The sequence below is a fragment of the Pinus tabuliformis genome, chromosome X, assembly GCF_031772625.1.
Source record: "Pinus tabuliformis cultivar Carrire ecotype Pingquan chromosome X, CPIR1, whole genome shotgun sequence".
In the NCBI taxonomy this organism is placed as follows: Eukaryota; Viridiplantae; Streptophyta; class Pinopsida; order Pinales; family Pinaceae; genus Pinus; species Pinus tabuliformis.
Window position 1 is genome coordinate 76694595 of NC_142308.1, and position 60948 is coordinate 76755542.

Genomic DNA, 60948 nt, shown 5'->3' on the forward strand with positions numbered 1-60948 from the left:
TGTGTATGCTACTTCAGCTTAGTGAACTAGCGTGTATACACTACTATAATTAATGCAACCAACGTATATGTAGAGATCTTTTGATTTACCCAAATTATCATGCATTGGACTTTAACCAGTATATCAGGAATTCAATAGATAGTGCAGTAAAAGCAGAATAAAGCATCACACATAAGCAACACACATGAACACCAAGATATTAGGTGGAAACCCAATGTGGGTGAAAACCACCTGCTGCTGTCATCTTTGTCTTCTTTTAATAATAAGAAAATTATGTTTACAATTTTGTACTAGTGCAGTCTTATACCAGTACGTAGGCTTCTACCTGTAGAAGGCTACAACCTTCTCTTGTTCTCCAGCTTCAACTGAAAGGGAGCTACAACCCCCTAGCTCTTGTACTAGCTGATATGTTTACTAGTACGTAGGTGTCGGCCTACAGAAGGCTACCACCTTCTCTTTTCTTCCAGGGACCACGTTTCATAAATTTTTAGACTGGATCCATCAACAACATCATTCAATCATCAAATACATCTGCATCAACCAATCACCTTTTGAACCATCCACAACCGAACCAATCATTCAGTTAGACAACCCATCAATTTGATTATTCAGAGTACTGTCACCAGATTACAGTATCCAGAACCCATCAATCTGCAACAACAAACAGCAGCAACTAAAACATATTTTATAAGGTATACGCTACTTCCATGTGTCAAACCTGCGTGTACACATGCTTTTGTCAAAGCCAAACAGCGTATACATATGCAAATATAAATTCAGAGTTCTCCTGCTATTCCAGACTTTAGTTATACCCAAATCATATCATTTACAGAATAAAATATGTGTCAGTATTCAGATCTAGAATATACATGAGCTTCAACACAAAAGATAGTTCATTTTAGACCTTAAGATCCCAATTCATCATTAGATCTGATTCCTCATCATTAGCTAAGGTTCATCCTTGGTTCAGGTCTAACTATGCACCGTAACCCAATAACCTGCATACTAGATCTCACACTTCATTAGATATTAGATACTTGGCCACCTTGGCCTAATGATATTCTCCTCCTTTTATAGTTTGTAGGCCTTTCTCAATACCATGGACCAATACCTTGGATCAAAATACCTAGGGTCAATACCTTGGACCCGATACCCTAGACCAATACCATGGATCAAAATAGCATGGACCAAATACTTTAGATCAAAAACTTAGTTTTCCAAGGTATACGTGCTTTTCCTTTTGTGAAAGTGCGTATGTGACTTGTATACAGTGAACCCATGTGTATACGCGGCTTGGCCAATGGTGAACCTGCATATACCTTTCTTTCTTCATTCTGTGAAGTATGATCTGTAACTCTGTGCTGTTAACCTGTTGTACTGTGTTCTGTCATCTGAGTGGGTTGCCATCAAGGACAACACCTGTGTCATAATGCCAACAAGGACTTGATTTATTGTTACTACATATCAATGGTTTAGAATTTTTGACCTTTTAGTTTTTTAATGCCAATGTTCTCCCACATGCTAAAAATATCATTAATAAATTCCCATATTTCTCAAGTTCTAACTTCCAACTAGAAAATGTTATCAATACCTATGAATATATCAGAATGTACTTTGTTGCCTTTTGAATTGATTTTTTCCTCAATTTGATAGCCTATTTCCATACAACATTCCTTCCAAAATTCTAGACTAACCTTTGTCTTATCCCCACCACATTTTTCTTTAAATTCATTATGAATAAATCTGACCCTTTGGATGAAATTCATAGACACCCTATACTGATTATTTGTATTACGATCCCATGCCAAGAACTTTGCTTCTGTATTTGATAAACTAGCATAAATGATACATTTAATTGTTTCAAAACATTGGTTATTGGGATACTCCTCCATCAATTTCCTTTGAGCTTCTATAGAATGGTTCCCCCCAAGCACATAATAATTGTATTCAAAACATTTTGACTTATCAAATTCTTCTTTGTTGGGAACTTGAATTGGATCAATAAGAAGCACATAATCAACCACATGAGCATATGGATTTTACCTCATCAATGTCTTCAAGTTGTGAACATGCAAGTGGTGTGGCTTTCTAATTTGATATTTAAATTTTCCTTCACTTGGCTTATAGATTTGTCTGACATTAAGCTGAAATGTATGACCAACCTCAATTAAGTTTGTGTTTGTCAAGTGATGTCGAATGGAATTTTATTTTGTTTTAATAATGTCATCCTCTAAATCAGCTCCTCATTGAATTATTTCCTTTCTTTCTTTTTAATTTTCACTAGGATCTTCGTTGTTGGCTTTGACCTTTTGAGAATGATCAACTTTTATTTTCTTCTAGATAATTAACATCATCATCATCAACTAGAACAGAGACATCCTTGGGCATTTTCACTTTTGTTATTTTATGGCTCTTCTCCTTTCTAACATCAATTCTAATCTCATCTTCAGTAATGACAACATATTCTTTATATTCAATTTCAAATTTCTCCTCTTTAAAAGTAACATGTCTAGCTTTGCTAGATTTATCCACTATATGTATTCTTTGTTGATCCCTTGGATGTAGTTTTGTACCATCATGAATTACTTTTTTTTTGCTTTTTTTGTCATATCTTCTTCTGACACTAAGTAGAAATTGCTGACAACATTCATAATATCTTGCTCTATAAAATAAATGCCTCCCAACATAATTGAAATATTTTCAATAAAATTCTGTGAAATAAAATATCATATGTCAATAAAAAGTAAGTTATAAAATATATAATAATACAGTTACAATAACGCAAAACACATAAATATAAATAACAATACTTACGATATCTTGTGCAATCTCATTTATGCTTTGTTTACACATCTTTGTAGATTCATCTGTCGTATCTTACATTGAAAATGCAAACTGATATCTAATCTTGTCATGTGTCTTGGGCGGTTTTTTAAGTACATGAACAACTTCAGTATCTGGTATCAAACACATGTCTAATACTTTTCTGAGCACATCATAGCTTCCACATTTGTTAGGGATATCAATAGATAGATATATTTGCAGATTTTGTTCGCCTTATCTATCTTTCACAAACCATATGTGTTTTGTATGTTTCACTTCTTTTGATTACTTCTGGTAAGAAATCAACTTCTTATCCATTGAGGCACTTGATAGATTTGTGGTTATTAGCTCAGGTTTGGTTTGTTCAACAGTATTTTTTGAGGATCCACCTCTAGTTTTAGCTGTCTTTGATTTAGAAAGATTCACAGAAATCTTCTCATTAGGGGATTTTTGAGGTATAAAATGGGCCTCCTAAGGAAATTATAAAATAATAGTGAAAATAATAAAATAAGATTATATGACATCATCAAATTTTAGAGGAAAAAAAGAAAAAAAAAAAGCTATTTTTTAAACTCGTATTTTCAATTTATATCCCTACAGGTTTACTCAACTTTCGAGTGAAAACACTCATTAGATGCATAATTTGATTCCTCATCCAAGGAGTACCCATGTTTCATACTTTCGATGGACTCTGCTACATGAAAAACGATAAATAATCACAGTTTTTCATGTATTTCTCATTTTTCATGTAGCAGGTCCATCGAAAGTATGCAACATCAATACGCTTTGGATGAGAAATTAAATTTTCCATCAAACGAGTACTCCCACTGAATATTTGATAAAACTTTAGGGAGATAAGTTGAAAATACAAGTCGAAAAAGTAGTTTCATTATTTTATTATTTTTATTATTTTTTCTTTTTTTACTCCAAAAATGGTGAATCATCCCCCATGGTTGACATCATTATCTTGAATCCTATTGGTTCTTATAAAGTTTATTTTGGTTGTACATTTTTCTTAGGATGCCCATTTTAGACCTCAAAAGTCCCCTAATGTTGATGCCATTTTCCTGCAAAAAATATACACACATATATAAATCAGTAAATTACAAAAAAACCAATAGCTTAAGTAAACAAACAAAATGAAACGAAATCTAAAAAAAAAATATCAGAAACATGCACATCGACCCCCATGACAAGTTTGATGTTAGGTTCATAGAGGCAACAAAAAGAAATCCATTCCTTAGAAAAAAACTTATTTATTTTTTCATTTGTCCCCGGTCCCTTGGTAGGACCCCTGTTAGGGGGCTGCTGTGCCTTAGTGTCATGCGGTGCTTATGCTAGTTGCCGAGTGCACCTGGCTGTGGGCGTGCCTACCCGGAGAAAAACGACCCTCTGGCCTTCTAGCAGGTTGATTTCCATAATCACCCCCCTAGCATGCCCGAGCCCAATTAGGCTAATTCTAGAAATCAGCCCCGTGGTCTACCAGGGGAAATTCTAGGAATCAGCCCCATGGGCTTGTCGGGGGTGATTCTTGAATCAGTCCTCTAGCAAGCCATGGGGTCTATTCGCAGAATCACCCCCGGCAAGCTAGTGGGGTGATTCCCAGAATTGACCCCCAGCCTCGGTAGGCGAGGGGGTTGATTCTAGGAATCGGTCCCTAGCCTGCCAGGGGGCCGATTCCCTAAATCGCACCCAACAGGTCAGGGGGATGATTCTCATAATTGCCCCCCTGGCTTGTGGAGAATTTCCCAGGGAGTTGATTCCTAGAATCGCCCATGGCCTGCCAGGCGCTGATTCTGGGAATCGGCCCCTGTGCAAACCAAGGGGTCGTTTTGAATTTTTCCCAGGGCAAGCATGCCCATGGCTAGGTGTGCCTGCCCACAAGAAGTGTATGTGGATGAACGCGCCGAATCGTGGGTGTGCCCACCCACAGCACAACGATGTGTTGCAAGTTGTTGTGTCGCAGGTGGGCACGCCCACAGCTGGGCGTGCCCACCCAAAGGACATTATGTGGGTAAGAGCGCTGAGCTGTGGGCGTTCCCGCCCATGGTATGGAAGCGTGTAGCATGTCGTCGTATCACAGGCAGGCACGCCTACCAACAGGCTTGTACCGGTGGGTGACCGCACCTCTCCTTAGGCTCGCTTAGTCATGGGCTCGCTCGCCCACGACACGATGGCATGAAACACATCGTCATGCCATGGGCAGGTAGACCCATGACCGGGCATGCCCGGTCATTGGTGTTCCTACACAGGGAAACCACCCCGTGACCCAGGCCCCCCCCAGGGGGTGAGCGCTGATTCCAAGAATTGGTCCTCACCCCTAGGGGGGTTGGGCTGCTGGGGTGTGGGTGGAGGGTGGTTACATGCCTATGGGCGACCGTGCCCGACCGTGGATTGCTCACTTGGGGCAGAGTGACCCCCTAGTAGGCCAAGGGTTTAATAACAAGAATCTGCCCCCAGCATACTCGGGGCGTTCTCTGTCCCGGACAGGCACGCCCACAACTAGGAATCCCACGACCAGGCCCACCATGCCCACTATTGACATAGTGGTCTTCTACCTGCCAGGGTGTTGTCGGGTAATCTTGGTTCATGTTAATTTTTAATTTGTAAAGGGAATCTAAATTTCGTTAATAGAAAGCTTTTTTTTTTTTACTGGAATGTGTTTTTTGTCTACTATTTTGCGCGAACATAACAACCCAACTAACACATAACTACTAGTAAACCTATGGGAGTTTAAGACCTGCACTCAATAAAAGGGAAACTAATCTTTCAAATGCGATAATCTCCCATTGAATGTGTTCTCGATAAAAATGTAGCTGGTCCACAAAATCACTCCAAGCCTTTTGACGAAACCTCGAAAAGTCTTGATGTGATTTGAGGAATAGTGATAATGAAATTTATCATATAGCGGAAATTACAGAATTGTTTTACTGCATGGTGAATGTGGTATTAATTTTTTTTAGAAAAACTTAACATATAAATTGTGTTATGCCGATATAGTAATTTATTTTAAATGTTTGATAGAAGACATAATAAAAATTTAAAAAATATTAAATTGTCTAGTAAATGTTGTATAGTTTAAGTAAAAGATTATTTTAGGTAAAAGATTTAGTTTAAAATATCAATTTCATGAGAAAATTTTAGTTAAAATACTTCAATAAGTTGTAGAAGGAAATTTTGGAGGGAAATACATGAAACAAAATTTTTGGAAGGAAAAATTTTGGCGAAAATTTTTGGAGGGAAACTTTAGAGGGAGATTTTCATTATTTAAGCTATATATTATCATTATGAGAGAGTTCATTTGTATCATTCAATATCTTCTATTTGAAATCCATGTATTCTTCTCATATTGATGCTTCGCTTTGTGAAGCATCAACATATTCCTTGTGTAGCAACTCTATTCATATTAATGAATATAACAAAAAAATATTTCACTATGAATAGAGAGTCAAATCTTCCACTTAGTCCTAATCCTAAGGACTATGAGAGCATCACTCATGAAGGGTAAGATGAATAATTTCAAATAAATAAAGAGTAATGGTTTCCACTTAGTCCTAATCCTATGGACTATGAGAGCAGCAATGATCAAGAGCATGATGAAGAATTTCAAATAAATAGAGAGTCACGGTTTCCACTTAGTCCTAATCCTATGGACTATGAGAGCAGCAGTGATGAAGGTCAAGATGAATAATTTCCAATAAATCAAGAGTCACAGTTTCCACTTAGTCCTAATCCTATACACTATGAGAGCAGCAGTGATGAAGGCTAGGATAAAGAATTTCCAATAAATCGAGAGTCACAGTTTCCACTTAGTCATAATCCTATGGACTATGAGATAAGTAGTGATGAAGTCCAAGATTAATAATTTCCAATAAATTGAGAGTCACAGTTTCCACTTAGTCCTAATCCTATGGACTATGAGAGCAGTAGTGATGAAAGCCAGGGTGAATATTTTCCAATAAACTGAGAGTCACAATTTCCACTTAGTCCTAATCCTATGGACTATGAGAGATTCAGTGATGAAGGCCATGATGAATAATTCCCAATAAATCGAGAGACACATTTTCCATTTATTCCTAATCCTAAGGACTATGAGAGCAACAGTGATGAAGTTCAGGATGAAGAATTTCCAATAAATCGAGTCACATTTTCCACTTAGTACTAATACTAAGGAATGAGAGCAGTAGTGACAAAGGGTGGATGATGAATATCCAGTAAATAGAGTCACATTTTTCACCTAGTCCTAATCGTAAGAACTATGAGAGCAGTAGTGACGAAGGGCAGGATGAAGCACTTAGTCCTAATCATAAGTACTATAAGAGCAGTAGTAACGAAGAGCATGATGAGGAATTTCCAGTAAGTAAAGAGTCGCATTTTCCACATAATCTTAATCTTATGGACTATGAGAGCAACGCTGACAATGCACATGATGAAGAATATCCAATAAACAAAAAGTCAAATTTTCCATTTAATCCTAATTCTAAGGACTATGAAGGTAGTACTGATGAAGGGAAAGATGAAGAATATCCTCCAATTATCTGAATGGGAAAATTAGTTTTATTGTACTAAATTCATTTTCAGAATATGTTAAAAGTTATTAAGTATTCATGAGGTTAATTGCAAGTTTAAATAATTTTTTGAGTGTTTTTATGTAAATTTAATGTGCAAATTAACATAAACAAATGACTGAATAGTAGAATATAACAGACATGAACATCACCAAAACAATATCACAATAGCACAGGATGAAGGAGTTCACCACGCCTAGGATACCTCTCCTTGGTCAAGCTTCCAATGGCTTGTCCCTCTCTATTATGCTCAAAAGTGTGAACACATTAGTTTACAATGCCTAGATAGCTCTAAAACGTGTTCCAATGGCTTCAGAATGCCCAAAATGCTTGTCTAGCCTCTCTCTTCCCCTGATTTGGTAAAAAACTGAAGTCATTATGGCTTCCCCAAGTCTTTCTTCTAATCACACCTCAATTTCCCCAAAATCTGGCACCATCCTACAATTGGGCCTGGATTTCCACTAAGTGGGTGCCATTTCCACCGATTTCAGGGTGAATTTTTCAGACAAATTAAATTTCCTATAATGCCTAAAATATGAAATTTATGGATATTGTGGGGCCCACGTGCCCAGGGCTAAGGCCAACAACCTGCTCCCACCACTCAGGCCCCCACTCTACTTTGATGGTGTTCCCGTGGGTGGCATGTGCCCAAGGGATGGCCCCATGGCTAGCCCTTTCATCTGAATGGCATGGAATTCAACTTTAAATATATGCCAAACAATATAGTTATTAAGAACTATTATTGTGGTGCGTTGGTAGGAGGATTGGACTTGCGCTTGGAGGTCGCAGGTTCGACCCCCGCTGCTGCTGCCTAGACCTTCAATGAATTTTTGGTTTCCCCAAGGTTGTCGCGTGGTGGCCTTTGGTTGGGCCACATGGCAGCTTGTAGTTGACCACCAAAAATCCAATCAAAAACCACCAAATGCACCCAATGATAAATTTCCACTTGTCATCATATGATTCACTAAAGGAACTCATTAACCAATCAACCCTGCCACATTAGCATGCATAGTCAGCAATATGGACTATTGAGTGGGCTGTCACATTTTGCAAAAATTTGTTTATTTGGGAAAGAAAACATAACATGTTTCTCGTAGCATATGGTGTTCGTTTCGCGTGAAATGGGTTGCGCCAAATTCATGATGACTTTCACTATGTGGATGTTCATTTTCCACACCAATCTGACAAATTTGAATTTTGAGCTATTTTTTTAGCACCTGATCATTCCTCCCCAGTGGAAGCCTTTTGGAACCCGAAAGATCAATTTTAGTTGTCCAGCAGGTGATGGTACAGTTCCCTCACCTTTCCAATCTCAATCCATTTAGCCTTGGAAGGATTTGTTCCCTTGAGCCCCACCCGAAGCTAGTCCACACTCCCTCATTTTTAAGACCTTGTTCTTCTGTCAATAATGGTGTCTTGTTGTAGTTCATCAAGGTATTCAGGAGAAAAATCATCAATGGAAGGAATTTTGACATTTTCTCCTTGATCTTTAATCAAATGAGGCACATATAACCTTAATTTCTCAACATTAACAACAACATAAATTTTCATATATGAATGCAAATCCAACCTGAAATCATTGTCACCAATTTTCTCCAGAATTCTGAATGGACCATATCTAATTGGTTTCAACATTTTAGCTTCCCCTTGGAGCCTTTCGTTGCTAATGTGAAGCCAAACTTCATCACTAACTTGGAACTTGTGATCTACACGATGCTTGTCGTTTCTTGCTTTGTACTTTCTTTGGCTCTTTTCCAGCTGTTCTTGAACTCTTTAGCGTACCAATTGGATTTGTTCAACTACCTTATTGCTTTGTCTATGTCACTTTGAGCATCAATAGCAACATCCTTTCCAAAAATGAAATTTAAAGGAGACTTAGGCAAGTATCCCAAACATGCTTCAAATGGCGATGTTTGAGTTGAAGAGTGCTTGGCCTGGTTATAAGCATGTTGAATATAGTGCAAATGTTCATCCTACAACTGAGGATGCTTGATGCAATACCCACGAAGAAGATGTATCATTGTCCTGTTCACCACCTCGGTTTGACCATCTGTTTGCGGATGAAATATTGTACTCTTTTTCAATTTGGTGTCCATGAATCCCCACAAGCTTGACCAAAAATTCCCATGAAAGCAAGAATCTCGATCACTAACAATGGATGTGGGCAATCCAAAATGCACCCATACATTTTGAAAGAATAACTGAGCAATTGGTTCAACTGTAATTTTCTTTTTACATGGCATCAAAATACACATTTTGTTGAACCTATCCACAACCACATACAAATAATCATGACCTCTTTTTGACAATGGAATACCTCTTACAAAATCCATAGAAACACTCTCCCATGGTCATGAAGGTACTAGAAGTGGTGTGTACAATCCTAACTTCCTACTTCTAGGCTTACTGACTGCACATAATGAACATTATTTAATAAAATGTGACACACTCTCAAACATACTAGGCCAATAACAATACCTCTGTATATGTGCCACCATCTTACTTACACCGAAATGACCAGTAATAAGAGAAGTATGTGCCTCTCTTATAATGTTGACTCTTTCTCCTTGTGGAGTACAAAGCTTACCAAGATGGTACAACAAGTTATCATCAAAAGGATAATCCAATTCCTCTACTTGGTTACCTTGACTCAAGATTTCATAAACATCCTGAAAGTCATTGTCTAATGCATACTGCTCAATATAACTTTCATGCAAAACAAAATAATTATGCTTGATTAAAGTAGTTGCACTAATAAGAGGCCTAGAAAGCATATCAACAACTTTATTATAGATACCTTTCTTATACCTTATTACCAAGTGGAATTGTTGAAGAAAACCCATCCATCGGAAGTGCCTTGATTGCTCCAACTTAGATTGAGATTGCAAGTATTGAAATGGCTGATGAGCAATGTGAATGATTGTTTCCTTACCCATCAAGTAGTGTTTCCACTTTTTCACACTTTGCACCAATGCATACAATTCCTTGTCATGTGTAGGATAATTAATCACTGCACCATTGAAAATTTCCGAATGAAAACAGATAGGCTTACCATGTTGCATGAGGACTACACCCATAGTGTAGTCACTAGCATCAGTCTAGATCTCAAATGACTGTCTCAAATATGGAAGTGTGAGTACTAGGTATGAAATGATCTTTTCCTTCAATGCATCAAAGGCCTTTTTTTGTTTGCCTCCCCACTGAAAACATTTTTCACACTAGTCAATGCATGCAAAGGAGCTTCTATAGAAGAAAAGTTGGCAATGAATTTCCTCCAATATTGGGCTACTCCCGAAAACTTCTTACCTCAGTATTTGTCCTGGGCCTTAGCCAATTCATAATGAAATCAACCTTGGAGGGATCTATTTTCAACTCACCTCCTCCAACAATATGACCCAAGTAAACTAAATAAGTTTTTCCAAACTCACACTGTGACATCTTTAAATACAACTATTCTTTATTTAAGACATCAAGTACTTCTCTCACATGCATGACATGCTCATCACGATATTTACTTAAAATTAGGATGTCATCTAAGTAGAATATAACAAACTCATCAAGAAATGGCCTCAACACATCATTTATCACACGCATGAAGATAGCAACAACATTACATAAACCAAAAGGCATAACTAGCCATTCAAACAAACCTTGTTTTGTCTTGAATGTTGTCTTCCAAATGACTCCTTCAGAAATTCTAATTTGATGGTGGCCACTCCTTAAGTCCAAATTAGTAAAATACTTTGCATCTTTCAATTGATCAAGTAAATCATCTATTCTAGGTAGTGGGTGTTAGGTGTGGAGCTTGATTATCTTCTTTATTTAGAGGTATCGCCACATTAGACCCTAGTTCGCAATGTGGTGGCAACACCACCCATAAAATATACACTGCAGGGGGGTCCAAGGGGGCGGCTACGACCTTTGGGAGCCCCCCCCCCCTGGTGGGAGGATCGAGGACGGTGCCCCCAAAGCTAAAAATAGATGTAAAATTGCCTTGTAAAATGTTGTAATTTCGTAGTCAATCTGTGTGGTTCATTAGGTGGAGATCTGACGATAGAAGTTATGTTTAATTTATGGTTTTTTGCCCTAGAAGGCAACCCCTCGCTATATATGAGGGAATTTTATTGCGTCTATGTAGATTTGTATTCTGAGCGAAAAGAGAGAGGATATTGAGCGAGAGAGAAGAGGGAATTATAGTGGATCTATTGTAGGTTGTATCTCTTCAGTTTGTTGGATAATATAAAAGGAAGGACTGGCTATTTCTTCGTGGACGTAGCCCAAATTGGGTGAACCACGTATATCTGTGTCTCTCTTATTTTATGCGTTTTCTGTGTTTATATTTCTACAATATTTTATGTGTTCCATTGCTCTGTAATATATAATTTTCTAACAGCGGGTAACTGTTCTTTAATATAATCTTGTTCAATGCATGGAAGTCCATGCACATGCGCCATGTTCCATCCTTCTTTGGCACCAAAATAATAGGTGACCCACATGGTGAAGAACTTGGCCTAATGATCCCTTTATCCAACAACTCTTGAATTTTATTTTTAATTTCTACACTTTCCATCATTAACATCTTGTACATGCCAATGTTAGGAAGAGGACTATCTTTTTGCAAATGCATCTCATGTTGGATTCCTCTATTGGGAGGAAATCCTTTTGGTTCTTGAAACATCTCATCATATTTGTTAACAAACACCAACCAATTCAGATTTTAATCTTGAGTCACAACCTTGAAAAGCTTCATTATCAATATCATTTTTGGGTTTGATCATTAGAAGCACGAAATTCTTGCTAGAATTCACTAGTCTTTTCATCTACCCCACATTAACAGGTGAGAGATTTAGTTTCTTGCTATGGACTCTTACAATGTATTCTACTCCATCTTTGAACAAATGGTATTTGTTTTCATGTCCATGGAAGATATATTTTTTGTCATAGAGATATGGGCTGCCCAAAACTATACCACATATGTCTAATGGCACAACATCAAGTTCCACTTCATCTATGAAATTTGCAGTAACGGTGAATTTAAATTTACACTTTCTAGTTACTTGCAATTGTGCATTTGCACACACCCATCGTAATGTATATGACTTATGATGTGGAATGGTTTCCAAGTTTAAAATTTTGTAAATGTGTTCAAAGATGATATTGGCTTGAGAGCCACTATCAAAAAGAGTATCAATTTTGCTATGTTTTGAGATTACCCTTATGTGAAAAAGTTCTATCCTTTTCTTTTCATTTGGAGTTTCATTGTGTAAATTTGAAGTACTAGTGCTAGCAATGGATTCTTTTCCTTTCATACCCATGGCTGTAGTTTAAATTTTGTCACCCGAATCGGATCCCAAATCTTGTTGAGTGGTTGCAGTTTTCTTTTGTTTTCCCTTGTTGTTGAATTTCTTTGGTTTCTTAGGATGAAGCTTCCAACAATGAACTTCATCATGTCCCTCTTTGGAACAATGTTTGCATGTTATTTTCTCTCCTTCCTTCTTAATGGGTGTATTTTTCTTTCCTTTCCCTTTGAAACCATTTTCTTTTCCTTTACCCTTAAATGTCCTTTTACTACCCTCTTCTAGATTATTTTCCCGTCTTGCCTCAAGATGAGTGGCTTGCACACACACCTCATCTAGATTATTGGGATTAAACATAAGGATAGTATGCCTAAGGTAACTGTGTAAACCCCTTATATACTTCAGCAATGTGTCTTGTGATTGAAAATCTACACGTAATATTAAAGACCTTCTTCTAAATTCTTTGGTGTAATCTTCCACATTTTGACCTTTAAGTTGTCTAAAGTTCTACCAATTCATGATGGCTTTCTACATATATGCTAGAGGGTAAAACTATCTTTTAATTGCAGCAATGAAATCAGACCAAGAAATTGAGATCTTACCGTGTTTTTTTATCTCCTCTTGTGTCATGGATTCCCACCATACTAGTGTTGCACCCTCGAGTCTCAAGGAAGCTAGTTGAATCTTTATGTCATCATATTAAAAGTTTCTAATTCTATAATAGACATGCAACTGATGAACCCAATTGTTAAGCTTCTATGCATTCACTTCACCATTATACATGTGCAGTTCAAGTTTTAACAGAGGTGTTTTACTAATTCCTTTTCAGGTATGTTGATGAGTATGAGTAATGGTTGTATTAGTGGAAGAGGGTGAAGCTTCCTGTGAAGATGAAGATGAAGATGATGGAGGAGAGGTTGGGGGTTTACCTCCATTTCCATTACCTCATCCTCCTCCTAAAGAAAATTCTCCTTTTGGAGGCTTGGAGATTTCACCTTGCACTCTTGTATTCCTCCCTTCATACAGGACATTCACCATCTTTGTCATGTCAAAGAAAGTATTCCTATAGACCTTCTCATCCTCTGACATATTCGTAGGCTCTCCCTCATGTGATATGCTTACTGGAGCCTCAATTGCAACTTGAGGTAGAACTGGTGGTGGAGATTGTCACAACCTTGCACTCCTTCTCCTTGACCCATATTCAGACTTTCAACCAGCTTCCCTTCTCCTCTCTTGAGCTTCAACCTTGTAAGCATCACTTTCACTTGCAAACAGTTAAATACTTCTTGCAAAAAGAAAACCAAGAGCTTTGATACCAAACTTGATCTGAATGGGAAAATTAGTTTTGTTGTACTAAATTCCTTTTTAGAATATGTTAAAAGTGCTTAAGGATTCATGAGGTTAATTGCAAGTTTAAACATGTGTTTTTAAGTGTTTTTATGTAAATTTTATGTACAAATTAACATAAGAAAATGACTGAACAACAGCATATAATAGACATGAACATCACTAAAATAGTATCACAATAGCACATGATGAAGGAGTTCACCCCGCCTCGGCTACGTCTCCTTGGTCCAGCTTCCAATAGCTTGGCCCTCTCTATTATGCTCAAAAGTGTGAATACATTAGTTTACAATGCTTAGATACCTCTGAAACTTGTTCCAATGGCTCCAGAATTCCTAAAAATGCATGTCTAGCCTCTTATTGCTCATGATTTGGTCAAAAACTAAAGAAGTTATGGCTTCCCCAAGTATTTCTGTTGATCGCACTACAATTTCCCCAAAATCTAGCACCATCCTACAATTTCACCCGAATTTCCGCTAAGCGGGTGCCATTTCCTCTGATTTCAAGGTGAATTTGTTGGACGCATTAAATGTCATATAACATCTAAAATCCGAAATTTATGGACATGTGGGGGGGTCACGTGCCTGGGGCTAAGGCCAAGGGCCCACCCTCGTTGGTCGGGCCCCCACTCCACTCTAATGGTGGTCCCGTGGGTGGCGCATGCCCAAGGGCTGGCCCCATGGCTAGCCCTTTCCTCTAAATGGCACAGACTTCGACTTTAAATATATGCTAAACGCTATAGTTGTTAAGAACTATTAGTGTTGGGCATTGGTAGGAGGCTTGGACTTGTGCTTGGAGGTTGAGAGTTTGACCCCTACCGCTATTGCTGGGACCTTCAATGAATTTTTGGTGGCCCCCTGTCAACCAAATGGGGGCCTCTGGATGGGCAACATGGCATCCTGTGGTTGGCCACCAACCATCCATTCAAAAACTGCCAAATGCACCCAATGACAAACTGCCACTTGGCATCATATGATTCGCCGAAGGAGCCCGTTCACCAGTCAAGCCTAACACATAAACATGCACAGTCATTGCCACGTCAGCAGTATGGGCTACTAACTAGGTTGTCACATTTTTCAAAAATTCGCCTGTTTCGGAAAGCGAACAGAACATGTTTATGGGAGCATACGTTGTCTGTTTCATGCAAAACGAGTTGCACTAGATTCAGGATGGCGAGCACTATGCGGTAGTTTAGGTTCCACACTAATCTAACAACTTTGAATTTTGAGCTATTTGTTTAGCACCTGATCGTCCAAGTCAATATTTCAAAAGCGATGATGATGAAAATGCTTATACAGATGATGATTTAATGATGGAGATGTTTCCAGCAAATATCGTATTGAGGCATAGGAGCAAACCTTTTCATATCAATCCAAGATGTTCTAGTTATACAAGGGGTAGAGAAGAATATATCATGAGAAGAAGTTCTATCAGTGCTCTCATTTCAAGTGAATGTTGTCAAAGGATTGCTTGAAACATAAGGATTTCAAGTTTGCATTGGAGAGAAGGAAGAGATATTTGTCAATGAATAAAAACATGCAGAATTCATATTTAGTGGGGTACATGCAATCTATATTGTGAGGTTATGATTATCATATTGGTTCTTTATTTATCCATAGAATTTATTTCAAAATGTTTCATTGAATGGGTAATTTTCGTCTATGAAGAATCCAAGAAAATTTGGAAAAGGATCCCACATTTTATTCTGAAGTACGTCATAAACGATAATTTGGGCCATTATCAAATACTGCAATGTCATGGATGAAAGACTTCTTTTCAAAGCATGGAGAGTGTATGAAAATAGAGAGATAATACATTTTCCAGATAATTTATCAAGACAAGAAATCTACAACTTATACAAAGAATATGCGGAAGGTGTTGAAGGAAATGGTCGATTTATTACTTATCAATATTTTGTGAAGGTATGGAAGAGAGAATTCAACAATGTATGTATTCCTAAGAAGACGGTGATGGGGGTTTGCACTACATGTGCTTCCCTTAAATCAAAAAGGGAGAAATGTGAAGGGGCAGAAAGAGGTAAGCATTCATAACATTAATTTTTCAAATTGTATAGTCATCTACTATGAAAATGTATTTCTTAATGACCTTCTTTTATGTTGTGTAGATTCCATTGTCAAAGCGCTTCAAGAGTGTCACAAACAACAAACAAGTGAAAGGAAAATGTTGTACAAGCATCAAAAGAAGTGTTATGATAATCCCAATAAATATTTGGGTTTGATAGTTGATGGTATGGACCAGAAGAAAACACTTCTACCACATTTTGTTCACACAACCAAAAATTTGCACAAGGAAAATTTTATTCAATATCACTTGGTCGGTTGTATGGTATTCAGTGGGAAAATGTTGCCAAGGGTATACTTCATAGCTCCAAATATTCATAATGATGCAAATCTGACAATAACCATAATTCATGATGTGATTTCTCATTGGTCTCATAATCTTCCTGAAGTTTTGTATCTACAATTGGACAACACTTGTCGTGAAAACACAAATCAGATTGTTTTTGGATATCTAAACATGCTTGTTGAATTGAGAATTTTTCATAAGGTAAAGGTTGTTTCCTTCTTGTTGGGCACACTCATGACCATATTGATCAGATGTTGAGGTGTTTTTTCAATCACATTGAGGAGGAAGGATGTTGGGAGCTTGCCATCATTAATTGAATCTATTAAGAAATCATACATGCTAGAGCCTATTTTTGATGTGTTTGAAGAAAACGCTGACATGCGAAGGGTTATTCTGAGATCACATGGTTAGGAGAAATGCATTGAACAACTTAATGACATTATCTTCCAACATCAATTACATATCAAGAAAATTTATGGGAAAACACTAGTATGGGGCAAGAAGTATTCAACTACTGCAGAATGGGTGTCGTCATCAGGTTTGGAATTTTTGAAGTCCATTCCAAATCATCCAACATTTGTGTCAAATATATTGTTATTACAATTAGTTGTTGAAGTTCATAATGCATGCAAGCAGAATAGAGATATAAATTATTCTGATTGCCTCGAAGAAATTAAAAAATGTATTAGATATACAAATGAGTACTTTGGTATTGTTGATTCAATTTGGTGGCAGTATTTTTTCAATAATCAAAGTGATATCATTTCAAGAACAAAGAATGAAGATATACCTTTGAAAACTCTATTTATTTGGCCACAAAATATGTCAAATGAACATGAGGAAAGAAACATTGTTGAGAAACAATAATCTCAAGGTATTATTAATTATTCACAAGTAGAGGAAAGAGAAATGTATATTGGTTCCAGAATATCTCATGCACAACGTGAAGCCATGGAAGACCTTTACAGGGGTTCAGTACGGGATATTAAGGATGGTTCCATGATCACAGTGCTAGCAGATGGAGATGCCAATGGCTATCCATTCTAGGTTGCTAAGGTTATAAAGGTCATTACGGGAAAAACAAAGATGTTACATGGTGGAAATCCCGAGGAGGGACACGTAGTAATGATCGTTTAACTCTTGTCTTTTTTCGAATTAAACAGTGGCAGGGTTTTGGTGTGAGGTTTTAATGTGATTTATGTTTTTGGCTTGCCCTTTGTACTGGCCTTGGCTTTGCAAACGCGGTCTATCAAACTTGCCGAGGGTATTTGGAGTTCATTATTCCATTTGTTGTGGTTTGGTTCGGCTCTGTGGATGCACTGTGCCTTCGCTTGGTTCTTGTGATGGTTGGTAAGCGTTGTGCCTTGCTTGTCCCGTATGGTGGTTTGTTAATGTTGTGCCTTGCTTGTTCCATGTGGTGGTTTGTTAGAATTATGCCTTCGTGTTTGTAAATTATATATTACGGAGAAATGGAACACATAAAATATTGCATAAATATAAACACAGAAAACGCATAAAACAAGAGAGACACAAATATACGTGGTTCACCCAGTTTGGGCTACATCCACAAAGAAACAGCCAGTCCTTCCTTTTATATTATCCAGCAAACTGAAGAGATACAACCTACAGTAGATCCACTGTAACACCCTCTTTTCTCTCAATCTCCTCTCTCTTCTTCACTCAGAATACAGATATGCATAGATGCAATACAATTCCCTCATATATAGTGAGGGGTTGCCTTCTAGGGAAAAAACCCCAAATTAAACATAACTTTACCGTCAGATCATCCGCCTAATGAACATCCCAGATTGAATAGAAATTACTAGACTTTTACAAGGCAATTTTACATCTATTTTTAGCTTCGGAGGCGTTGTCCCCGAACCCCCGCCGAGGGACCGCCGGCCCCCGAACCCCCGCCCCCTCCATGTGGAGGGGTGTACAGTCTTTCTGGGGTATACATCCGGTTGAAACCTTTGAATATAGAAGATAATCAGGCTCCACACCCAACAATCTCCCACTTGGAGACTGATTATAGCAACTCCACCGCTGCTTCATTTGCTAGACAATATCTCTACTTTGGACCTGGCTGTTTCTCATATTCTTCATCATACTTGAAGACCAATTGAAACTGAGCAGATTCTCAGTTTCTCCCTTGTTACAACTTTTGTTAACATATCTGTAGGATTCTGGCTAGTGTGTATCTTTTCCAGCTTCAATTGTCCATCTTCCAATGCTGACCATATGAAATGGTACTTGAGTTGTATATGTTTAGTCTTGGAATGAAATACAAAGTTATTTTCAAGATGTATGGCACTCTTGTTGTCACTGTATAACCTACCCAACTCCTGCTTCTTGCGCAATTCATCTAGAAACCTTTGTAACCAAATCATTTCTTTACTAGCCTCTGTAGCAGCAACATACTATGCTTCTGTTGTTGAAAGTGCAACAACACTGTGGATTTTTGAAACCCAACTAACAGTTGTTCCACCTACAGTAAACACATACCTTGTTGTGCTCCTCCTGTTATCTCTATCACCTGCCATATCTACATCAACATATCCCTGTATAACAATGTTTGAACCACCAAAGCATAATGCTTGATTTGCGGTACCTCTCAAATACCTGAGAATCCACTTCACTGCCATTCAATGCTCTTTTCTTGGATTGTTCATGTACCTGCTTACAACTCCCACTGCATGTGCAATAATAGGCCTTGTGCAGACCATTGCATACATTAAGCTTCCAACTGCTGATGCATATGGAACTTTAGACATATGAGCCATTTCTTCCTGAGTCTTGGGACACACCTCCTTACTTAATTTGAAATGGCTAGCCAAAGGTATACTAACTGGTTTTGCATTCTGCAAATTAAATATTTTCAACACCTTTTGTATGTACTCATTTTAATACAATGTTAATTTGCGATTTTTCCTGTCTCTAGTTATTCTCATACCAAGGATTTGTTTTGCAGCTCCCAAATCCTTCATTGCAAATGAGTTTGCCAATTTCCTTTTGAGCACATTTACTTTCTGCATGTTAGAACCTGCAACAATCATGTCATCTACATACAATAACAATATAATATAGATGCCATCATTTTTGCCTTTTCAGATAAACACACTGATCAGAGTGACATCTAGTATAACCTTGTTCAGACATAAACCTGTCAAATTTTAGATACCACTACCTTGGAGCCTGTTTTAAGCCATACAAGCTCTTCTTCAACCTACACACTAGTTTCTCCTTCCCTTTTACCTCATATCCTTGTGGCTGTTGCATATATATCTCTTCCTCAAAATCCCCATGGAGAAAGGTTGTCTTTACATCTAACTACTCAAGATGCAAATCTTTAGCTGCTACTAGACTTAAAATAGTTCTGATTGAAGTCATTTTAACAACAGGAGAAAATATTTCATCAAAATCAATACCTTTCTTCTGTGCAAACCCCTTCACCACAAGTCTAGCTTTGTACCTCTGTTTTCCTCCATATTCTTCCTTCAGCCTGTAAACCCATTTATTCTGCAATGTTGTTTTACCTGTAAGAAACTTGACTAAGTCCCAAGTCTGGTTATGTGCTCGGGAGTCCATCTCTTCTTTCATGGCTTGCTCCCACTTCTCCCTAGTTTCTACCTGCACTGCTTCTTCATAACATTCTGGTTCACCAAAATCAGTCAAGAATACATAATATAATGAAGGAGATTATCATTCAAGGGGTCTACTTATCCTGGTAGATCTTCTAACACCAGTTTCAGGTGTTTGAAGTGCTTGTTGTTGTTGTAGTTGTTGTTTTGGCTGTTGATCATTATGATTTTTAGGCACCATCACTTTTCCTGTGATATCATCAAGCACTGTGTATTCCCTATGTTATTTTTCTTGTTTCTTTTCCTGCAACTGATTCTTATACAAGACCTTTTCATTGAATACTACATCTATGCTCCTAATGATTTTGTGATTTTCATAATCATATAAGCGATAACCAAAATCATTAACACCATATCCAATAAAGGTACATTTCTTTGATTTTGCCTCAAGCTTTGTTCTATTTTCTTTGTTAATGTGGACAAAGGCTTCACAACCAAAAGTCTTTAAAAATGAGTAGTTTACCTTTTTACCTGTCCATGCCTCCTCTGGAATACCACCATCCAAGGAACTTGAAGGCCCTTTGTTTATTAGATAAACAACAGTATCTATAGCATCTACCCAAAATTGTAAAGGCAATCCTGCATGCAATCTCATGCACCTTGCACGCTCCATGATTGTCCTGTTCATCCTTTCTGACACACCATTTTCTTGTGGTGTTCCTGGAACTGTCTTCTCTCTGCGAATTCCATTCTCTGAACAGTACCTATCAAACTCTTTGCTGCAATATTCACCTCCATTATCTGATCTGAGACACTTCAACCTTTTCCCTGTCTCATTTTCAACCAAAGCTTTCCATTTCTTGAAAGTATCAAATACATCAGATTTATTTCAAATACAATAAATCTAGGTTTTTCTAGTTGCATCATCAATAAAAGTAACATAATAATGAGAGCCACCAAGAGATGATATCTGAGAAAGTCCCCATACATCTGTATGCACAAGCTTTAATTTTTCACTCTTCATTTCTTTCCCGACTCTAAGGAATCTGACTCTCTTCTATTTTCCATAAACACAGTTCTCATAGAATTTTAAATCAACATGCTTCAAACCTGGTACCAAATTTCTTGAATGAAGAATCTGGATCCCCTTCTCACTCATGTGCCCGAGCCTATGATGCCACAATGTTGTATCTTCTCCTGTAGAGGTTAAAGCATTAACAAAATTAGAAATAACATTGCATAAATACAATGTACCAACCTTTTTCTCCTTTTGCTATTACTAGGGATCCTTTAGTGACCTTCCACGTTTTATCTGTGAAAGTAGTTACGCATCCTTCACCTCCCAACTTCCCTGTTGAAATCTGATTTTTCTTCAGATCTAGAACATGCCTTACCTTCTTCAATAGCCATTGATTTCCATTTTGCTTTTTTATGAAAACTGTACCCATTCCAATGATTTTACAGGGTTTATCATCATCCAATCGAACTTGTCCAAAATCTCCTTGAACATAATCATGAAAATGTTTCTTATTAGGTGTGGCATGGAATGAGACCCCTGAATCTATCACCCAGGCATCAATAATATTTTCTAATGAAAGAATCAAACCATCTTGCAACACATCACCTGTTACATTCACTTCATGATTAGTTTCTTGTTGCGCATCTCCTTCTTTTCCCTTCTGAGACTTGCAATCTTTCTTCAGGTGTCCTTTCTTCCCGCATTTCCAGCACACTGTCCCCGATCTAGACTTGGATCTGCCTTTTCTTGACTTACTGTGGTATCGAGGGCTCTTTCCTCTTTCCATTTTTCTTCCCCTAGTCTCTACAGTCAAAGCATTACCTGATGTCTCACCGGAGCTTTTTTGTCACATTTCCTCACTAAGGATTGCACCAACAACATCATCAAACTTTAAAGTACTAGATCCAGAGACAGAGTTACTAACGGCCATAACTAAACCATTCCAACTTTCTGGCAATGAGCACAGAAATAACAGAGCCCTAACTTCATCATCAAAATTTACCCCTACAGAATTTAACTGACTTGTAACTGTATTAAATCATTTAAATGATCTGCAACAAATCCACCTTCTGACATCTTCATATTAAATCAACGCTTCATAAGAAATACCTTATTTGAGGTTGAAGGTTTTTCATACAGTTTGGACAATGCTGACATTAAACCCTGTGTTGTCGTTTCCTTTCAAATATTAAACACTACTGACGCCGCTAGGCACAAACATATTGTTCCACGTGCCCTTCTGTCGAGAATATCCCATTCTGTGTCTGTCATACTCGTCGGCTTCTTTGTCTTTCCACTCAATGGTGGGTACAGATCTCTCTGATACATATAATCTTCCATCTGCATCTTCCACAGCTGGTAGTTTTGGCTGTTGAATTTTTTGACCCTAAACCTACCATCTTCCGCCATTGCTCCTGCTCAAACCAGGAACCCTTCTCTCCTACGAGTTTATCAGCCAAGTATACCTTCGGCTCTAATACCAGTTGTTAGTAAATTATATATTACGGAGCAATGGAACACATAAAATATTGCAGAAATATAAACACAGAAAACGCATAAAAAAAGAGAGACATAGATATACGTGGTTCACCCAGTTTGGGCTAGGTCCACGGAGAAACAACCAGTCCTTCCTTTTATATTATCCAGCAAACTGAAGAGATACAACCTACAGCAGATCCGTTGTAACAACCTCTTTGCTCTCAATATTCTCTCTCTTCTTCACTCAGAATACAGATACGCATAGACGCAATACAATTCCCTCATATATAGTGAGGGGTTGCCTTCTAGGGAAAAAAACCCTAAATTAAACATAACTTCTACCATCAGATCATCCACCTAATGAACGGCCCATATTGACTAGAAATTACTAGACTTTTACAAGGAAATTTTAGATCTATTTTTAGCTTCGAGGGTGCTGGCCCTGAGCCCCTGTTAGGGGACCGCTGGCCCCCGGACCCCCACAAGGGGGACAAGTCCACGTGGAGGGGTGTACAGTCTTCCTGGGGTATACATCTGGTTCAAACCTTTGAATACAGAAGATAATCAGGCTCCACACCCAACACTTCGCTTGCTCCTTGTGGTGGTTTACTTCGCTGGTTCTTCGAGGTTTTCAGATCAATTTTCCACCTGCAAGTTGTTTCATCTCTGTCACCCGGATCATGCTTTGTCTCTACTCTGTTTGTGATGATTGTTTTCTTGATGTTGGGTCTGGTGATGATTTGGCTTTATGTAACCACAGGTTCTTTCCTTGCTATTGCGGTGGACGGCTCAACGAACTCAATTTCAAGTAATTACTTGTTCCAACTTCATTTCCTCCATTCGTTTTTAAGTCTCTAACCCTTTGGCTCCTTGGTGAGTAGGAAAATCTCTCCTATGGCTTTCCTGTTGGGAGAAACCCTCTAGCAAGAGTCTCAGTTCTCATCCTCTGTCGCGGAGTCAGGCCTTCTCCAGTTAAATTCTCGCTCCCTTCTTGGTCAATCTCATCACTGTACTATTGGTCTCGTTGGCCCTACTTAACTGATGCCATGTTTTTGTGGTGGTGTGCAGGTCGTTCCAAGGGAACGCTACTCCACAGCCTCGTCCTTGGGAGTTTTCGCAAGCTTGGGAAAAATCTGGGTAGCGTCTTTCCATGGCTATATCTTTCCCTTGCTTACTCTATCTTTAGTTGGGTATAACCCTTGGGGTTTCGCTTCCTCCATGTATTTGTGTAGTTTTAGGGGTTTTCATGCCCTCACTGTTTGACTAGTATTTGTGTAGTTTTGAGGGGTTTTCATGCCCTCGTTGTTTGACTAGTCTAGGACTGTGAATTGTAGTTTTTGGTTTTCATGGGTTTGGGAACCCTCAACGGTTTTTGGGTTATATAATTTGTACAATGAACTGTTAAATTGGAAATGAAATGAATGCATAGGTATGATTGAATGTCGAATATAAAAGTACCTGGTTTTCTTTGTTGAGGAAAGAAAAAGAAATGTATTGTCTATGTTGGCTTTGCCTTTGTCTGGTTCCTGGTCTGAGATGCCTTCTATCACAAGATTTTTGTCGATGTCATTCAGCTTCTTAATGAGTTATTTCATTGTTTTGCTTTCAACACAATGTCTGAAACATTAATGCATAGGAAAATAAAACTATCTTGCTTCCTTAATGATAGGTTCTAGATTCATTTGCTTTTATAAATATTCAAGACAATTGCAAAATAACAAATCCTGAGTCCTCTCGTCTCTCTAGATGGCAGCCCCTCCATGAGGCTCTGGTTTTTCTTTTTCAATGCATTACTAGTAGTTTCTTACAGTTGAGGAATTGTTTCTCAGTTACCTTTCAGTTATCTAACAGTTTCTTTAATCATGCTCTTAACTAATCCTATCTTTACTTGCTTGCCTAATTTTTAAAGAACAATGGATGTGTCAGCCTTAATTTAAATAAAACAAAAATAAACAAAATTCAAAATTTTTTTCTTTCTTTTCAGCAAAAAAAAAAACATTTCCCAGTTGTCGCCTTTTCAGTCGAATGCTCCTGCATGAGGCTCCCATTGTAAATTAAACTCATGGCTCATGTCCATGAGCTCTTCAATAGAGTACCCGATGCATTGAATCTGGCTAGCATCTAATCAAGAACTATCTTCAATAGGATGACCCTTCCACTTGATTAGGTACCGCAAATATTCTTTCCTTCGAGTCCGTCTGGCCACCTGGGTGTCTAGGATCTATTCGATCTATAAAGGCGTTGTTGGGGACATCTATTTAATCCATGAGTTGTTCTCATTCTAGGTGTCCTGTGTTCGTCTCTACGAACTTTCTTCTTCATTTGCCACAATGTATGGGTACAGATCTGCCACATTAAAAATGGGTGAGATTCCTATACCTGGGGGTAACTGCAATTCATAAGCGTTCACAAAAAACTTTCGAAGAATCCTGCAGGCCCAATTTTCTTCCATTTTAACTTGTTGTATTCGCCTTTAGGAAACCTCTCCTTGTGTAGGTGTGCTAATACCAAGTCCCCTACGTTGAATTATACCTCTCGCCCTTTCAAATCTGCTTTCTGTTTGTATCTTTGGTTGTTGTCTTGTAATTTTAATTTCACCTGTTCATGAAGATCGCTAGTTGCCTATGCAAAATCTTCACCATCAACACTCCTACGCTCCAACTAACCCAAATCCCGCAACTCATGTACTCCACATGGGTGCATTCCATATAGGATCTAGAAAGGACTACTGCCCATGCTTCTGTTGGGTGACCATTATAAGAAAATTCCGATTGTGCAAGCACACGATCCCACTGTCGAGAATTTTCGCCAACCAAACTCCTTAATAGATTTCCCAGAATTTGGTTCACCACTTCGGTTTGGCCATCGGTCTGCGAATGATAAGTTGAGCTGAAGTTTAGTCTGGTCTCTAATTTTTTCCATAAGGTCCGCCAAAAATGACCTGCAAACTTTACGTCTCGGTCCGAAATAATAGACTTTGGCAAGCCATGTAATTTGACTATCTCTGTGAAGAACGAATGTGCTACATATGTGGCATCAGTGGTTTTCCTGCACGGAATAAAATGTGCCATTTTGGTGAAACGATCCACCACCACCATGATGGAATCGAATCCCCATTGTGTCTTCGTCAAACCTAAGACAAAGTCTAAACTAACTGAGTCCCATGGTCTGTTCGGAATAGGTAAGGGCATATACAACCCTGTGTTCTAGTTGTGTCCCTTTGCAAGCTGACACACTTTGTATCTAGTCAGAAATCTTTGTACATCTCTATGCATCTTTGGCCAATAGTAAAAGTGGCTCAACTGATCCAAGGTCTTATCTATGCCAAAATGCCCAGCTAAACCTCCATTATGTTTTTCCTGGATTAAGTTCTCTCTCATAGAACACTCTGGAATACACAACTGCCCTCCTTTGAATAGCAACCCTTCCTGCATATTATAGTCTAGCCATGAACTGTTATCTCTCAACAATGGATTTTGGCAAGCTCCATAGGGTTCCTTAAAATCTGCATCTATTTCACAAGTACTTAAGATGTTCGAATCCTAATACTTGTATCGTACTTTCCTATAGGATAAAATTCCTCCTGCTTAATGCATCTGCCACTTTGTTGGCGTGATCACTGATGTGTTTCAACACAATTGTAAAACTCTGTAGGTACTCCACCCACTTCGCATGTTTATGGTTCAGCTTATGCTGTTGCATAATATACTGTAATGCAAATTGTTTGAAAATAAGACAAATTCATTGCCCAATAGATAATGTCTCCAATGCTTTAGCACTTGAACCACGACATAAATTCTTTGTCATAAGACGTGTACTTCTACCTACTTTCATTTAATTTCTCACTGAAATAGGCTACTGGCTTGTCTTCTTCGCTGAGTACTGCACCAATGGTTGTTCCACTGGCATCGCAGCGAACTTGAAAAAGTTTGTTAAAGTCTGGTAATCTCAAAATTGGTTTTTTAGTCATCTTTCTTTTGAGCAGCTGAAAACTCTTCTCTATCGACTCTGTCCAATGAAAAGGCTAATTTTTCCTTCTTAATGGTGTCCACCATGGGTGCACAAATCCCACTGAAATTTTTAATAAAATTTCGATAAAAACTCGCCAATCCATGAAAACTCCATACCTCAAACAAACTTTTGGGAGACAACTAGCTAACTATGGTTGCAACCTTTTTTGGATCCATTTTTAGTTCATTCTCAGAAATCACAAATTCCAAATAAATTAATTCTTTCTTGAAAAAAGAACATTTCTTCAAATTTATCAGTAATTTATTTTGCTGCAATTTTTCCAATACATACCTCACATGTCGAAAATGCTCTTCCTTCATCTTGCTGAATATAAGTATATCATCCAGATATACAATCACAAATTTACCAATGAATTCCTTCAGCATCTCGTTCATCAAACGCATGAACGTGCTAGGGGCATTGCTCAATCCAAATGGCATAACCAACCATTCATATAAGCCTTCATTAGTCTTGAAAGTTGTCTTCCACTCGTCACCTTCTCGAATCCTGATTTGGTGGTAGCTGCTTTTCAGGTCTATCTTTGAAAAGTATGCTGCTCCACTCAAAAAATCCATCATATCATCCATTCGAGGTAAAGGAAACTTGTACCTGATAGTGATCTTGTTAATTGCCCGGGAATCAGTGCACATCCGCCACTCACATCCTTTTTTGGGAGCTAAAACAGTTGGAACTACACAGGGGCTTAGACTTTCTCAAATCAGTCCTTTATCCAACAACTCTTGCACCTACTTCCTGATTTATTCATTGTCCTTCAGATTCATCCGGTAAGCAGATTTGTTTGGCAAACTGGCTTCTGGAATAAAATCAATATGGTGACTAATGCTCCGCTTTGGTGGTAATTTGTCTGGTAGATCGTCTACCACAATATCACTAAATTCCTGCAGCATGTCCTGTATCTCTAGGTAAGTCAGTGACTTTAGTATGGACCAATACTGGTTTTGGCCTTCGCACCACTTTATATTTTACCTCATCATTCTCCATCTGTCGCAAAAACGCTTTTCCACCTAACAGTAATGCTTTTGTTCTTCTGGTTTCTACAGCATCCTCTTCCTTCATGGGCACTAGTGTATGCTTTATACCATCTTTAACAAACTTGTAACAATTTGTTTCCCCGTCATGGACAACCTTCCAATCATACTACCATGGTCTACCTAGCAGAATATGGCACACGTCCATAGGCATGATATCGCAAGTCACCTTGTCCTTGTACTTGATAATATGAAACTCTACTTCGCATTGCTCATCAACTAGCAGTTGGTGACCTTTCTGCAACCAAGACACCCTATATGGAGTTGGGTGCTTTAGCTTCTTCAAACCCAATTTCCCCACCATTTCAGTAGCTACCAGATTATCAGTACTTCCAATGTCTATGATTAATTTACAGCATCTCCCATGCGACTTGCACACAGTTTGGAACAATGCTTTCCTCTGTGTCTAATTAGCTACTTCCTTAGCTGGTTTCAATAATACCTTGGTCAACACCAAGGCTTCCCCGGTTTCAGGCAAATTTTCCACCTCCTATGGTGGTACCTCTGCTCCATCGGTCTGAGCAACATATGCTCCCCTCTGTCTAGTTTTTTCATTTTTGGGACATTCAAAGGACCTGTGTCCCCACTTGTGACACTTGTAACACTAATAGGAATTTCCTCTGCCTCTGCCATTACCTCTTCCTTGCTGGTATGACCTTCCTCCTCTGGTGTTACCTTCCCTTCTGTCTATCCCAAAGTCTTCAAACTACTGCCCTCTTCATTGCTGTTGGATGTTCTACCTCTGCCAAAGGACTATCCCCTACCTCTACCAGAGCCATGTCCTCTTCTAGCATTCTGTTTCCTAGCAATATTTTCCTCCACCTTCAAAGCACTCTGATAGGCTTCCTCTATGGTCTTAGGGGAAAGAATACTAATTTCATCTAGGATCTGCATCCGTAGACCATTTACAAACCTCGTTGTTTTTTCAAGGGTATCTTCAACATAACCAGCTCTCAGGTTTACTTTATAAAATTCTTCTGTATATTCCTTTACGGTCATCATTCTTTGCCTCAGGTTCTGTACTTGTCTATAAAGGGCCATTTGGTAATCTTTGGGAAGAAATTTTCTCTTCATTCTAGCAATCATCATGTCCCATTTTTCAATCAATGGTTTGTTCAATCTTCTCCTTTCTACCTGCACACTGTCCCACCACAATGTTGCATGTCCGTTCAACTTGGTGACAGCAAACTTGATCTTCTTGTCTTCGTTGATTTCTTCATATTCAAAATATTTATCTAGCTCACTTATCCAGTCTAACAATGCCTCTGTGGACAAAATGCCATCATAATTAGAGAGCTCCAGTCTTGGCTTGCTACTAGCCAACAAAACTGACCTCAATCTTTGGTCCTTCTTCATCTGACCCATCCGTTGTGGCTGTGTTTTCCTCCTCACTGTCATCCCCACCTTCCAGATCTCTATGCTTTCCTGCTTCCACTGCTTCCAAATGTGCAGTTAAAGTCCTAATTTCTTCTCGTCACCCTTCATCTGCTACTCTTCTGATGGCTCTACCTCGACCCCTTCTTCCTACCTCCATATTTACTGAGGGAAAGGAACAAATTGCTCTGATACCAAAAATTGGTGGCAATCCTGAGGAGCGACATGTAGTAACGACCGTTTAACTCTTGTCGTTTTTCAAATTAAACAGTGGCAGGGTTTTGGTGTGAGGTTTTAATGCGATTTATGTTTTCAGCTTGCCCTTTGTACTAGCCTTGGGTTTGAAAACGCGGTCTATCACACCTGCCGAGGGTATTTGGAATTCATTCTTGCATTTGTTGTGGTCTGGTTCGGCTCTGTGGATGCATTGTGCCTTCGCCTGGTTCTTGTGATGGTTGGTAAGCGTTGTGCCTTGCTAGTCCCGTATGGTGGTTTGTTAATGATGTGCCTTGCTTGTTCCGTGTGGTGGTTTACTTCACTAGTTCTTGGAGGTTTTCAGGTCGATTTTCCACCTGCAAGTTGGTTCATCTCTGTCACCCAGCTCATGTATTGTCTCTACTCTATTTGTGATTATTGTTTTCTTGATGTTGGGTCTGGTGATGATTTGGCTCTATGTAACCACAGGTTCTTTCCTTGCTACTGTGGTGGACGGCTCAGCGAACTCAACTTCAGGTAATTACTTGTTCCAATTTCATTTCCTCCTTTCATTTTTAAGTCTCTAACCCTTTGGCTCCTTGGTGAGCAGGAAACTCTCTCTTATGGCGTTCCTTTTGGGAGAAACCCTCTGGAAAGAGTCTCGATTCTCGTCCTCTTTCACAGAGTTAGGCCTTCTCCAGGTAAATTCCTTCTCCCTTGTTGGTCAATCTGCGCACTGTATTGTTGGTCTCGTTGGCCCTACTTAACTGCTACCATGTTTTTGTGGTGGTGTGCAAGTTGTTCCAGGGGAAAGCTGGTCCACAGCCTCGTCCTTGGGAGTTTTCACAATCTTGCGGAAAATCTGGGTAGGGACTTTCCATGGCTATATCTTTCCTTTGCTTACTCTGTCTTTAGTTGGGTATAACCCTTGGGGTTTCACTTCCTCTATGTATTTGTGTAGTTTCAGGGGTTTTCATGCCCTCGCTGTTTGACTAGTATTTGTGTATTTTTGAGGGGTTTTCATGCCCTCGCTATTTGACTAGTCCGAGCCTGTGAATTGTAGTTTTCGGTTTTCATGGGTTTCGGAACCCTCAATGGTTTTTGGGTTATATAATTTTTACAATGTACTATTAAATTGGAAATGAAATGAATGCATAGGTATGCTTGAATGCCAAATATAAAAGTACCTGGTTTTTTTGTTGAGGAAGGAAAAAAAATGTGTTGTCTGTGCTGGCTTTGCCTTTGTCTAGTTCCTGGTCTGAGATGCCTTTTGTCACAAGATTTTTGTCGATGTCATTCGGCTTCTTAATGAGTTATTTCATTGTTTTGCTTTCAACACAATGTCTGAAACATTAATGCACAAGAAAATAAAATTGTCTTGCTTCCTTAATGATAGGTTCTAGACTCATTTGCTTTTATAGATATTCAAGACAATTGCAAAATTACAAATCCTGAGTCCTCTCTTCTCTCTGGATGGCAGCCCCTCCATGAGGTTCTGGTTTTTCTTTTTCAATGCATTACTAGCAGTTTCTTACAGTTGAGGAACTGTTCGTCAATTACCTTTCAGTTATCTAAAAGTTTCTTTAAACATACTCTTAACTAATCCTATCTTTACTTTCTTGCCTAATTTTTAAAGAACAATGGCTATGTTAGCCTTAATTTAAATAAAACAAAAATAAAACAGAATTCAAATGTTTTTCTTTCTTTTCAACCAAAAAAAAAAAAAAAAAACATTTACCAGCTGTCGCCTTTTCAGTCGGATGCTCCTGCATCATTACAGGTGTTGAAGTACATTGGTATGCTACAAATACACACCCATTCAATGGTGTGTACAAGCCAAAGATGGTAGTTGATAAAAAAAATTGGCGAAAAGAGAAAAAGAAAGGGTACAAATATAAATCGTCGCCTTACACACCTCTTAAAATTGGAGGATGTTGACAAACTTGTTTATGACTTCAATTTAAAAAGGAGAGGAACTCTTCGCTTTAGGACAATAGATATTGTGAAGAGCTTGTTACCAGAAGAAATAGTGTTGAGATGGGAGTCTATTGAACCCAATCATAGATCTAGAATTCTTTTGAAACCTGAAATGGTGGGCATGCATGTGGACTCATATGGAGGGAGTACTAGATGAAAGAGAATAATATGGAACATCTTCATCTGCATCTAGTCATTCATCTGAAGATGTGAATTCTGATGGTGTTCAATAAGATATGAGTGATTTTGAATAGTTGTCTAAAACAATTTACATAATTGATGTTTGCATCGTATCTTCAAATAAAAATTTGGATTTCCATATGATGTTAAATGAAGTTATGAGTCATTTTTATGTTTGTTAGATTATATGTCTTAAATATGATGAGTTTTATTATTTAAAATATCCACAATGCAACAATAAATTAGAGATATAATTTATGCTTCATTCAATCTACAAGTATTGACATTTTGATTAATTTTAGTCATGTAATTTGTTCATATTGTCATAGTTCAAATGTGTTGAAAACTTAGAGTTTTTTTATTCGATGGTTGAAAATTTTCCAATTTTTTTTAATCTTTAATGTTATGGTTGAAAACAAATTGAATTTTAGTGATCTTTAGTGTCATGTTATTATATGTTTAACAACATGGATGAAAAGTGATGGAACTTTAATGTGTTTCGGATCCCATTATTTTATCTTTATCGTCATTACTAAAAAATGTTGAAATTATACCTGGGAAAGAAGTATGTTATTCTACCAAAAATATTAGTGTGTTTTCTTTTCATTTATTTTGCACAAAAAAATTGGTAAAAAACATGGTTCAAGAATACACACTTTTCATTTTTTGGACTATTTTTTATGTTTTTTGCTAGAATTCTCGTTTTGAATTTATAGTTACCATTTCAAAATTTACATTGTTATAGTTACTCCCCATTACTAGCCCTCGCGCCCTACACTGTTGGATCAAAATCCTGTGGAATCAAGGGTTTGGAATGTGCCACATCATAGTAACCATCGAAAGCCACATAGTCATCCAAATATCTAGAAGCATGAATAAGGTTTCCACTCAAACCAAGTCATATGACAATAAAACTACACTCTCGAGGGTTAGATATAACCATTTAAACCAAGGTTAAATGCTAATATTTCACAACAAAAATATGCACAATTAAATCTCCATTGAAATCGATCAGATTTATATTTAAAAAATATTAAAAATGGTGGTAATAATTTATCTTGTCAAAGAATACTACTAAAGCAACATTATCCCATAAGCCCAAGCAAAAGTAAATAATTTACATAATTATACATCAAGTTGAGCAAGTATTAACCAATAAATGTAAAAGTGTGTAACCTCAAATACATAATACTCAGCTTAACAATAAAATCTGAATATGAATATGGTAAATGCATGGGAAATTTGTTTATATGTTTGCTATGGGTGTTACACTACTACTATGGCAATACCAAAATTCCTATATTTTAGGAATGCTATGTTGAACTTTTATTAGAAAAGTTCAATAAATTACATAATTATACATCAAGTTTAGCAAGTATTAACCAATAAATGTAAAAGTGTGTAACCTCAAATACATAATACTCAGTCTAACAATAAAATCCGAATATGGTAAATGCAAGGACAGGAATTTTTTTTATGCGTGTTTGCTATGGGTGTTACACTACTACTATGGCAATACCAAAATTCCTATATTTTACTAATCCAATGTTGAACTTTTATTTGGAAAGTTCAAAATAACATTCGAAAGGGTCAACATCCCATTATATTTTATGCGATAAGAATTTGAAAAGTTTAAAATAGCATTTGAAGAGGTCAACGTTCCATATTGTTTTCGAAAATTCAACGTATCATTTTTTCTACTTTACATGGAGATAAGGTTTTAGGTAAAATATATTTAAATAAATCAAATAGATTTATTTTATTTTTTATTATATTAATCACTAAGGTGTAAAACTTTTCCAATTTATATTTCTTTATAACCGTAAAATTAAAATAACTAGACACCCATTTATTTAATAACCGTAAAATATTTTTAATTTATTATTTTTATTATTTTATATAAATAAAAAGAAAGGTTAATATTAAAATATTTGATCAATAATTCATTAGTGAATTTATTTTTTAATTAATATTTTTTTTATTTTATTTTTTTTTTTTTTTTTTTTTTCCGAAGGTGGCAAAACCTATCAAACTCAGGTGTCAAACCAACAATGAGGACAACCATCTTTGGCTGCTATCCGCGAATGTCGATTTGACTCATCACCGTTATCAAGGAAAACCACGCCACCTGTAATAACCCGCTGGTGGTCCGTAAGGGAGCAGGCTTTCACTCCTGCCAGATGAAATATGAAATATTAATTTTATTTTAAGTATAGAAAAAATTATACATTTTAAAATTAAAAAATATTCCATAACAAAATAACGATTTTTTTTTTCAGCAGTTTATAAAATTATATAAATTGAAATATTTTATTTATAAACAATATTAAAATATTTGTTATTGTCGATTTTTTTTATAATAAACAGTAGTGTTTTTATAACATAAAAAAATTAAACATCTTTTTTATATGAAAAAATCAATAACAATTTATATATATATGCTTAATATTGAAATATTTTACTTAATTTTATTATTAAATTATTTGATTTATGATTCATATTGAAATATTTATTTTATAATATAAATTATCAATATACTAAAAACAAATTATTTTAAAATAATTTAATTGTTTATAATATAAAACTCATATAAAATTGTATCAAGAGATAGATCAGTTGGTAATTGATTGCTTATTTTAAATATTAAAAATATTATTTCTATTATTAACATATTTTTATATAACAATTATATTATTAATTATGAATTATTTTTATTATTTTTATTAACAGTTGTACTTTTTTATTTTTAAATATTATTTATATTATATAATAATTTTTATAAAGAGAAAATCATTGCAGAAACCTTGAAATTTATAGAATGACCACCATTAAAATGGTCTATATATTCAAAACACTTTAGCTTGACCATAAAGTACAATCTAGCACCAAACACGCTTCAAATTGCCTAAATAAACCCGGAATTGAGGTTAACTACATTGCTTAACTCTCGTGGCCATGAGACCTCTTGTGGGCATGAGACCTCCAAGTGGCCATAATTTCACAACAATGATTCTAACTTCAGTGAAACATACTAAGTGTTGGTCACAGGTAAAAAAAAAAATTAGAATTCTACCTCCTCGATACACTCTTGTAATTCTTTAACCACCTTTGTGTTCATTTAACCAAGTCTGACAAGTTAATTTGTAAGACACATTAAACTAAACTAGTGGGTCACTTTGGTGTAGTCAGGAGAGTGGGAATACTTCAAAAGAAGTATTTCTACTGTAGGAAATCCATCATTATATCAAATCATGCACTTGTTGTGTCATGCTAAAATCAAAAAAATAGGGACTGTATATTGAACAAATTGTCATTGCTCTCAAAAGATTTTATATATATGGAAGCATTGAAGTATAATAAAAGGAGAGGTGCATGTGAAAAGGGTGAATTCAAAATAAAATAAGTTTATATGAAAATTCGGTCTGTTACAATGGAAACATTAATAGAAAAACAAGGAGGACAAAATCGAAAACTAGGGAGAAGATAATGTTTCGTGATCTTAATTGGACTTCCTGCAATTTTTGTGGATTTCTCCACTGGTGCCAGTGAGAGGACTGATATTGCCCATATTCACCATTGCAGCTGCGAAGTCTGTAAAGAAGGTGTTCTGATCAGTGCTGTAGGTAGTAACCTGAGAATCTGTGGAACCTCCATTAAATAGTTGCTGATCCGAGTGGAGAAGCCCTTTTTGGCTTCTCAAATTACTGTAATAATCGCTGTCAAATATGGTAGGGGTGGCCACATCCAAGGGCGAGAGGTTGTTGTCGCCACCAACGCTTGGACAGCTTGCCTTCAGAGAAGTGGCGAACGAAGAGTCAATGTTGGTTTCGTTGTAGATGCCAGCTCTGAAAGAAGTGCACCGCGCTTGACCAATAGTATGGGAACCTACACAAATGAAAACCACATGATAAGTGTTAAACAAAGGCAATCAAGATATGTACACATTATGCATTGGTTATGTTATGGTTTACTTGCAGAATAAGTAATAACATACCCGAGAGTGCAACCATATCTTTGGTAGACAGTCCATGTGTTTGAAAAGATGAGATAAGTCCGCTGAGATTTGAAGTGGGAGGCGGAATGTCATTGTTTGCAGCGCTAAAACTTGCAGTGGTCGAGTCACGCCTTCCCAGCAATACCGTCCATGTTGGGCCTCCCAGCTATCAAATTGCAATCACACACAATATTATTTGATTCCATGGGATGTGAGATATTGTATTTAGTGAACTATTGAAGAAGAGAAGGGAGAAATTAATACTTCGACGACTGAATCACGGGCAACAATGGCGAGAATGTCTGCACACGACACGACACCACAGCAGGCTGCCTCCAGATCAGATTTGATGGTGTCTATTACGTCGAATCCTCTCACGGAATTATTATTTGGGGCTGCAGTCTTTTCTCCGGTAAACGTGGAGTTGTCATCCAATAGTATGGAGCCATCGCAACCCTGCAACAAAATTCAAAATCATGGGTTAAACAAAAGGGTGGAGATAACTTGATATAAATGGGGCTATGGGTTAAAATTCAGCTGAATGAAATCGTGGTTTCGCATTCATACATTGACGAAGCAGTCGTGAAAGTGAAGGCGGAGCAAGGACGCCCCCATCCTTTTCTCGATTGCCACCGCCTGCTTCACTCCGGCTTCCACTATCGAGGACGCCATGGGACACGATTGCTCATAAAACGTTGAGATGAGCTGCCCGTGGACAGTGTTATTAATAGAGCATATAATAATCAGTACAAGTAGAGCATTACATGCGAAAGTATTCATGATTATTGATATTCTTGCAAGAGCAGAGAATTGAGGGGAATTGACTGTGGGAAGGCAATGTGATTGTGCAAACTTGGGTGGACATGGGCGCTTCTTATAGTGAGAGGCGAAGAACTGAATCGAATTGAAAAAGTGTTTTGTGATACAGTCAATGTGAAACGAATTGAAAAGGTATTTTGTGATACAGTCAATGTGAAAGGTAGGCAACAAAATAAAAAAGATAATGTTGAGAGTGGTGCTGACGAAGACGATGATTACGTTAAGACACAATTGATCAGGTGAGGTGCAGAACTAGTCCAACGGACGTAAAATTTAACATGTGTGTAAAAGCTAGGCCCACACACACCTACCTAGTTAGTATTTTGGTGTTTCCAAAGTGGGTGTACGCTACGACACAAATAACTTGGAGAAGAAGTCTTGAATATTATTTAGAAAACCAAAATAGTTGTTTTTGAATGATTTTAATATTTAAAATATAAAAAGTATATATTATATATTAATGCAAAATCACAAATTTATAAAAAGAATTATAATTTATCCGGTTTGATTTTCTTTTCTTTTTTAAAAATTTTGGTCAGTGATTTTTATTTTAAAAAAAATATATATATTATAATGATAGTATTTCCCCAAAACCATTAGAGTAAGTTCATTCAAAAACTGCACCCAGCGTGCATGATAAGACGGCTGGGGCGGATGGCTTTCACTCCCCCCAGCCGAGTTCGAACCCTGCGGAGGTCCCCCCTTCGACGAATTGTGACGGCTCTGCCGTATCTGCCGGCTTCGGCCGTATTCTGCCTGGCTTCGGCCGTATTGTATTCCGGCTTCGGCCGTATTCTGACTGGCTTCGGCCATAATGTAATCATGAGGGCTGCGGCCATATATGGATTTTCACTCTGAAAAGTTCATTCAAAAAACCAAAATTACATTTGGAATGTATGACATCACTCATGTTTTAAATTATTATTTCACTCAAAAAGTCAAAATTATATCTGGAATGTACATATTACCCAGGTTTTAGATTATTGAGGTAGATTTTTTCCCACTATGCAGTTTAAGGTAGGAGGTTGCAACCAAGGTATTTATTGAAGATTATTTTTTTAGATTTTATTATTCCTCTATTTATTTAAGATTTAGGTACTAATCTAAATATAGTATCAATTTAAACAAGATTTGGTTAAATGTTGAATTTATTTATTGTTAACTAATTCTTCAAGATTTTCCATATAATTAGGATGGTTTTAATTAGGACATTGATATATTTCTAGTTATGCAGACATAACTCTTTCCCTCTGATTTTTTTTGTATAAATACCATTTTTTTTATCAATAATAGATTGCAAAATCCCATCTATTTTTATCATGAAGTTCTCCAGGCCTGTTTAATAGTGGTATCAGCGTGCAAGGTTGGGAAAGCACCAAAGTCATTGTGCCTGGTTGTGCCTGGTTTGAACTCCATTGGTGTTCATGTTGTGGTCTGAACACCTGAGGTGGATGAGTTAGAAACATGTTTGTGAGACTCGAGAGCCAACAAATTACTGACCTGGAGATGTTGACAGTGCACAGGACCCTGGTGGTTTTGGAAACCACCCTTAACATCACTTGCAATGGTTTCTGGAATTTGGAAGAGTGCCCTCGGGATAATTGTGAGTCGTCGATTTGATCTTGTAAAACTACTTACTGGACCACTCACCTTGTTAACGTGATACACACCTCGTGTCGTCGATCACCATTGAATCCATCAGAGCTGATGCAGACCTTTCATTTGGTTTGATTTTTACGTGCACATTGGACCACTACTCTCGAAGTGTGTGCCACTGATTAGTCGACAAATTGATCTAGACCATTGATTGTGGTGTGGTCACTTTATTTTTTTTTACCATTCTTAACTACAGTGAATGTTTAAGAAGGAAAGTCCCTATGGATTGTGTAGCTAGGATGATATTTTATAATTTTCCCTAGTCGAGATAGAATTTGTTAAGTCAAGTTATTTATTTGTTTTTCATTAGAAGGTGTTTTGTAGAGTCACGATTTTTCGATGCAAAATTTGAGTATAAAAATGAATTCTCTGGTCTCCCAAGTTGGCGTTATCCTTTTTGGAAAGGAAAATTATTAGGAGTGGTATAGAAAAATTAAAAATACTTGTATTTTTAATTATCTGTGGGATGGATTTTTTTAAGTAAAAAATGAAAATAAACCAGAGTCTCCTGATGAGTAAAAATAGCTCGTAATTTGGGAGAGTAAGGATAAAGACACCTATGCTTTAATCTCTACTTCAGTCTCAAAAGAGGTAAGCAGATATATTATTCAAAGTAAAAAAACATATGAAGCAAGTTAAAATAACTTTATAATACACATTCATAATTGGAGATCATTCAATTACTATTGAAGTTGTTTAATCTAGAGATGAAAGATAATGATCCATTGAAACTCGCTTTTGAGATTAAAGCCATCAATCATGAAATTGAATGTACTAGTGTTAAGATTGATTTATAGCTTACTGCCTTTACAAAATCCATCAGCCTGGTTATTCACACTACTTGGAATCTCTACAAGTGAGTGGACAGCTAAAATATTTAGATTTTGACAAATTAGTAGGAGAAATTGCAGAAAGAGAAGGATTTTGGCAAGAAAGAACCCCTACCAAGTTCTAATGTTGAAACTTTGTGTCTTGCTCAAAAAGATCAAAAACCTCAAGAAGAATCAACCAGAAATAATAAGGGTGGCAGAGGTCGAGGTAGGAGGAATTATAGAGGCAGGGGGGAATACTTAGGGAGATAGACAACATAATGATAAACCATAAAGAAGCTTTACTGATAAAACCTCTATCAAACACTTTAGATGTGGTAAAGTTGGACATACTGCTACTAATTGTAGAATTCCATAGGAGAGAATTGAAAGGAGAGAACAAATGCATGAAAAGAAAGATCAACCATCTCCAGATAAAGGAAAATCTTCTAAGAATGCACATTATGTTGTTTCCCATTGTAATTTTAACATGGATGATGTCTTTAGTACCTCTTTTTTTTCATGGCATGATAGTTGGATCTTAGATACAAGTGTCACTTGTCATATGACCTTTGGGAGAGATTATTTTGAAAAAATCAGTGGTAACATTGATGTAGTTTATTTTGCTAATAAATCTCAAGTTAAACCTTCTGGGATAAGATCTATTTGGTTAAATATGTCAGGACTTGCAAATTATATTTTAAATGATGTTCTTTACATTCCACAATTTCAAAGGAATTTATTATCTCTTATATATATCAAACAACAAGGACATTCAATACACATACTTGATAGAAAAGTAGAGTTCGAAGAGCAAATAATAACAAGACTGTAATGACTGGTATGGAAGAAGATAAACTTTTAAACTTGAAAGTTATGTCATTCATTGCATTGAATATTACTCATTCGTTCCGGCAAAATGATACTTTATCTTCAAGTATATTTTCACATGCTCGTTTTGGTTGTATCAATTATGACAGTATAAGAACTATGAGAGAATGGGGAATTAAGGGGAAAACTTACTCATGTAATGCTTATATTTTGGGGAAGAACCATAAAGATTCTTTTCAAAGTTCTACTTCTAGAGCTTCAAGAAATTAGGCCTCATACATTCAGATTTATGTGGACCTATGCATGTTTCTACTACAAATGGTAATAAATAAATACTAACATTCATTGATGATTATTCAAGGATGTGTTGGGTTTATATTTTAAGAGAAAAATCACAAGTTTATGATGTATTTAAAAAAAAAAATCATCTCTTGATTACAAATGAAACTCAACTTCATATAAGCACTCTGAGAACTGATAATGGTGGAGAGTATACTTCACATGTCTTTGAAAATTATTTGCAAGAAAATGACGTCAAAAACAAAACCACAGTTCTTTATAATCCACAACAAAATGGTGTTGTAGAACGAATCAACAAAACATTGCTTAATATAATAAGATCAATAATGTTCTTTAAAAATGTAAAGTTGATGTTTTAGGGAGAAGCATTACTTTGTACAACCTATATCAGAAATCATTTTCCTTCTTATGTTATCAACAATAAAACTCGATATGAATTTTGGTATAACCGTCTTTTTGTTGTTCAACATTTCAAAGTTTTTGGTTCTCAGTGTTACGCTTTAATTCCTAAGCAACAAAACACAAGTTGAGTGTAAGAAGTAGAAAATGTATATTTTTGGGATATTAAATTACTTCTAAGGAATACAAATTGTATGATGAAGAGAATAAGAAGTTTATTTGTCAAGAGATGATATTTTTCTTGAATCTAATAAATATACATCCACGGTTGATACACAACTTAATAATTTAGAAAAGTTTATGGCTAAGAAATTTTATTATGAGTTTGATAATAATCTTCCACATCATGAAGGGGGGATTCCCATTCTAGGTAAGTTTGTGGGATTTCCTTCAATAAAGTTGCCTCTCAATAATGATAATGGTTCTGCTGAAGAAAAAATGGATGATAGAAGTGTTTCTGCAAGGACATAAAGTACTTGCATTCCAAAAGAGTTTGCTCCACAAGATGAACAACCACTATGAAAATCAACTCGTATCATAACATTTCCAAAAAATATGATGATTTTGAAACATGAAGTTCTTCAAGTAATTGTTCTCATGTTTCCAAGTATAATTTCTCTTTTGATGATGAACCTACTTGTTTCGAAAAAGTTGTTAGTTGTAATCAATGGAAAACTTCAATGCAAAGGAAATATGGTGCACTCATTAAAAATGACACTTGGAGGTTGGCGGATCCTCTTGTTGGCATCAAACTCATTGGTTGCAAGTGGGTTTATAAATCCAAATATAAAGTTGATGGTTCACTTGAAAATTACAAGGCAAGACTTGTAGCAAAGGGATATGCACGAAAAGAAGGTATTGTTACACATAAACATTTTCTCCTATAGCTAAATGGGGCACTATTAGAACTTTGTTTTCTATTGTAGCTCAGAAAGGAGGGAAAATTCATCATATGAATGTAAAAATTGTTTTCCTAAATGGAGATTTTAAGGAAGATGTTTACATGTTTCAACCAGAAGGTGTTTTTGTTAAAGGTAAATAATAGAAGGTAAGCATGCTGATGAATTCATTGGATGGTTTGAAAAAAACAGCTCGTGCATGGTATGAGAAACTAACTGAACATCTTCTTAAGTTGAATTATAAGCATTTAGACCTAGATGATGCAACACTTTTTATTATGAAAGTTGGAAGAACATGGGTATATCTAGTTGTCTATGTTGGAAGATCAGTTATATATCTAGTTGTATATGTTGTATATCTACTCATCTACTTAAATGATGGGCTTATGCTTTATAGTTACAATTAGAAAGGTCATACACATGCACATCTTCATCCCCACTTGTCAATCAAAGACAAGGATGACTTTTAGAAAGCCCATTGGGCTAGGCTAAATAGTGGATGTCCCACACCAAAAAGTATTTGTTAACTAATATGGGTTGCACCCATGTTTGAAACTCATTTTACTTGCCTAGTGTGGATTGTGGGAGATTAAATTAGGCTCAAGAGTATAGGGCCAAGCCATCTAACTTGACCCTCGGCCTCCTAAGTGATAGGGGATATGTCTATTTATTCTCCTAATATAAAAAGAAAAAGGGTGGCTTTTGGAAAAGGGTAATTTTAAGATGACTCATTGGAAATGCACCCATGGAATTTTGCACAAATGCGTAGTTCACCCTCCACTCCACATTCAGGAGAAGAGCCATTTAAAAATTAAAGTGAAGAAGTGCATTTGTGTATGATAATAGGCATACTCTAACTATTTTGAGTTTTGTTTTTTGGGCCATAATTTAAAAATACAATTTTTGGTGATATTGTAATTTTTAGTTGTTTAAAATGTGTTTTTGAATCCATAAATGGATAACACCCTTAAAACCATTCGTGGGCGTCAGATTATGTAGACTTATTTCATACCATATATCAGGTAAAATTGACTAAAAAATATGCTAAAAAAGGCCAAAATGTAAAAGATTTCAAATTAGGATGTGGGATAATAATTGAGTACACAAATACATATATTTACTCATCTTAAATGTGCCATATGAATAGTTAAAATGTGCAATTACATATTTTATTAATTAAAAAATACTCTTTGAACCTTAAATATGTCTCTTGGAATGTAACGTGGATAGATGGGAGAACAAAGTGTGCTCCCAATCACTAAAGCTACCAACATTTTTGTCAACAATCAAATTGCTAGTTAGAGGTGTCCTATATCTAAAAAAAACAATCAAATTATTACTAGAAGTGTAGCAATCAAATTGTTGATGTAAAAATTAATCATAACTTTAAAATTAAATTATTATTATTATTTAATATATATATATATATTAAAAATCAATTAATTATTTATAATAATAATTTATAGATTAATTTAAAATTTAATCCATTCAATAAATAAATAAATTATTTATAATATTATTTAAATTAAATCATATATATAATTTAATTTTTATGGTTATTTAACTAAACAACTATTTTTGTAATTTATTTAAACCTCAAATCAGCAAATTTTTTTATTGAATTAACTACTCATCTACTTAATTGTGATGTATATTATGTTTTTTCCCCTTCAATTTATTAGACTTGACTTGCAGTTTATTAATTATAATTAATTATTTTTTATAATTTTTAATTTAAAATAAATCTAATTTTTAGTAGATGAACTAATTACTTATAATAATTATTAAATTATTTATTTATTATAATTTATATAAGATAATATAGAGAGTTTTATTTAATTTATTATTTTAAAAATTACCTATTTTATAGCCCGAATGACCTATTAAACTGAAATGTTTTTAATTTTTAATAAATCAATTAATTTATATAACCATTTGGAGTCTATGCAAAATAAAATCTAGTTTTTTAAAACTAGTTAACGTTGACTTATTCTTATAATAGCTGAATTTGAAATGCCCTGAATTTTTATTAAATAAACTTATTGTTTATAACAATTTATAATTAAGCGAACATATGGTTTTATTTAACGTATTCATTTGGATTTTGGATTTGACTTATTCTTACCGTGTTTTTAATCAGGATTCTGTATCAGAATAAATTCATAAGATTGACTTAGAAAAGCGTAATGTTCTTCCTTGGTTACGAAAAATGACCAGAGCAATACCATTAACTTTTTATTTCCACTGCAAAATAACATGTAGTTTTTTCAAGCGAAGAAAACAGCAGGTTCATTGAAAGTAAATTACTGTTACATGTTCAAGAGGGTGTAGTCTAATCAGTCAGAGGAATTATTTGGAAAGTTATATAAATTCTAGTTATATTTAGAGAAAATCTGGTAAGGATTTGTTTAAATTCAAGTTATAGTTGTTAACTTCAAAATTTTAGGTGTCCTAGACGTTTTTGATGGCGCTGAATCCATTTCCACCATCAAAAACACAATTCAAACACTGACATTACAAGATTTTTTGAAATTTTTTTTACCCAGATTTCGGCCACTTTGGCCATCAGAGCACTGGCTTTACAAGATTTTTTGAAATTGTTTACCCAGATTCCGGCCACTTTGGTAGTCCGAGCAATTCCTCAGCCTCCGTAGAGGACTCCCTTCAAAATAGCCAATTGATTACATAACATCGAAAAAAACTAATTAAGCATAGATTTAATAGGCCATTTGTCCTGCAAGAATATCAAATAGGAAGATACCAGGACAAAATAGGAAGATACCGGGACAAAATAGTTTTGTGTGGTTTTCCTATGAAGCTTCACAATGAAAAATCATTACACAAATATATATTCTATTTTCTAAGAAAATACTTCTTAAATTATGGTGATGGTAAATATGTTATTTTAGGCCAGTTTGAGATATTTTCAAAAAAAAAAAAATAGTTTTGTGTGGTTTTCCTATGAAGCTTCACAATGAAAAATCACTACATAAATATCTAAAAATCATGGCATGAATAATGCAACTGTATCTAGAAATTATGGTAGAAAAAAGTGAGGCAGGTATCCACATGGCATTGTATTTTATCACATGGCATTGTATTGTGCAAAGACTGCAATAAGAACTTCAAATTATGGTCCAATAAAATGCTTGAAATTTGATTTTTATACTAATATTGAAAAATAAATATATATTTTTTTCAAATTTAAGCATTATAACTTGCATTGGTCAATGTTAAACTAATAGTTCTCTATAGGAAAATAAATGTTTATTGGACTAATAACTTTCAACCTTTGATTTATGAGCACTATTAGACATGGAAAATTTTAACAATGGAAAATTCTCTTGAAATTGGAAAACATTGGTGAATCTCACTAGTCCCTAATATGAAAAATATAAAATGTTTATTGATGTGTTTGTAAAATTATTCAAATTTATAATGATTGTATATATATTCTCTATATAATGTTGGCGATTTTTAAGGTTAAATAATTTTATATTGTAAAATTTGGGCGAATCATTTTTATAAAAAATGCAAATTGACGATTTTTTTTTTGGAAAAATCATGGAAAATTAGTCCACATGGGAATATTAGCCTCTAAAATTTTCCATGCTACTAGAGCATCCATATAAATTAAATGACCAGTAAATTCCAATAGGAAGCATCCATATAAATTAAATGACCAGTAAATTCCAATAGGAAGCATCCATATAAATTAAATGACCAATAAATTCCAATAGGAACCAATCCATGATAGGCATCAAAACACTTACTCCATGGAGATTGTTAATCTGTAAATAGACTTCCTTATAATAACTTCAGTCAATACCACATGTTCAAAAAACCATAACTCATTTCATATCATATTGGTTCATATGGCCTTTTTTTAATTAACCAATTTAATTAAAAAAGAAAATTGACATAATTACTTTGTAGATAAATCTCAACCTTTAATTTGTGACTATTGAAAATATTCTAAAATATTTTATGGAAAATAAATCCTTGTCATCTACATAATAATTGATAATTAAATTAAATTATAGAAATCTTATATCAAAATAAAAAATCTATTTACATAAATAAAAATACTTTATAGAAATTAAATTCTCACTATCCACATAATAATTATTAATAATTAAATTTAAATTCAAAAATTCTATTCTAAAATAAACACATTAACAAAAATTAAAAAAACAAATAAATAAAATTTAATATTTAAATAATTAACGTATTTCTTTTGAAATAAATAAAATTTCATAGTTAATTATAAAAGAAATAAAATCTCATATTAAATAATTAACGTATTTCTTTTGAACTCAATCACTTATCATATTAACTACTATGGTGTTTACCAATTCTATATATTAACTACTATGATATTTACCATATCTATGTTAAATTTCTATTTGGAAAGTTCAAAATTTAATATTTAAATAATTAACGTAATTCTTTCAAACTCTATCACTTATCATATATATACTACAATTTTACCAATTCTAGGTTGAACTTCTATTTGGAAATTTCAAAATAACATTTGAAATGGTCAACATCCCATTATATTTTAGGTTAATAGATAAGGATTCGAAAATTTTAACATAGAATTTTCAAGTAGGTCAACACTCCATATCCTTTTGGGAAATTTAACCTATATTTTTGGAAAATTAAACATAATTTATAATTTGTGGAGAGATAAGTCTTTGAAAATCTAAAATATATTTAAATAAATGTAATAAATTTATTTTAATTTTTATTATATTAATTATATTTAAAAAAATTACAGAAGTGTAAATCTTTTCTAATTTATATTTCTTTATAACCGTAAAACTAAAATAGTACACCAACTCTTAATATACATTTTTCATACTTTGTTAATTTTTTTTTAATTTTTAATTAATTATTTTATATAGATAAAAAATGTTGGTATTAAAATATTTTCTTAATAATTTATATTGTTAAATTATTTTTTAATTAATATTGTTTAAATATGAAAGATTAATTTCATGTTAAGTATTGAAGAAATTATACATTTCAAAAATAAAAAGTCATTATGTATAAAAATAATGTTTTTTTTCATTTTTAATTATTTTATCTTTGTTTATATATGAAATTGTAATATTCTTTGGTAACGTTGCGTGAAATGTATGGAGTTAGAAAATTTTATAGAATTACCAACATGTAACTTCCCAAATTACTATTCCACGTTCTTCATTGACCATTAGATAGAATCTTCATCATTACATAGAGTAACTTTAGTAAAGAAATAGTAAGTTATATAACCATTAACAACCACTGTTTTAGCATATTAACATAAACTTTTTGATGTAACCTTGCATCATTTTATGATTCCTTTAACTACATTAGTTAATCACATGATATTATAAACATTAGCTCATTCAAGGAATCCATGTCATAAAAGTAGCACAACAGGAAACCACATCATTAAGCATCAATATACCCTAGAAACCCGGTAGGGTGAAAACCATAAAACATTTAATTTTATTATTAAATGCTCGTGTGGGTGTTCACTCCTCACTCAATGGCTTATGAGGGATTCCATCCCTTAACCATTGTCATAAAATTTTACAAGGAAATATCAGTTAATTACAAAATATCTAGCTAAAATCTATTACAATCATCATGATATCATTTACCCGTAAACCTTCAATATTTATATATTTGTGACCTGGTTGTTCCATTAGTGGACCATCCTGTAGCTCACACTCATCTACATGGACCATTAATTCTTTACGTGCCAGCATGTTAAACAAAATCTATCCTTTGCAAAAGTCACCATCCTTTCATGCCATTGTTGTCATCAACATACGTTGAGATCGTGATTACATAAAGTATTAATCAACCAATAATCAATCTTTAATAGTGATTCTTCAACATTTACTCATGTGCATATATGAAATGTAAATATAATATTGCAACATACTTCTTCTAACAACATTGGTCATGCATTAATTATAAGCAAATAATTATCAAAGCATGTCAAAATAAATACCACCTTACTATGATCCTTCTAGCACAAGAACATGTTCATTTCCAAAAGAAACCCACTGTAACAATCCATTTTCATTTAAATGATACTAGCAACTTAGCTTTGTTTTTTGTGCATGTGATTAGATAAAAACGTATTCTAAGAAAGTTAGCCCCTCATTCTTCTTTGTGCATGTAACTAAGTAATATATCCAATACAATAGATATTATTATTATTACTATTATGCATGTAGATTCATCTCTCCTTAAGGGAAATATAATATAATAGATACTACTATCATGCATGCAAATGGAAGTCCCTTTTCCAAAAGAATCTTTCCATGACACACTTTAGCAACTAGGGTTGTTCGCATTTCAGATCACAATCATTTTGAACAAGAGAAGAACCATCGCATGGATGTTTTCTAAAAGAATGGATATAGTGGACACAAGGAATTAAAGCTTTCAAGAAGGTGAAGAATCTTAAAAATAGACAACCAAGGTATGCTTATGTTGGTAAGGTCCACCTCCCCTACATATTGGGCACCACTGATAAAATTTCTTATATCTTAAAGAAGAACAATATAAAAACCACCTTCAAGCCTATGAACATCATGAGGAGATGCCTAAAATCAGTAAAATATCCTATTGATCCTAAATTCCACAAAGGGGTTTATTCGGTTCCTTTTTCTTGTGGAAAAAACTACATTGGTGAGATCGGTCGATCAATCTTAACTAGGATTCAAGAGCATGTCACTGACATTAAGCATAACCGTTCCAAAACCTCAACTTTGGCTGAGCACTCCAGTAAAACCAATCATCATATTTGTATTGAAAACTCGTTTTTTGTGGCCAAGATTGATCATTATCACCATAGGAACTTTAAAGAAGCTATCGAAATAGGAAAACACCCTAACAACCTTTACCGTGTTGATGCTTGGAAAATAAGCGATAATTGGATTCTCACTCTAGCCTCTGATTCCACCTTGTGAGAGATGCTCCCTACCCTCTTATCACTAAATCTGCCCTTTTAAGGTCTTCCTTAGAGTATACCATCCTTAAAATTGATTAAAATAATTTAATAATAAGCATTAATAAAAAATATTTAATTTTTATAATTTCAATTTAATTTAATTTAATAAATTTATCATTATATTCAATTTTAACCTTAAAACTTTATAAATTAATTAATAATGAAATTATTAAAGTTTATAGACATTAATACTTTGAATTAATCATTGACAAAATTTAGATAGTAATTATTATTAATAAAAATAAAAATAAAAAATTAATCTTCAATTTAATTCAAACAAAAAATTTTAATCTTCAATTTGATTCAAACAAAAATTAAAAATAAAAATTGTATTTAATTTCAAACATTAAATTCAATGTTAATTTCAATCTTAAAAATTAATATAAATTAATTAATTAGGCAGATAAATTAATAAGTTTAGTTTGTAATCATTAATTAATATTAAGTATTAATTATCAATCATTCATTTTTAAACTAAAAACAATTTAAACAAACTACTAAATACAATTGTCAACAAATAAAAATCTATTTACTAATAATTAATTTGTGAATTAACATGTTCTGAAGATGAACCACACTTGTTGGTTCGAAATGCGTCAACCCAAATCTTCAATGTGACTTCTTCCGAAAAAAACCTTATACTGTATAAATTTTTTAATTATTAATAATTCTTTAAAATTAAAACTAGACATTAAAATTCAAACTATAACTAAAAACATTATCAAAATTAAGAAATTAAAACTAAAACTGAATTAAATCATTATCAATCGATTCACTCTCCTTCCTTCCAAACTTGTCGGTTGTCATTCATTCCCATCCCAACCCTCACCTTTATTTATAAACGCTATTGAGTTATGAGTTATTCACTCATGGATATATCTTGATGATGAACCATAGAGAATGGTTTGAAACATCGATTCCAAGAATATGAATGCAATGACTTCGAAAGATAACACCACACAAAATATAGATCACAGAAGCCTCAAATCAATAAATATACCATAATTTTCCATGAAATATTATCGCATCCCTTAACATCTTGAAATATGCTCATCTATTTTACAAACCTCTTCATGGCCCCATTCGTGGAAGTGTATTATCGCAATTTTGCAGAAGACAATCCACTTGTAGTTTTCCTTGATCTTTTCACCTGAAACCCCTATAGGATCCATGTCCTCATTACCTTTATGGCCACCACCATTTCCAGCCTTTAACATTGGTTTCCATATTGGATTGAAACCAATTGTGTGCAAAGGAACCAACCATCCTAGTGGACCATAAATATCCAACATCTCTGCCTCGCTTGCCGAAAACACGGTCTCCAGCAAAAACATATCTCTCAAGAAAACCTTAGCATTTAGACCTATTCTTTGTTCATTCATTTTCTTTGTCATAGGGCATGACAATCTCATGTACTTTAAAAAGAAATTTTAAATCTAAAGTATGAAAATGCACAACAAGAAGTATCTGCTCCCCTAATAAAGTATTCATCTTATCGTATATCTCATAGTTATTTAAAGTTGTTGCTAATTGGTTCATGGATCCTCTTTTTTCTTTTTTTCTTTTAAGTAACTCTCCTCCCAAATAATTTAGCTTTGAATAGGAAGAAAAATTATGTAATTTGTTGAGGCAATGCCTAGATGCTTTTGCTTGGGATTATAAGGAGATGAAGGGTATGCGCCCCTCAGTATATAGTCCTCACATCTAAATCAAAGAGGGACGCAAGCCTGTGTGCCAACCCTAGAGAAGGATGAACCCATCTCTTAAGGACATTTTGAATGAGGAATTACAAAAGATACTAGATGCAGGGTTCATATATCCCATTTCAGATAGTGAGTGGGTGTCCCCTCTCGGTTTAGTCCCTAAGAAAAATGGGAAGTGGAGGATCTGTGTTGACTACCGAGAACTTAATAAGGCTACAAAGAAGGACCATTTTCCTTCCTGGATGAATTTAGTGGGTGCAACCAAATACAGATCAACCCTGAAGACCAAGATAAGGCCACATTCACATTTCCTTGTGGTACCTTTACCTATAGAGTCCTTCCATTTGGTCTGTGCAATGCCCCTGCTACATTCCAGAGGGCAGTTCTAAGTATCTTTGTTGAACTTGTTCATGACACTTTTGAGATATACACTGATGACTTCACTTCTTATGGATGTGACTTCCACGAAGCTCTTTCTAACCTATGCAAAGTCTTAAAGAAATTCATTGAAATTAATCTTTCATTGAGTTATGAGAAATGTGAATTTTTTATGAATTCAGGGATTGTCCTTGGCCATTCCATATCCAACGAAGCATACAGGTTGAGCCAAACAAAATTGTCATCATTAAAAGATTCCCTATCCCTAGAAAACAAAGAGATGTTTGGAGCTTCCTTACATTAGCTGGGTATTATAGAAGTTACATTAAATACTTTAGTAAAATGGCTTCACCTTCGTTTGGACTACTGGCTAAAGATTCAAACTTTTGTTGGACAAACAACTTTTAAGAAGCCTTTGAAGTGCTAAAAGAAAAGTTGACCATTGTAGCCATCTTTCGAGGTCCCAATTGGGAATACCTTTCCATATACAAACAGATGCGTCAGATAAAGTTATAGGGGTTTTCTTAGGACAAGTCGAAGAAAAATTGCCTTATGTTATCTAATTCATCAATAAGAAACTTTCCAAAGCTGAGTTAAATTATACAGTCACTGAAAATGAACTCTTGGTTGTGGTACATTCTTTGAAAAAATTTAGACATTACATCACTAGTTATCAAACTTTTCTTCACACTGGTCATGCATCCATTAAGTATTTAGTGAATAAACCTGATGTCAATGCTAGGATAATTAGATGGTTGTTGTTATTGCAGCAATTTGATTTGACTATTATTGACAAACTAGGAAAAGAGAATGTGGTTGTAGATTTCTTGTCAATGTTATCCTTGCCTACAGAAAAGGAATAAATGGTAGTGTTGATGGTGCTGGACCCACCAACATTCAGGGGATCACCCCAGTATGAAGTCCCAACTAGACCTCACACCGTTTGGTGTGGGAGTCCCATCTAGTATGATGGCCTGGTTTCCATTATCTTAAAGATTTTTCTCAACTCTTGCTTGTTAGCACAAGAGAGTGGTTTGCTTTGTCTTTAAGTAGTGAGGTTCGCGTGCCCGGTGATTGCTACTGTATTTATGTCAATGGTTCTTTCACAATAGAGGGAGAGGGTGGGATTGAGTCCCAAGTCAGATGGGAGGAAGCCCCAACTCTTTTAGGAACACACAAAACAACAGGACGTGCATAGCTTCTGGAAGAGCAGTCCACATAGATACAACAGTCAAAACACACAAGGAAAGATAACACGTACAACACACAGTGGACCGCATGAGTGTGACGGTTGTTATAGCAAGTTTACATGAAATTTCTGTCTGATGTCTGGGGAGGCAACCAACATGGGTAGGACAACGTTAATAGTTCATACAAGATATTTTGATTAATATATATGTATTACAACCATTGAATGACTTTAAGTGTTAAACACAAGTTAAAGCAACATTCGTTACAAGTGTTCAAGATGAGTCTTTCAAAAGTTACAATACATACATGTGTGAAAATGTGTTGGCCTGTTAAAAGGCTTTTGAATTAAGAGAAAGTTCCAAGACACATTGTTACACCATACATCACTAACCCCGTGGGCAGGGCATTGGAGCCACTACTTACTCCTCAAAGAAAATATTATAGACTCTTAAGGCTATGTCGAAGGAGCCAAGGTGAAAATTCCTTTGCATGTACAAATGACGGGGTATTTATAGCCATGGGTGAAATTGACCCTTGTGGCTGTTCGACTTCCCTCATGATTGTTTGACTTCCATGACCTTTCGACTTTACATGACTCTTCATATGACAAGTGGGTGTCTTGAACTTCCACATTACATTACATTGATTGATAGTATGGCCCACAGTAGAGATGTGGGTGACATGACTCATGACAAGACTCGACATGACAGCGCTAGTACATTCATGCTGCTGCTAGTGTGCATGCCGAGTTGCAGTGTTGTTGGGTGATGGATGTCCTCATGGTGTGTCACAACTTCACCTCCACATGGCAAAGTGCACGAAGTATTTGATGGTCGTTGGGTTCGCTTGATTTTGCATTTGTGGGTTTCTCCTTGCTTGCATGTTGGCATGCTTGACAGGTTCGCTCGTTCACGAAAAGTCCATGCTCATATGTTCATCTGTCCGTGAACATGTCCTTGCTTGTTCATCCATTCGTCCATCCATGAACATATCTTTGCATGATCATCCATTTGTAAGCACATCTCTTTGCATGCAAAGTTTGTTATTCCATTAACAAACATGTCCTTCTGTATGTAATCCCTTTGTTCATCCCATCCATCTTCGTGCCATGTTTTCTTATCCACCTATATCTGCAATAACTCATGATGAGATGACATCAAATCCATAAACCTCCTAGTCTATCATGATGCATGATCATTTTGGATGTAGGAGACTGGGAGAGGAGACAAGGTTTCGAGTTGCGAGCTGGGATGGAGGCTCCGGGTACTACTAGTGAAAACTGCGCAGAAGTCACTGGGTGATGGAGACGGGCAATGTGGATTGACAGTGACTGTCCGTGGGGTCTGGCTCGGCTGGAGGGAAAAACTACGCAGTTTATGAGAGGAGCAGTCTGGGCTACGAGAAGGATCGACAGACAAAATATGTGCAATTTTTGGAAGGAGTTGGTAGCAAGAGCCTCGTAGCCAAAACTGTACAATTCCTAGAGAGAACTGGCAGCTGGCTGCTGGGATCTTGGCAGCGAAAATTGCGCAATTCCTAGAGGGAACAGGTAATCGACTGTTGGAGCTTGGTAGTAAAAATTGCACAATTCCTAGAGGGAACTAAAAGTCAGCTGTTGGGAGCTGCTAGCAGGAAAAACTTCACTGATGCTAGAAGGCTAGCTTGTTGGTCATCTCTGCGTAGTTTCTGAGCTAAGCGAACTACTAGGAAGAAGAGGGCTTGCTCATGAAATCTACACAATTTTTCGGGTGAGTAAACAGTCGGCTGACTGATGGGCTGTCTGGAAAAACTGCGCAATTTTCTGAGGGAGACAAGGATGGGCACTGGGAGTCTGTCCAGCCTATCTACGCAATTTCCTCAGTTAGCGGCGCGGGAAAGTTCTGTAACCTCTGCGAAATTTTTGAGGGGAATCAGTCACGGGGTGACTACCAAGTCAAATTCTCTGGTTGACTAGTAGGAAGGTTGATTGATCAGCTTGTGGGTAGCACAGCTTGAAATGGCTTTCTTGGTGCTTTTGTGCTGTTCTGGTGACATTCCATCGAGTCAATGGTGGGGTGAAGGTCCGACTGTCAGAGGGGAATCTGGTCATCAAAACTTCAACAAAATGATTAATTGTGTGAGTGGGTCAAGAGGTGCATATGCGTACTTGCAAACACACACTTACATTACTTGACCATGAGACGACTCAAACCATCCAAACACATATGCTCAACATGACTGACCGACGGTGTGAGCAACAAGTGTGACACTTGTGATTGATCGTTGGACGACTGCGATGATGCTTGCACGATAGTGTGTATGACTCCGTGTGTGAGCGAGACGGATGTTTACATAACGAAGACAACATGTACACATGAAGTGAAGACCTTGTGCCTAACTAGAACATGGTCGCAAGCATAACATTGACATGAACATGCAAAAGTTATATGTCGAATGATCAATCAAGGTGGGGGCGAAGAATCACATGAGCTCATGGGGTGAACTCGTGTGTGTGTAGACATCAAGTAAAACTCTCAAAGGAGGCTCTGAAATTGGATGCGGGCCAAAATTTTGGAGGGTGTTGCAGCCGCTACAACACTTAGCGACACACTGGTAGAACTCCAACTTCTCTATTTTGGTTCATTGACAGCACAGGGCCTTGGTCTTTCGGGGAGTATTGAATCATTGTGCGGGTTACTTTAGCTTCCCCACTTACCCCATGGACATACATGGTTCACCCTTTGCCAACTCAGTCAAACACAACAAAAATTCATCTTGATCACAATGTTTTGAAATCAAGAAGGGTAGTTTAGCTCATGAGTTGAATATTTTCAGAGTATAATTTTTCATCTCTGGTGTTGCTCCACTGCCAGTAGGCCTGGACAGCACCTCGGCGGAGTCACGCAGGAACACACACATTGCTCCACTGCCAGCGAGCTTGGTCAGTACCTCGGTGGAGTTGCATGCTTCACCTCTTTGCGTAGGAATCCTTTCTCTTCTTTTGCCTTTGTATTTTTTTAAGAGGACTATGCATATGCACTTATTTATTTTTGGGGCGGAAGAGGGATCCCAACTTATTGAGAGAAGAAGAGTTTGTTCCTTCAGAGAAGCATGCAATACCTCTGACATAGGTTTGCTCATTTAGATTTTCCCCTTCTCTATTTCTACTAGTTGGATGAGCTTGAACACACATAGAAGAAGGCTGAGTACAAGCATGAGGCTTCCCAGTGTGGACACAAGTTCATGGTTGGACCAAAACTCCCCTTGCAGACGGTTTGTATTTTCTGTCAAGACTTCATCGGCCGAAGGTTATAACCAAGCACAAATAAGACATACACAAGACTAGCCAAGTATTGCAGTGTCACAAGTCTCTTCATATCTCAGCCACATACTCATTCAAAAGCCATAACTCAGTAGATGGAAACACTTATTTCCGGAAACAAAAATCACAAGGTATTGAGCAAACCAAATAAATGAAGACAAAAATAGTAATAAAAGCAAACAAAACGAAAACAAAGATAGTAAGCAAGGCAAACAAAATGAAACCAATAAGCAACAAGCAGACAATGGACATAGCACAGGGTGCAGCACGGCCTACTGGAAGTAGTTCTTGAGATCTTGGTCGTTGAAAAGAAGGTTATCAATCCTGTCGTCAAGTGATTGCAGACAGTACGTGTGTGGGCCAAGCTTCTCATGGACTGTGTACGAACCAATCCAAAGGGACTGGAGCTTCATGTGCTTGCCTTTGTCTTCATGGGACTTATCCCATTTCAGAACCAAGTCACCAACATCGAAGTTAGCTTTCCCTACAAACTTCTTATCGAACCATCTCTTGATATGGTTCTGGTGGAGTGTAAACTTTTCTTTTGCTTTCATCCTTTCTTTCTGGAGCTTGTGAAGTGTATCCATCCTACGCTGAACTAGCTGGTAAGGCTTGCCTTGGGATTCTTGGGATAGTTGAAGTGCAGGCAAGTAGATATTAGGTGGAAGGATGGCTTCTTTACCATAGACCAAGAAGCATGGTGAGGTATTCAGAGAGGTTTTGGGTGTTACGCAGTCAGCCCATAGTGAATTCGTTAGAGAGGTATGCTAGTTTCGTTGCTCAAAGAAAACAATCCTTTGATTATGCGGATGAGGTTTTTATTTGTGGATTCTACTAGACCGTTTCCTTGTGGGTGGTAGTTGGATGAGTGTTTCAGCACAATACCATTTTGTAATGAAAAATCATAGATCTTTAAAGACGAAAATTACATTGAATTATTAAAAAAAAGTAATATCGGAACGCCAAAGCATGAGATGATGTTTTGTTGGAGGAAGCTGATGACCTCCTGGTTGTTCACTTGTTTGAGCGGAACTGCTTCTGTCCACTGCGTGAAGTAATCAGTTGCTGTTAGAATGTAGCGGTGTTGTTTTGATGAATGTGGTAAAATCTCCCCAATGATGCCTAGGCCCCATTGTTGGAACAGTTCAGTCACTGCAACAGGGTGCAGTGGGGCTGCTGACCTTCATATTATGTCGGTGCATCACTGGCAAATAGGGCACTTGCAGCCATAACCATGCGCATCCTTGAATAATGTGGACCATTAGAAATTGGATCACATAACTTTGTGTGCAATGGTGTTTCCCACAAAGTGACCCCCGACGGGTCCATCATGCAAATCTTGTTACCTTCTCTGATTCATGTGCCTCCAAGCACCTGAGCAAAACTCAGTTGTTTTGCTTCATGCAAAGCACTCCGTGCACTGACTGATATGCTAAAATTTGAGGCGCAATGCCCTCTTCTATCTGATGGAGAAGTGAGAGGGTATGTTGTCGTGCTCAAGGTACTAGCACACATTTGTGTACCAAGAGGTTCTGTCTTTAGTGGGTGTTGCTCGCCTTATGTCATACATATCAACTTCTTGCTCCCATTCGGCGAGCTCTTCTTCACTCTTCGGTGCCTGTACTGCTTCAACTACAAGTCTGCAAAGCCCATGTCCTTTGATCGTGTGAACTGGCTTGATTTCAAGATCATACTCTTGCAAGCTTGTCATCTAGTTCACACGTCGTTCACCCAGTTCTTATGGTACAAGCAAAGTGCAAACTTCTAGGTGAGGGACGCAGACTATGCAGTGGTTCTTCAGCAAGTAGGGCCTGAAGTGTTTCGCCGCCTTATAAACTGCATATGCTTACTTGTCAACAATGGGGTAGTTGAGTTCTGGTCCCTGCATGCTTGCGCTCATGAAGGAGATGGGACATTCAACATTCATCTCATCCTTCTAAGTGAGTACTGCAGCAAGTGAATTATCAGAGGCAAAGGTGTATAGCAGGAAATCCTTCTTGAAGTTTGGGCTATAGAGTGAATGCACTTCTACAATAGTCTTCTTGATCTAAGCGAATGCATACTTTTCCCTCTTACCCAAGATGTAGACTGCATCTTTCTTGGTCATGTCCTGAATGGGCTTGCCTATCTACGCATAATCCAAGACAAACTTCTGGAGTAAGTTTATCTTACCCAAGAAGGACTGCATGGCTTTCTTGTTGGTTGGGAGAGAGATATGTGTAATAGTCTGAATTTGGTCTGGATCCACCTTGATCCCGCTTTTGGAAATAATGTGTCCGAGAAGGTTCCTCTCAGACACTGCGAATACGTTCTTCTTGGGATTCAAGGAAATCCCATATTTCCAGCATCACTCAAAAAATTTCTTCATATGGAGTATGTGATCCTCATGTCTTATTGAGAACACATTCACATCATCGAGGTATACCACTATGCTCTGCCCGATGAGTCCACGAAAAGCGATGTCGACGGCACACTCAAAGGTCGCACCTACATTCACAAGCCCAAACGGAATTTATTTGTAAGCAAACATACCCCACTTGGTATGGAAGGTAGTCTTAAGTTCGTCAAGTTCTGCTACGAGAACCTAATTGTATCCTAAAAAACCATCAAGTAGGGAAAACATTTGTGCCCTAGATATTATTTGCAGAATGTGGTCCATAGATGGCACAAGGTAGTTGTCTTTGTTTGAGGCAGGGTTCACGTTCTGGAAATAAACACACAAGAGAATTTCCTCGGACTTCTTACATACAAGAACAAGGTTTGAAGCCCACGTGGAATGACAAACTTTATATATGATCCGTGCATCCAACAGCTTGGTAAGATCTTTTTGTATGAGGGGTGCAAGTGATGGGTGTACTTTCCTCAGCTTCTGCTTGTATGGCTTGACCCTTTCTTTGATCAGAATGATGTGTTGGATTATCCATGTGTCATGAGTTTTCATATCATCGTATGACAACGCGAACACATCTCGGTACTATTTGAATAGGCAAACAAATGCTTGCTTCTCTTGTTGTGTGCAACATGTGCTGAGATTGACGATCTTCAAATCTTGTTCTGTTCCTAAGTTGATCAATTCGTGAATCATGGTGGAGCTATGGGTTTTACTGTTCCTCGGCCCCTAAAAATTTTCTTGCAAGTCATAAATATTTTTCAAAGATGCCACACCCTTCGTGATAAGGTGGCCTTTCCTATTACCAACTTCTGCTTGCAGAGAGCGCTCGTTCTCGTAATTTTCTATCACTGCATCTTTGAAGACTTCAGCATTAGCCATGAAATGCAGTATATGTTGATCATTATTAAACACGTGTAAGTTAGTTATGTTATCTGGGATAGATGGTTTGTACAAAATTTCAATAGTAAATATATCCCTAATCGATGACTTTCTTGAAGCTGTGTTTGCCAGAGCATTGGCAGTTTCGTTACGTGTACATGGTACAGCAATGACGTTAAATGCTTGGTAGTTAGAGATTAGTTTCCATACCTCTTTCTAGTAACTTTTGATATGCGATGAAAAATATTGAATGGTGTTACATACCTGTCGTACCACTATCTCTGAATCACCTACCACTTTGAGCGCGACCACGTTGAGGCTGATGGCGTTTTGCAAGCCCAGCATGAGTGCTTCATACTCAATGTTTTTCATGCACTTGAACTCCAAGCAACTTGAAACCAGATGCTTCCTATTGTATGGGTCAATCAAGACACTCCTGGCTCCTAAGCCATCCTGTGTCTTTGACCTGTCAAAGTACATGGTCCACAGCTCATCTGTACATGGACCGTTTGACGTGCTTGTACTACTGCTACTATTGTTGCTACTATTGTTGCTACTATTACTGCTACTATTGGTACAATGTAATGTACATGTTTCATTACCATTAGTTGGGCAAGGAAGGAGTCCCAACTATGTGTCTGGTGGGGTTGGAGCCAACCATGCAGGATAACACCCCAACGTTGTTTCTAGGAGGGAGTTGCCAAAGATAAGTTCTACGAAGGCCAACAGTTCATTCTCGCCATTGATAGGAGTGACATTGTGCTTCATATACCTCTCGGATAACACTCGTATTTGGTTGTTTTTTCCCTTGTACAAAAGCCACATGTGCGACCAGTCTATAGCAAAATATCCATTTATCTTGTTGGACCAGTCCCTGTTGAGTAGTAAACCATATGCTTTTGATATGTCCACAACAACTATGTTGATGCATTGGTGGACTCGACTGTCACGAGATAGTCGAATAATCACATCTGAGAGTTCATTGATGGCTGGTACATATGCTCGATCAACTTGGATGATCCACGTGGATGTATCGCTCCATTTGCATTGATCTTTTTAGCATGGAGAGTGGCATGACGTTGGCTGCCACTCCAGAATCAACCAAGCAATTTTGAACATTACGGTTGAAAAATTCAAATGAGAGTAGGAATGGAAGGCAACCTGAGTTTTCTTCTTCCATCTGGAGTGTGTTTAGCACAGTGGAAAGTGATCCAGGAGATGTGTTGAATCCCTTGCTGGTAGAGGCTACGCTATCTGTTGTTGTCTGTCCTAGTGCGCGCAGCAGGATGTCTCGCTGACTGTGGATCTTTGCTAACTCGAACAAACTGATGTTTGCGCGAGTTTTATTCATGTCATCTACAATTTTGTAGTCCAGAGGACGAAGACTCACCGAGGTGTCTGGGGTTGGACTAATTCTCGTGTTTTTCAGTGGAGTGTTCTGCAGTTTTCTACTCATTGGCGTACTCTTGTTCATTGCTGTCTTCCCATACTTTCTTTGTGTTTTCTGATTTGGGTTGGCTGGTGGATCAACCTTCCTCAATAGCAATCTCATCTTTTCTTGTGCTTCCCCAGGTGTAAGGGGAACCCCTTTAATCATAAGATTGTAAAGGTTTTTTTGCTTTGGGGGTTGTTTCTCGATGTCCGCCTTCAATGATGCTTGCGAGCACTTATACATGTTCACCACATGCCCAGAGCTTGATGTTTCATCAGGTGCTACACCTTCATCATTATCCATGTCTTTCATTACTCCTACATATTGTTTTCTGCATCAAATGTATGACTGCATACAGAGCTCGTGACTCGCTTCTAGTACAAATGAGAGTTCTCGGGATGGTGTTCTTCATGGAATGAACATAACTTAGAATTTGTGGACTAATTGAGGTGGAACATAGAGCTCTGCATAGTTTTTGGAGTGTACCAGTTGCTTCTTGATGATGTGTTTCCTTGCCTTTGTATGGGCGGATGGTTTCTTGCAGATGTGTCTATTTTCTATTGTTTAAGCTCAAACACTTTTGTTGTTAAGTTCTTGATGAGGCGAGTGAGGCTTTCAATATCATTCGCTTCCTTGTCTCTACCTTTGCTCGCCATCGCCTGGGACTTTCTGCTCACGTCTTTGGAGTCCTTTTCTAGTTTATCATCCTTGATGACTCCAATCGCACACAGGTGTCTCTTTGTAGTTTTCCAATAGACTTGGTTTCAAGCAAACTGCGCAATGTTGGTCAGCAGTGCGGCCGTTTAGTAATCAAAAGTGATGGAGTCATGAGGTTTGGTGTCTGCTGCAAACTTGTTCAATATGCGTGTAAACCTCTTATTGAAATCTCTTACCTTTTATTTCCCCTCCATCTTTAGGCTTCCTAATTCTTTAATTAACATAGTTGGGGTCTCGTCATCAGTGAAATTTTCAAGAAACTGTTGATGCCCCGAAAATCATAGAATCAACATTGGGGGATGACCACCCAGTCCGGACCTTAATACAGCTCCTTTTCCGTTTGGAATGGTGGCTCCGACTGGATATAATGGGACCAATTTCCCAATAATGAATAAAAGGGGATGGATGAGTGATTGATTTCTAATAAATGATAATGAATGGATGGCGCAATCTATCAGCGAAAATATAAATAACTATTCTATCCCGGGAGGCTTCTATTCTTTGAAGTGTAACGTTTGATGATCTATGTTCATCGATAGGCATATAGATGACTCTAAGCAATAAACATAGACATTCCTTTACTTAATGATTACTTTGTTCAAATAGTTGAACAAAGTGATTAACACACTGTTACACCTATCCTTTTATATTACCGATATATGTATGATTAAAAGGAAAGCATGTTGTAAACATCCAGTAGTGGAAAGTATAAAGAATGTTGTTAAAACACATGCATATATCTGATAATAGCAAGAGCGATCAAACAACAATTCACATAAAAGGAATGAACTCAGACATAGATAGTAGTACCATATGAGCTGCAAATCACTCCCAATATTAATCGCTATTTGGATTCCTTCTTCCGACACAGAAACACTTTTAAACAAAGGCAGTAGTGCACATTCACATAAAAGCTTCGTTATCAAAATAGGAATAATTGGCCCAGTCTTTATAAAAGAATATGCCTGAA

The 60948-nt window shown here is 36.4% G+C and overlaps 1 protein-coding gene across 1 annotated transcript; it reads right to left on the bottom strand.

Annotated features, from left to right (window-relative positions):
* Nucleotides 1–34683: 34683 nt before the first annotated feature.
* Nucleotides 34684–36076, bottom strand: LOC149138445 (cationic peroxidase 1-like). Its single transcript, XM_089446228.1, has 4 exons — nucleotides 35825–36076; nucleotides 35522–35713; nucleotides 35258–35423; nucleotides 34684–35148 (listed from the first exon to the last, which is right to left on the bottom strand). The coding sequence occupies exons 1-4, from the start codon at nucleotides 36035–36037 to the stop codon at nucleotides 34763–34765; spliced, it is 957 nt and encodes a 318-aa protein (XP_089302354.1). The 5' UTR covers nucleotides 36038–36076; the 3' UTR covers nucleotides 34684–34762.
* Between the last annotated feature and the right edge of the window lie 24872 nt (nucleotides 36077–60948).

Coding starts and splice junctions, on each gene's coding strand:
- LOC149138445 (XM_089446228.1), bottom strand. CDS start 36,037: ATGAATACTTTCGCATGTAATGCTCTACTTGTACTGATTATTATATGC. Junction 35,424..35,521: donor CCCGTGATTCAGTCGTCGAA/GTATTAATTTCT, acceptor GCAATTTGATAG/CTGGGAGGCCCAACATGGAC. Junction 35,149..35,257: donor AGATATGGTTGCACTCTCGG/GTATGTTATTAC, acceptor TCATTTGTGTAG/GTTCCCATACTATTGGTCAA.